The sequence below is a fragment of the Pygocentrus nattereri genome, chromosome 19, assembly GCF_015220715.1.
Source record: "Pygocentrus nattereri isolate fPygNat1 chromosome 19, fPygNat1.pri, whole genome shotgun sequence".
NCBI lineage: Eukaryota > Metazoa > Chordata > Actinopteri > Characiformes > Serrasalmidae > Pygocentrus > Pygocentrus nattereri.
This window is the reverse complement of record NC_051229.1, coordinates 32,744,820-32,816,908: the sequence shown is the minus strand read 5'-3', so window position 1 is coordinate 32,816,908 and position 72,089 is coordinate 32,744,820. Positions and strand designations below refer to the sequence as shown.

The window sequence follows — 72,089 nt, the reverse complement described above, 5'->3', positions numbered from 1 at the left end:
GTCTAAACTTTCAATTCCTTCCATGTCCATGTTTGCAAGTAGAAGAGCTGATTTAAATCTGATAAAAAAGTCAATTTTTGTTTGATAAAAAATTCTCAGACTCAAACCTGCTAATACAAAATGTATATCAAATGTATATTTAATTAACTGTATAACTAACCAGTCACCTTGGTCTATATTATTAATTACTTAATTGTGTAATTAGCTTAACAACAATAACAACTTTGGACTTCAAACGGTTAACAGCTACCAATTGCATACAGTGTTGTGGTTGGTGAGTCGGTCCTTGCACTCATTAGCATCGTGAGCCCCCATCACTCTGCTTTGTACTCCTCGTTCATTTTGACATATTACTTTGCTCATGCTAATGCAGGCTTATCCCCTACAGGGGCCCTGCTCCAGAGGCCCCTCACAGCAAGGTGCCAGCCGAGGTCACTGTCAATTATATCCATTTAATACCCACTTATGCCTGCAAACCAGGCCTCCGTCCAGAGGTCAGGCCGACCACTCGGGAGAATTCGCCTGCACTTTATCCAATAATCTCTTCGAATATGGGCTCGCAAAATGGCGAGAGATCAATGTAATTAACGAAGAAAGGTAAAATGCATTTCGTTATGGGGATAATTAAAGGCGAGCAAGGATTGCCTCTCCACTTCACCTCAGCCTCCAGAAGAGGGGCACAGATGTAATATGAATCCTTCAAAATGAATTTGTAATAATACATTGTACAGCCATCCACTAACTGCACTCAGCAACAGCTGCAGCAGTTCTTACAGTTAAGGCTTCTACACGCTGCAGTCAAAGACCACCCATTATTTATTGTCCATCCACTGAGTACAAGGTATGCTATATTTCTGAGGAGGTTAGATATAAGATCAGGAGAAAACCAAAGAAAAGTAGATGAAAAATGAGGAATTTCCAAAACTAGACGTCAAAAATGGGGCTCACCTGGAAGACCTGGTAGACACCAAAACTGCCCGATCAGATTAACAGTACCTAAAGCTTTCATCTTTGAGAGAGAGAAGAAAATCAAGTTGCTTCAGATCTGAAAACATTTAGGTACACCTCAAAACTTCTGGATAAATATTCTGTGAACTGATCAGGCAAAGGTGGAACCTTTTGGAAGACATGGGTCCCATTACACCTGGCATAATGCCAACACTGCATTCTACCATGAGAACATCATACTAGCAGTGAAACATTGTTGTGGTAGCATGATGGTCTGGGGCTGCTTTGCTTCTGCAGGACCTGGACGACTTACCATAACTGATGGAACCATGAATTCTGCTCTCTATCAGGAAATCCTGAAGGAGAACCTCCTCCCATCAATTCGTGACCCAAAGATTACGCCCAGGTGGGTTGTGAGGCAAGACAATGATCCGAGGCACACAAGCAGATTTGCAGATTCACCGCTGAATAGTTTAAAAGAAGCAAATTTAAGGTCTTGACTTGAGCCCTAATAAGAGGCTGTGGAAAGACCATAAACGGGCAGTTCATGCTTGAAAACCTTCCAATGTAGCCATATTAAAACAATTCTGCAAGGAAGAGTGGCCAGAATTCCTCCACGGCGATGTAAAAGACTCATGGCACATTATTGTAAATGCTTGATTGCAGTTGTTTCTGCTAAGGATGGCACAATCCGATATTAGGCTTATGGGGGGCAATTACTTTTTCACACGGCTGATACAGGTTTTGAATAAATCTTTTTTATGCTCAGTGGATGGAATGATCAATTCAAAGCTGCATTTTGTGTTTACTCATGTTGTCTTTATCACATATTATATTAGTTGGATGATCTGAAACATTTAAATGTGACAAATTAGGAATATTAGGAGAAATCCAGTTAGACACAGATACGTTTTCACAGCGCTGTATTTATAGGGGCCTGTTATGAAGTATAATTCAGTAAATTGTTTTTTGGAGCGTGAGTCGTCCTTTCTTTGGCTTCCTCCGCCGTTCGCACAGTGCAGCGGACAGCACTGTCCATCTAATCCGTCCCCGCGTGTCTGAGGGCCAGTGAAACACAAGCCCTTAGCTACTGCATTAAGAGGATGAGCTTTAATAATTCTGTCACTGGAGAGGAGAATATCAGACATGGATCACTTTACAGTAGCACACACACACAACATAGAACTCGTTCAGACACACGCACGGCTGCTCTGACAGTCTCTCTCTCACACACACACACACACACACACACACACACACTGTAGAACCCTATCATTACAGAAACTCATTTGAATTGGATTCATTAACATTTGTATGTAAATAAATAAAAGTCTTTTTGAAACAGTTATTACAGCGTATACCCAGCTATCTTCTCTTACCTCGACTTTTAAAGGGCTGGAGTCTAACACACGACAGGAAACGCTCTGCGCCATTCAAAAGCTATATGACATGAACAGGCAAAATGACATGGCTGAGAGCGATTTCTCGGCCTTGTATTGGATTGCACTGCCTTGAAATCCAAGCCAGCTTGGTAACAGGGTACAGCCACTTAAGATGGGCAGATAGGCTCAGTGATGGGCACTTAAATTTTTTATATATGATATGAACCAAAGGTGGACCTGACCATGGTGAAGGGAAAGAAGTACAGCAGATGAGGTAAACCATCAGGATCTGGTGTTACAACAAGAACACATGTAAGTGCTCTTGATGAGTGAATAACCTTCCATGCACATTTCTTTAAAGGGCCCATATCTTAGGTTTTTGGGTAGCTCTTTATTCCTTGGTGATAAATAAGTAATAATATGGTGATATTTTGGTAACAAGCTGTACTTACCTAAAACGAACCAGTTCTAAATTTTTGTTGTCTCTAAACAACAAGTTGAGGTGAAACTAAACAGTAGTTGACATGAGTTCAACCAATTTCTCCAAAAGAATGCAGCTAATTGCACTAAATTATTGCATTTTAATCACCTGTTGCTGATCTATTACTTTTACATATCGACCAGCCTACAGACAGTGGAGTTAATGCTAGGCCTCTAAGCTCGAATTCAATGTTGTTCTAAGCAGCACTCATTTTTTTTGTCATTTTTTCCTCCCATTGAATTCCAGTAATTTTTTTCCCCACATAAGCCCTATTATTTTCTTTGCCTGACAGCCATCAAACTGCTTAACACACTCAGGGCAGGTCCCCAAGCTCTAATCCACAGCCATACTGACCCACACAATAGATCAATTTTTCATCCCTCATTCCTCCCATAGAATCCCATTCAATTTTAACAACACCTAGCAACAACTCGGCAGCTTAACAACTGTTCAGTAAACATTCCCTACACCTTGGCAACCTCCTAGAAACAACTTAGCAAACAACATTTCTACTATAGCAACTGCCTAGCAACACTTTAGCAACCACATGGCAACACCTTAGCAACCACCTGGAACACATTGACAACTGCTGAGCAACACCTTAGCAGCTACTTGGAACACTTTGGCAACCGCTGAGCAACACCTCAACAAACACCTTAGTGGTCATCTTGTATGTCTCAGCAACTGCCTAGAAACATCTTAGCAACCTTCTAGCAACATCTTTGCAACCTCCTAGTAACACCATAGCAACCACCTGGAATATCACAAACATCCTATCTGCTTTGTAAAATACCATATTAACTGCCTGGCAATGCACAAGCAACCATTCCCAAATCACTTCAGCTGCACAATCACTCACTATTCTAGCTACCATGACAATTAGTATTATTTACTTATTATTATTTACTAACAACTTGAACATTAGCACATCATTTTTAAGTTAGTGCAACATATTACTATAATATTACAATATAATTACCCACTTTTTACTGACGTGTAATATTTCCCACAAGAAAATGTCATTAGTGAGGATTTCTGAACTAAAGCAGTTGAAAATTATTATTTTTTCTTTTATCATTTTTTCTTACAAAACAAGCTATCTTTGTTCATGCCTATGCAAATGCAAATTAGCTCTGTTCTGATTGGCTGCCTTGCAGTGAGCTTAATTCAAAAGGCAGAGTCTGAAACACTTCAACACTTCAATAACTTCAACATGAATGTGCAGGGCTTAAATGCTGTCCGTTGCTACTTGCTAGCTAGCAGCTTAATCCAGCTGACGGAAGCCGAAAGAGGATCTCAAATGAGTACATGAGGTGAACCACCAGGATCTGATGTTACAAGAAGAACGTATGTAACTTCTTTTGATTAGTGAACAATGTTCCATGCAGGAATCCTCTAATGTGGGGAGCTGGTGTAATCCACAGGAAGTGCACTGGAGTAGATCATATGGTCCAGACCACACTTTAAAGATCACCAGATCTGAGAACGCTGACGTATATCTGGTAGCAGTAGCTGCAAATCAAGCCCAAGTCCCCCCCCCCCCGCCCATAATTGACGTTTCATCGTCCCCCAGCCGCAGTTCTTTCCCCCCACTTAACTTCCATATGCATCGAGCAGCTGATAAAGCACGAGAAGCTTGAGTGGAAGGAAAAATATAAAGAGACCAAATCTCCGGTTTATTACAGATTACTAAACCGCCGTGGCCTATATGAACACATGTTCCCAACTCCCTGCTTTAAATCAGGCTGCCGTTAAAGCCGGCATGTTAAACGTAGGTGGTAAGCTCATATATCTAATTATACAATAGCTAAACATTTTTTGTTAATGAAATGGAAGGAGTGTAATTGAAAACTTCAACATAATTATTGCTTGGCAAGAACAGGGGCATGGAAAATTGCACGTGTAGGAAGGGCTCCCAGCAGGATACCCGATGACTTATGAATCTTACCATTTCTGAAATGTGCACCACACACACAGTGAGAGAGAGAGAGAGAGAGAGAGAGAGAGAGAGAGAGAGAGAGAGAATCTTGCTAAAACCATTCCTGCAACAAACCTGCACACCTTAAAGTGGATTTCGACTCATTTATCAAAATTTCTTCATAAATTACGCCACTGAGATGTTAACGGTTTCTTTCAGAGTGCTTTGATGGGAAATGGTTCATTGTAGAGTATTTACCAAGTCGGAATTGTTACAGCGGTGGTGATAGGAACCAGATGTCTGAAGAGTTTAATGCATCTACAAGCCCCTTTACAGAAAGCTATTACAAGAAATCTTTACAGATAAGCTGCCTGATGCCTTTTCTGTAATAGTTTTGAGATGCTTTCAGCCCAAAACATATTTTTAATATACATCCATGACAAAGAGGTACATGCCGGGTGTTGTAAGTCAAATTAATCCCCAAAAGAAAACTTCTTTTTCAGATTCACTACTGTTCTTCCATTAATAACATAAGCTTAACACTTGCTAGTGTTAAGCTTAACTTCTGCCAAAAGTGGAACAGTGCAGTTATTGTTTTTTAAGGTTTTGGATTGATGCAAAATATAGTTTTTCTAATTTCTAAACTACATTTCTGCTTTGCATTGTTTCTTTCAAAGTGTTTATTTGTTAACACCATGTGAAGTAAATCTTAGGTTGAACTAACAAAACTCAAACCTGGTTCCGATCAAGTTGGTTCCATTCCTCATAATGAACGGTTTCAAACCAAACCACTCTGAATGACTCTGTTTACATTTCAAAGAACATATGAAATTTGAAGGAATTTTCCAAAAATAGTGGAATTTCCATTTTCCTATACTTCAACAATTTTTTTTTTGTTTTTTTTGTGAGAGATCATATTTACAAAACTCTGCTTATCTTCATCAGTTCATGTTCTTCAAACCTTATCTTGAGTATAGATTCTTAGTACACGGTCCTGTCTAATGGCCAAAGTGTACTGATCACTCAATTCACAGGAGTCTCTTTAAAAATAATACTGACATTGTTGTAGGAAAACCTTGTAGCTTTATATTCTGAACCTGACATTACAACTGACCTTTATTACTTTGTTATTTTGTGTCCCTGGTCATATTGACCACAGTTCATCTTATACTTTAAAAGACAAAATTCTTATTTTTCCCAGAGTCTTCAATCAAAATGTGGTGACTTTTGTCCTATCTCTAAAATCTCTTCTGATTTATTTTATTTCATTTTATTTGCGCACCAATGTTTTGTGCAGTGCATTGGTGCAGTGCACCAAAGTTGTACCACTCCCTTCCGCCTCCCCACCTATCATCAAGAAAGAACACTCAGCTAGACTCTTAAAAAAGATGGTTGTTCAGGGATTGTATAAGGGGAATGGTTCTGTTTAGAACCATTGGTTCTATATAGAACCATTTCATGCTTAAACAGTTCTTCATATGTTCCAATGGTTCTTCAGATTGATGGAACGTGTGTTGTAAAGGTTCTGCTATTGTTATGATGTCAATGTTGTGTACAACAGAAGAACCTATTTTGGTGCTATACAGAACCATTTTCAAAAAAGTAAAGAATGTATGGTTCTAAATAGGACCAGTAGCTTTACTAAAGGGCCCTTGAAGAACAGTCATTTTTAAGAGTGTAGCTTAAGTAAAGTGAGCTCAGAAATTGTTCTTTAGACCAGTTGAATGCAATTAGCCGGTTGGAGACTGAACTACTTTTTGATCAGAATTAAACATCAACAATACCTACAAAGTCTTAGTCTCAACTTGGACGCGATACACCCAAGTCTCGGTTGTGAGTCGGACTCACCTTTTGTACCACACTATCAACATTACCTCTAGTCGTTGAAAAAAATTAGTTTAAACACAACTAGGTTCTTACATAGGGTATGTTTAGTATTGTATTAGACCAGTCCAAAGTCCAGCTCCAGGGCCAAATGTGGCCCTCAGAAAGATTTTAATTGGCCTGTGGCTTCTGTGTTAGAGTGTGTTATAAGTGGCCCACCAACCAGTACATGGGATTTTTCCTTTCTCCTGTTGTCAGCAGTAGTACTGCAAAATTATAGTATAAAGAACTGCACTGTGGTGACCAGGTTAGACTAGGTTAACACTCTGGGTGCTGAGGTCATTCTCTCAATTTGTGCTTACCTTCTTAAAATTGTATTTAAAGGTTGCATACAACATGATACTCATATGTTTCATACCAAAATGCTCCATTTTCTTCATCACTTTCCAAAACCACTGCTACAACTATAGCATCTGTAAACATTTTGCCTGCCATTTCACTTCATTTGTCTCTGATTGAATGAAGAATGAAGGGTTTCCAGCAGGATGGGCCAGTGCTTGTTGATTTGCTGAGTGTCCACTGGTCAGTTTCACACAGAATGTAGTCAGACACATGAATCCACAAATCATACACAGCAAGAGACATGATGTGTATCTTAGCCCCTCTTCATAGGCTCATAACTCCGGGTGTGAATCACGTACCATCTTGAGATAAGATGGAATGGGAATGACGACTCTACAGATTCAGAGAATGTTTGAACCGTATTTCTGCGCTGGAGAGAGAGGGAGACAAATATAGAATGCATCAAATTTGAGTTCATGGACACCAGAGGGGTTGAGAGGCTTTCTTTACTGACTAGACTTGAAGTTTAACTTACTGAATGGTACTTAGTCAAGACCACAGCCAAAAAGCACAAACTTAACATTGAGATTTAAATACTTTTTCTGTCAAAGGCCAAAACAAGCTTGTGTACCTCATATGTCATAAGACTGTAATGAATTTAATATGATTATAAAAAAAATGCTTCCACCGTAAATGTTAAAGAGAGAGTCTCACAGCATCTTCTCAGAGCATATTCAGCAGTTCTGTAAACATTAAATCTTTCAGGATAAACAAAAACAAGACTATTTATAGGGTTTAATCTGCTCTTCTCATTTAATAAAGTGATTCCTGCATTTATTTGATATGCAAAAAATATTATTGAACCAAACCAAATATAAATGTATAGTTGTTTTTTAGTTTGTCTCACAAATGATATATTTTAATAAACAAACACTTCAGTGGAACATAATTAGTAAATTAGGACTTTAGTTTTATTGTTAATCTTAAACAATTGAATTGTTTGTTCTGAGCTTTTATTAAGAGTAGTCCAATAACAAAAGAAGTCTAGTGCATCTATTATACAGTGATAGGAAAAAGACGGTTCTTCAAGGGTTCTTTAGTAAAAAAAATGCTTCTATTAAGAAATATGAACACTGAAAGGACCCTTTGCATGATCAAAAGGTTCTTTGCATTGTGAAAACTTTCTTCAGATTTTGGGGGGAATGTACTGTAGATGGTTCTATATAGAACCTTTTTGAAAAGCGTTCTACATAGCACCAACAAGTGTTCATTGAAAAGTGCATTCTCCATCAATCTAAAACTTTTTAAGAATATTCTGTTGTTACAGGATGACATTGTAACAGTGGAAGAACCCTTTTAGTACATAAGAACACTTTTTCACGAGAAGGTTCTATTTAGAACCATCTACGGCACATTCTCCATCAGGCTGAATGATCATTTAATCATGCAACGAGTTCTTTGTGTGTTCATGGTCTTATACAGAACAATTTTCTTTGGTAAAGAACCCTTGAAGAACCAGTGACTCATGTTTTGACCCCCAGGTATTTTGACATGGTATAGTTTGGCCTTCTTTGTCAAAAGTTTGGACTCCACTGCATTAAACCATGTACCTCATATCTATGCTAATGCCTGGTCCCATCTATCACTACACTTGGTGGTCCATGCAAGCAACATTGCGAATGTATTCCGCTGTGAGGTGGTCGTAGTTGTGAGTATATTGAGTATTATATGAAGGCTTCAAATGTGACTTAGCCAGTCAGATTTCTGGGCTAATGAAGAGATGAGGAAACACATTCACTTGTCCAAACAACATTGGGAATCAGTCTTTTGCGGGAACCAAAGAAGATATGCTACAAAAAGACAATGGCATTTAGAGAATTTCCTGTAAGTGGTCTGTAAAGTTTAGTTTTTACAGTGTTAAAAAGTAGTACACAATTTATGACACTGGAAAATGAACAATCTACTTCTACGTTTGTGTGTTCTATTTCTAACAATATATGGCGCAGCTGTTGATTGTTTAAACTGACCCCAGATTAACACAGCACTTTACACCATATCGCTGTCACCATCACATGACCAGCAAGCTTATGTTAACAGAAAATGTAATTGACCACCAGTAGCCTTCATTTAAAGTCTATGTTTTCATGCAAGTGGAGGAGGCAGTGGGAGGAAAGGTGAAAATGTAAAATGTTAAAAAAAAGTAGGAAAATGCCATAATTAAGCTAAACAGCAGTGACAGACTCGAGAGCAGGTCAAAACTGTTCTCAGTGGCCCTCTAACTATGTTTGTCACAGCGCTCGTACTTTCTGCCCAAGCCTAAATGAAAGAGGTCAGAGAAATATGGAATTACCATGAGTTATTTATGACACTGAAACCCAAGCGGCCGCGTTATGAAATCATCCTCACTGATTGGGGATCATTTTTCATCACCACGAATCTGATATTATTTCAAATGAGCGGCCATCAAAGTCAGCAGTGTCGGAACTGAGCGGTTTAGCACACAGCTAATCAAAATACAGATTTTTATCTGAGCCTGACTGATTGTCATGAACAGATTGTTGTGTAATGGATACATCTGCTGTCATGGTAATTATGGATTTTCGCTGTGATCTTTTAAGACTGAAAAAGTGAGCTGGGTTGTCTCAGGTTTATTTAGTGCAACTTGAGAAACTAAGTTTGGGGAAAGAAAAGTCACAGAAATGTGGTCATTCTGAATAGAATATAGGTCTTGCAGAAATTATGAGTTATTTCAAACCAGCCGAGAATAAAGCACAATTACAGATCATGTCAACTTGTAAAAAACAAGAAATTCTTGGACAACTTTGAGAAAACTTCCAGTTGAGCTTGGTTGAAATGTCACATAAAATGTCATATAAAAGCTGACAGACACAGGGCAAGGGTTTTTCTCTCTTTCTTAAACTGTATATCCATATACAGTTGATGATTTGGAAGCCTAAATATGTAACATACACAATACACCATAACAATGATGTTACCCAGTTTTTGTAGTATCAGGTTTGTAACAAAGGCATTTCCAAAACTGAGGTGTTTGAAAATGTTATTTCAAAGAGTGATGTGAGAACAATTTTATCGTATAATGCTTTTGCAATAGACATTGTCCCAAAACAGCTTTGCAAAAAATTGGGTTCTGACTCCTGAGCCAAGCCCAGGTTAACAATGGCAAGAAAAACTCTAGCCATAAAGCAAACCAAGTTAAGTCTATTGCTAAATGAGTTACATTTTACCACAGGGCAGTATTCATTAGGCTTTATAACAGGTGCATAAGCACTTTATGACAGCTGATATTAACCTGCGTAAATATTTTTAAACACTTATTCCAGTAGGATTTACCCACTTTGAGGGCAAGATGACATGCCACCTATAGCAGGAGATATGTTTTTTTTTTCTGACATTTTTCTGACACTTTTTGGGGTGAAATAACAGACTTTGAAGCTTTATAGTTCCATCATTTTGAGTTAAGTTTCTCAGCTTACTTTGATATATTTAAGATACTTAGTTCAGTAGCTTTGAGTTACTTCAATACTTTTGAGTTGGTTAGTTTGTTAGTTGGGTTCAGTGATTTGAGTTTATTAAATACATTAGTCCTATAGTGTTGAGATAATTCGGTCAATAGCTTTGAGTTAGTTGTATGTTTTTTGCCTCATGTAATTACACAAGTGTATTTTAAAAGTGGTATCAGCCTATTCTCTCTCATATAATTACACAAGCGTAATAATATAAATGTAATTACATTTGTAATCACACTGGAACAGCAGTTTTTTTTTCAGAAGTCTTTTCAGCAGTAAAAAGAAATATGTGATAATTTACATTGACATTAATTACACTGTATGTGCCAGCTTGCCTAATATTCCTAATAAAGTGGGACCACAAACACTTTAAATTAGTGAGTTCTATAGCTTTCATTAAGTTAGTATCATAGCTATGATAACCTTACATCCCTACTATTTAGTTAGTATTGCTGTAGCTTTGAACTAGTAAGTTCTATAGTTTTTACTTAGTTAGTTCCATAGCTTTGAGATAGTTTGTTCCACAGATTTGAGCTAGTTAGCACAATGTTTGAATTATTTATTTTGATATCTTTGAGTTAGATCACAGAGTTCAGTTAGTCAGCTCAACAGCTTTGAGTTAGTTTGTTTCAAAGAGTTGAGTTATTTAGCTCAATACACTGTAAAAACTGGCTCATCCAATCTACCTAAAAATACTTCATGTGGTAACAAGTAAATTAACAAATTTTTATTCAAGATAAATACTTTCAATGACTGATTCTTTCAATCAACTTATTTTTTAAGTTGAATAAAACTAGTTTAATTGCTTGGTACGCATCAAATATTTCTTAAGTAGATCTGATGAGCCACTTTTTACAGTGTAGCTTTGAGTTAGGTTGTTCAATGGTGTTGAGGTACTTTGTTTCACAGAGTTGACTTAGTTAGCTCAACAGGTTTGAGTTAGTTTGTTCAACAGCTTTAAATTAGTTTGTTTCATAGAATTAAGGTAGTAAGCTCACAATCTTTGAGTTAGTTCTATCCACAACTTTGAGATGGTTTTAAAGAGTTGAGTTAGTTAACTCAATAGCTGTAAGTTTATTAATTCCACAGATTTGAACTATTTTGTTTAATCTAGTTGTGTTAGTTAGCTCAACAGCTGCAACTGAATTAGTTTTAAAGTTTTAAAGTAGTTACTTGTATAGCTTTGAGTTAGTTTGTTACACGCCTTTTGAGTTAGGTAGTCCACAGCTTTGAGGTAATCAGCTCAATAACTTTGAATTAGTTAGTTGCAAGACTTTTTTAGTTTAAACCCATAAAATCAGTGAAGAAAGCTTATACCAAGCTCAGAGAACAACTCTCGGCTGCAATCAATGGCACTCCATAGTTAATGAACTTTCTGACCTTTTGGAAAATGTACACTGCTTAACCAGATTCCATGTATTTAATAATTCAGCTGGTGAGAGAATAGAAATGCTGGGCTCAATAAGGACAGGAATATTTGTCTGTGTGAGAGAGACGGTTGACATTTCATTGCTTAGGCCCACCCAAAAAACTCATTATGTGCCCAATCCTTTTGGAGGGTTTTAATAAGAAAGACAGAGTGGATCTTGAGCATTTTGTCGAGCTTTGGGCTATAATGGGAAAATGGATGGGGAGAATTAAAAGTCCGCCGAGGCTCGTGAGCTGTAGTGATGTGTTTTGGGGTGTTAGCACTGTGGCTGTGATACACTCATAAAAGCCACTGTGCGCTGGGACCTGACCACAGTGTAGGCAAGCAACGGCACAGATGGACCCCGCTCTGCTGTTGAATCTTTTGGGCGGAGGATCGAAACGTGCATTATTGATGAGGTATGGTGTAAGGTTTCGTTCGGAGAGGAAATGATAAGGTGCAATGTAATGGCATGCTGTGATCGGCCACAGCCGTCACTCTCCCACACTGCTGAGGTGGCAAACTGTTGCTCCACTTGGGGACACTTCCATTACGGTCATCCGACACTTGATTTACTTCAGTTACTCTTTGGTTTCTGCAGTGCCACTAACTCCGCTGACCATTCATCTTAACCATTCATATCACTGAAATCTGCACACTACACAAACAATGGGATCATGAAGAAACTTTTAAATCCATTTCAGACATGAAGAAACACCTAAATATACTAAAGAGTATGATAACTTGTAGCATTTTATGAAAGAACACATGTAAGACCTAATTAGAAACCCAAAGAAGGCATATAAATGTGTCAAAAAAAGTAGTTTTTGCCAGCAAAAACAAAATTATGGCTCTAATTTAATACTACCTTTTTCTCACTTGTAGATCAAACTACAATTGAGCCAACTAACTCAACTCTATGAAACAGACTCGAAGCTGTGGAACGAATGAACTCAGCTATTGAGCTGACTGACTCAACTCTATGGAACAAACTCAAAGCTGTGAAATAAATGAACTAAAAGCCATTAAACTGACTAACTCAACTCTATTGAGCCGACTAACTCAAGCTGTGGAACGAATGAACTCAGCTATTGAGCTGACTGACTCAACTCTATGAAACAAACTCAAAGCTGTGAAACAAATGAACTAAAAGCCATTAAACTGACTAACTCAACTCTATGAAACAAACTCTGGGAATACATGCACACATTTTCTGTGGAACAGAAAATAACTCAAAGCTATAGATCAACTAACTTAAAGATATATAACTAACTAATTTAATCATATACCAATACTAACTTAAAACTATGTAATGAACTATCTTAAAGCTACAGAACTTATTTGTTACCAACCTTTTTCATGGAGATCTGCTTCCCTGCAGAATTTGGTTCCAAACTGCATCTAACATGCCACACCAGCCTTACTACATTTTACATTTACATTTACAGCATTTAGCAGACGCTCTTATCCAGAGCGACTTACAAGAAGTGCTTTGTCAATCTAGAGAAAGTATCTTTGCTAGTTACCAATAGCTTAGAGAAAAAGACAGACCTGAGCTCAGATACTGCTAGAAACATAATGTCACTGCAGACACCAAGAGAAAAGAAACAGAGTTGAACGCAGAACTCTGTGCCATTAAATGCAATACAATAACAATAAGATACAATACAATACAATACAATAAATACAATAAGTGCAGCTTATAGTTCAATGCTCATTCAAGTGCTGTGTAAAAAGATGAGTCTTCAGTCTACGTTTGAAGACAGCAAGAGACTCTGCTGTTCGGACAGCCAGTGGGAGTTCATTCCACCACCTGGGTGCCAGTACAGAGAACATTCTCGACGCTCGTCTTCCGTGCACCTGCCGAGCTATACTCGAAGCTCAAAGGACTCGTGGTACAGTTCGAGATTTTACCATTGCCATCAAGTAGGTAGGGGCTGGTCCATTTTTGGCTTTGTAGGCCAGCGTTAGGGTTTTAAATCTGATGCGCGCAGCTACAGGAAGCCAGTGAAGGGAGCGCAGCAGTGGGGTGACGTGGCTGAACTTGGGCAGATTGAAGACGAGTCGTGCTGCCGCATTCTGGATGAGTTGCAGAGGCTTGATGGTCTGCATGGGAAGACCAGCCAAGAGCGAGTTGCAGTAGTCAAGCCTTGAGATGACCAGAGACTGCACTAGCACCTGGGTGGCCTCTTGGGTGAGGAAGGGTCGGATCCTCCGGATATTGTACAGTAGATACCTGCATGACCGAGTCAGGTTCGTGATGTGAGTCGAGAACGATAACTGGCCATCCAGGGTCACACCAAGCACTAAGCAATGTAATCTTAAAAAAGATGGTCTTCAAGGGTTCTTTAGTACAAAAATGGTTCTATATAGCACCAATTACATTCAAAAACCATACTTCTTTGCAAGGTTCAGATGAATGTGTTCAAGAACGTGTTGTATAAAGGTCTATATCAAACCATTTGACAATGTTTCTAGCACCAAAAAAGTTTTGTTAATTTTACATTGTCAAATTTGTAAAAATAGTAGAACCCTTATTAGTGATATATAGCACAATTTTTAAAAATATACAACACATAATCCATCAATCTGAAGAACCATTTAAGTATGCAAATGGTTCTTTTGAGTTTTTATATAGAACCATTGCCTTTACTAACAAACCCTTGAAGAACTATCTTTTTAAAGAGTGTAATATATCTGATGTAGCCAAAGACGTATCTGCAAGAAGAACTAAAAAGTGGAGAAGGTAGATATCCAGGATCAGAGCTGGTGATGGGAGGCTTATAAGCATTAGACTATACTAATGTAAAACATGTAAAATGATGTCCTACTGATATTTTAGCAGAAAAGTTGGTTATTTTCATATCAAAACTTTGTAGCTTTGAAAAAACAAGAAAATCACTTTCAAATTTAAGAGACCCTTATTAGTCCCACAACGGGGAAATTTCACCTCTGCATTTAACCCATCCATGAAGTGAAACACCACATACACTCTAGTGAGCACACACACACTAGGAGGCAGCGAGCACGCTTGTCTGGAGCGGTGGGCAGCCCAATCCACAGCACCCGTGGAGCAGTTGGGGGTTAGGCGTCTTGCTCAAGGATACCTCAGTCATGTGCTGTTGGCTCTGGGGATCGAACCAGCGACCTTCTGGTCATGAGGCTGGTTCACTAACCTCCAGACCATGACTGCCCCAAATTTCAAGGCAAGTTAATGTAACAAGGTTTTTTATTTAAGCTACTTTGAACTATTTCTGGAACATTATTCTTGATGTTTTGCCATGGTGTAAGAAACAGCTGACATTTTCAATTTAACCACTTTACATCTCAGGCATATTACATACTAAAGCTTACTATTCAGTGACTACAGGGACAGCAGTGTAAACTAGCTGAGCTCTTCTTAGGTTACACATTCTTATAAAAGATGTGTTCCTCAAGTGTCTTTCATAAAGTAAATGTTTTATATAGAACTATAAACTACTGACATCTATTACATGTACAAGTATTACATACCTGTATAATCTGGAGCATTTCAGCTTTCATTTTTGGTTGTTTCTCACCAGCAAGCAGTTAGTGAGCGGGGCTGTGCCTTGTTTCTAACGATAAGCTACAGTCTAAGCAAATCAATCACTAAATTCAGGTGCACTCCAGGTGCATGTTGTGGTCACATCCAAGCACATTTTGCTCTGCCTATGTGCTTGTAGTTACATCTGGCCCAGAAAGTGTAAACTCATTTCTCTTCATCTAAACTGTCTTATAGTGGGACTTTCACCCACATAAAACAGCTCTAAAACTGAGCTAAAATGAGAGCAATGAAGAAAAAAACAGCTCTAGAAATGGAGCTCTGTTTGCATTGGCCTGGAGGAGCCATCTGCCCTCTGCCAAAATTTGGCGTCTTCCTGATTCACCAGAGAGATTTTTTGTACAAATGAGAAAATGTTTAAATAATGGAAAACGGGGTCTTACGAGTCTGATAGTTCTGCTAGACTTGTACCTATTCCGTAATTACCCCCCCCCCAACCAAAAAAAAACAAACCTCTAAACACACTGAAACCTCTGGATAGCGTTCAATTGCCCAACTGTGAAAAATCCAATTTGTTCATTAGAGGCTCAGTCAATAAGATGGTTTACGTTGGGATGCATCTGTGATCGGAAAAGCTGCGCCTCGGCCTTTGTGTAAATTCCATAACTCAATCCATTAATTCTCTTAATTTCACATCTATTTCATCTTATAACATTAACCAGTGACACTAACTCAACATATCTGCCAACCTATAGAAAGTCTATGCTTGTGTGTAGACAGCAGGTAATAATACTCAAATCTGGTCGTTCACATTTAAATGGCCATGTGTTTGGACAGGTCACTGTGTGAACGTGGTTCAGGTTAGGACTGAAAACTTCTGGTCAATTCTTTTCAAGGAAATGATCACATATGGGCTAGATGTATCAAGTGAAATCAAATTAGACACCATAAAGCTCTATAAACTGATGAATGAAAGGTTTAAATATAAACACAAGCTCTATAGTATCTATTACATTGTCTTTTGTAAAGAAAAATGAAACCAATAAATGTACAAAATATCTAGCAACTATTATGGGGCACTTAAGAGATGACTGAAGTGCAATGGCTGATAAAAGAAAACTAAATCAATATTCATCATTCTCTCTGACTCAATTGCAAAACTCCATTTTCTCATAATGACTGCTGCTAATGAGGAAGCCTCTGTGACTCCTCCAGCCTTGCTGTCCGAGCCGGCCTAATCATTTGAGTGGTACAGTAAACCATGACGCTTTATTGGCGTACAATTCCATGATGGTACCGATCAATAGAGAGCGAGAGGCTTTCACACAAGCGTGTTTTGACACATTGAACAATTGCATTGAAAAACAAAAAAAAGAAGAAGAAGATGAAGTAGTGAGGGGTCCAGGACCAGAGATGCAGGAGGCCTGCTGGAAATTTTAGCTACATATGGAGGCTGTATCCCATGATATGCTAAAAACTTTAGGTCCCACTTTATATTAAATGTCTCTAATATCTGTGTAATTACCTGTGAACAACATATGTAACAAGAAGTTACCTAATAATGATTTAGTCACTGTTACAGATGCATTACAGCAGTTAATTTTATGTAGTTACACATACGTATCAATATTAGTTTTGCGTCATGTAATTACACACGTGTACCTTAATAGTTGTACCAGCCTATTTACTCTCATGTAATTGATAACATAATATCAATGTAATAACATAAATGTAGTGTAATTACACACTTGTAATCAGACTGGAACAGCCGTTTTTTTCAGACGTCTTTTCCAGCAGTAAAAGGGTTTAATAACTTACATTAAGACATCACTTACACTGTATCTGCCAACTTTCCTAACATTTAGCCAGCATTTATGTTGCTAGTGCTGTGACACTATAACCAGTTTCAGCTTTAAACCAGTCTGTAATGTGACAGAACAGCAGACGTCCCCTTATTTTAACATGTAACTTTGACATTAATTAAATGTGTTGCGCTATATTGCCCCCAAAGCAACATCTATATTACCACTATTATTACACAGTACTTACATAATAACTACACAGGAACTGTCCACTGTCCACTGCACTACAGGAAAGTTCCTGTGTGGAAGACACACTTGTGAAATTACATGAGGCAAAATTGAAGGTGATATACGTGTGTAATTACATACTCTGGATTTCTGTCATCCATCTCTAAATGATCATCAGTAGTTACATTGTTGTTACATATGTTATTCATGTGTAACTACACAGTTATTAGAGGCACTTACATAATATAAAGTGGGATCAAACTGTATTACTTTATTAATTTTCAGATAATGGAATACTAGGAGATTGTGCAAAATCAGAAGGCACACACAGTCATATACTCAAAGTAGTTTAAAGCTTTGGTCTTTTATATCCTGAAACATGGGGTTACTGTGGCCCCCTAAGCACCCCAACTTCTCATGTTCTTGCCTAGAACATGTCCATCCTCGAGAGGAAAGAAGAAAAGAGAAGTTTATTAATAAGTATTACAGATTTGTCCTGAGCAGAAGATCCAAACTATTTCTAGCCAGAGGTTAAAAATGTCTAATACAGCAGTGTTTCTGTTCTATTGCAGTTCATTATGAAACTTAGTATGATTCTAAATCACACACTTAAAATTCTATGTTCCTTGTGGTTCTTGGCTTAACAGCGAATTCTTATGTTACTTGCAGCTTCTTCAAACTTTAAAAGGTTTTCCAACCTCTTGTATCTCATTGAGTAAAATGGTTCTTGAAAGAATCATCCATTAAAAAGTTGCTTGAGGAGCCAAATATGCATCGTTCTGAGGAATTTTTCTGGCATATTTATTTTTTAGATAAAAGGAATACAGTATGTTTCACATCATTTAAAAATGCCAGCTTCTCTCTATGTTATGTGCATATTTCATGATATGCTGACCAATAGAAGTGATGCAAAATGACTCAAATCTTGTTCCACTTATGTATATTACAGTTAAAAATGTAACAGCTTTTGAATTATTTTTAATAATTTTTTTTTTCCTGTTATATTTATTTATTTAAAATTTTTCAGATATGAGGCACAATGGAACCTTTGGAGATACAACAGCAATGGTATAAGGAGTTTTTTATACAGTAATGGAATAAAGACAAGGCAAGAATATAGACAAGGCAAATTAATGAACGTGTGTTTCTATAAAATATTATTAGCAATTTTATCATCTCAAAATGAATGCACTTAAATTGCCACCTTTTGTTTGATGCAGCAAGATGTACTGACACATATTTGCACCCCTCGTACTAGACGCAGGTGATCCAATTACAACGTCCATTTGGCTTAAGTGATTCTCCTCATGAGAACACGAGTGAATAATCCTCAGATATGACATGACTAGCATCATATCCAAGACTCACGACTCAGGGTCACTGTGCACAAATGCCCAGAAGAAGAGAGCAGACCTTTAGAGATAGAGATCAACACCCTCCAACCCCCAAGACACGCACACTTACACACACACACACACACACACACACACACACACACACACACACACACACACACACACACACACACACACACACACACACACACACTCCTCCTGAACCCTGAGATTTCAGTGTTGAAAATAATGTAGGACCCCGAGGCTTGGAGAGAGAGATAAAGGCCACATCTCCAGTGATGATCTCTATCGATCGGCAACCTTGGGCGCATAGCGGAGGTCCAGCATTCGTCACGGCGACGCACGACCCAGTAGCTGATCCCCCGGCTCGCTGATGAATGTGCTCGTGCTCTGAGCTTCTTTAATTGATGATGGACGCATTTGAAGTGGACTGCTGTCTGGGCTGCATTCATTTAATCTCCATACCGATCCCTTTGTTTAGTACATTGGTGTGGTTATTCTAATCTTATTATCACAAATGAATTACATGGTATGCAAAATCCATAAATTCCAAACATTTTACTGCAGAATTGCAGTTTATTTACTGAATTTAATAAGATGTCATTAAAAGGTATCCCACATTTTACATTTTATGTTTTATTTTTTTCCATATGTTAAACACAGCAAAAAATGTGAAATTGTACTTTTAAATTTCCACCACCATGTCATATTTAACTTTGCTCTCTGTAGAAAATCTGTTAACTTGTTTTCACTTTGAAAATCGTGAAAAAAGTATAATTTGACTTTGTATGAGGCTAATGTTCTCAATGAGTGACAAGTCTGGACTGCAGGCAGGTAGCATTTCTTTTACTATAGAGCCACATTGTTGTAATACATGCACAATGTGGCTTGTCTTTGTCTTGCTGAAATGACCAAGGTCTTCCTTGAAAAAGACGTCGTCCGGATGGCAGCATATGTTGCTCCAAAACTTGCATATATCATTCAGCAGTAATGGTGTGTTCACAGTTGTGCCTGTGCCATGTGGACTAATGCACTGCCATACCATCACAGATGCTGTCTTTTGAGCTGTGCACTGATAACAAACCAGAGGGTTCTTCTTCTCTTCAGCCCTCATATTGTCCATGATTTCCAAAAATAATTCCAAATTGTGTTGGATTAGACAACAGAATACTTTCCACTTCACCTCAATCCGTCTTAATCGAGCTTGGGCCCAGAAAAAGTGGCAGCATTTCTAGATTCTGTTTATATATAGTTTCTTCTATGCATGACATAGATTTAACTTGCATTTGTGGATGCAGCGAAGAACCTGTTCCTGAGCCCATCCAGTGAATTCCACTATAGAATCATGTTTTTAATGCAGTACCACCTGATGGCCTGAAGATCACAAGCATCGAATAATGGTTTCCAGCCGTGTCCCTTGCATACAGAGATTTCTCCATTCGTGAGCAATAAACACATAAAGGACCCTTTACACCTTTTTGATTCTTTTTTTTTTTCTATTTGGTGAAAAGGTTCTTCAGATGGATGGGGAATATGTTGTATATGGTTCTATATAGCACCAAAAATGTTCTTCTACTGTTACAATGTCAAGCTTCTAAATAGAAGAACACTTTGTTCTGTACAGAACCATCTACAGCACATTTTCCATCATCTGAAGAACCAGTTCACCATGTAAAGAACCACTGAATCATATAAAAGGTTCTTTGAGTGTCTATAGTTCTATAGAGCCAAAGGTAACACTTTCTATGAATGTTACATTTGTAAGCATCTACAAACACATTCATAACATGTTATAAAGCATTCATAAGGCATTATAAACATGGCTATAAATATTTATAAAAATGCATTATATGTTATTGATCGTGTTGATATATGTACATGATTATTATGTATTATGAATTGTGAACATAATGTATTATAAGTACTGTTCATAACTCATTATAAGAGCTCATAAGTTGTATTTGTCTGCTCTAAGTAAAGTGAAGCATACTGTACTAAAGCCTCCTCTAGTGTTAAGAGTGAGGCTCCAAATTGAAGTAGTTACTAAAGAATTTGCTCAAACACTAAAATATACACAATAAAGCTCATTACAGGCCTCAAATGTCAGATTTTAAACTAGTGCTGCCATCAGTGTTTTACCCAATATGGGAAAGTCAATGTACACCACTGTTAATGTGCACCACCGTTAGCCTAGCACTACAATAACACTGCATATCCAATATTATACTGTTTACAGCATCTGAATATTCAGGACTGAAGCCCCAAAGCTCTAACAGCACCAGCGGTGACAAAATATTGGAAATCTGTCTTTACATTCTCCAAGCTGGGACTGATTTCTTTGGCGCTGACAATATAACATATTATTAACATTACTTCTAATGCATTATATTAAGAATGCACAATGTATAATAAACATGGATATCAAGTGTAATTCAGTGTAATTCATTTTATAAATATTCTTAACCATGTTTATAATTCCTTATGAATGAATCATAACATATTATGAATGGGTGTAATATTCATAAAAAGTGTTACCGAACAATTTTCTCAAGTAAAACAACCTTTGAAGAACCATCCTTTTTAAGTATTTGGAATGGTCCATATAGGTTTGTCAGTTGTGATGAAGGACTAATGCAGGTGTCGTATAGCCCTGTGAGCTCTGGCCTTTAGTGAAGTGTTACTATTTGATAGTGCCTATCAGTGAAAACACATAAAGGCCCAGAACTTGTTGGAGCGAGACAGGACTCTGCTCTTTCTGCAGATAGAGTGCTATTGTGAGACCTCCATACAACACACACACACACACGCACACACACATCGGCTGGTTCCGTCCCACTGGAGTATCACATTCAACCTGAGAGCACTTTGCATCACAGATCACCAATTACACAAATTTCTTCCCGGCCTCTCTTTAGAAAGCCTACACTAATTTGTTCCATTAAAGTTCAAGCAGGTTCTCTTTCGGTAATGCAATCATATACAAAAAGCCTTCACATGTTTTCCTTCATTGTTGACTGAGGGAACAGTTTCTTTTTACGCAAACTTCTCTTCATTTCTTTGCTAGAACTGCGTAAGTGGAAAAAATGGGTGCTATTTATCACTTATCTCCCTCTTTCGAAACATACTTTAAAAAGGAAGCATCAAAGGGACAGTAATATTAGATTTGCCATAAAATATCATGCTGCCAAGTACACAAACTACATCTAGCCTTTGATTAGTGCTATCAGTAGGACCTCTGTCACTGAAGCACATTGGACTGTTTTTCTATGAGGACCTTGGGTAGTGCATAAAATAAAGCATTAAAAAAAGATCCGAAGTGATAGAGCCAGGAGTGAAAGCTGAGCTGAGGATTATGGCCATGGCTTTTTACCTGGACCTTCTCAATGTGTTATACCTCACTTAACCACCACAATAATGCTATTGTGGCTGCTCTTTCCAAGCCATCCTTCATTTTTTGCTGCTGTTTAATCATCTTGTAAAAAAGTGAACTCAAAATGCTAACTTTAACATATGAATAACATGTTAATTACACATTCATATCATATTTATTAACATCAAAATATTGTTTAACACAATTAAAGCATTGTTCTAGCTGAATCGTTCTAACTACCTCTAGTAGTCCATGCTGACGCCTAGCTGCAGTGCACTGTATGTCTCTATAATAGGATCCACAGTTGTTTTGGTCTCATTCATATTGAATTTTAAATGGCCTTTAAAGGTGCCAGGGAATGCATTTATTGATGTTGATATGTGCCAACTTGTTTAATGAGTTTTCAGTGCCACCTTCTTAGTTCAGTCAAAAATTCCCCCAACTACTGCTTCTAGGTCTGTATCTCAGGTGGATAAACAAAATCGAAATGATGTTGAATTTACTCAGTTTCCCCACTAGCTGGCTTTCCTTCTACCACACAGTCCCATTTGGCACATTTTTCTCTTGAGCATCTAGAAACGGACAGATATAGCACTGTTGGGATTCAAACTCATAGTCGCTTGATGTTAGGATTAATTATTAGACAGCTGCACCACATGAGATGATGACATGCTTAACAGTTAAAACTAAGAACTGTTGTTCTTGTTGCTCCTGAGTCGTGCATTGGACTAAGTCAACAGGAGGTTGTGAGTTTGAGCCCCAGCGATGCCACAGCCATCCGTAAGTGTGTACCTAAGAGGAAACATGTCCACTAGGATTGTGTGATGGAAAGAGTCATGTCTAGTGGAGATACTGAGTATAAAAAAATGAGTTTTTTTTTTTAACTAACTGAGAAGCAGCACTAAAAAAATGAAGAGAACCTTTGACCCAACTAAGAAGTTCACGTTGGATGAACTCTTGTGTCCTCAAGTTGCATCAACTCAAGAGAAGCCATGTGATCAGTTTTCATATAATTTTAAGTTGAGCTGACCTCTCATTTTTTACAGCGTAGCATTTAAAGTGGAACAGAACATTCAATGAAGAAATATTAAGAAGCTGGTGAATAGGAAGCCAACTTTAGCTTTGTTTATAGATGAACATCAACCATGCCTGCTGACAGTTCTGTTCCATGAAGTGCTGATCCTCCAGTTCCCTTCAAGAGGCTCTTGTAACAAGAATGTAACAAGAATTGTAACAAGAATTCACTGTAACAAGAATTCACAAGCTGTATGAATGAGAGTGAGAGGCTACAATCACAGAGGAGTTGAGCTGTTGATTGGATATGAACCATTCTATTCAATTAGTTCAAATTCCACAAAAATATATATATGATTTATTTCCATTTTTGTGATCCCTTCATTTTAAATACAGGGCATCAAACACTGCCACATCATAATTATATAATAACAAAAAAATCACATATTCTGTTTTTCAGTGCAGGGGTTCAACTGAGAGAGTAACAGGGGTAGAAAGAGAACTGAAAGTTCATATTTAAAGGGGATTTCAAACTTTTTGCATAGGCGATGTGATATAAAATGGTTCATTATAGAGACAAATACAGACTCAGATTTCTTTACAGTGGTGCTGATAGGAACCAGAGGTCACCATGTAAAGCCATCTAAAACAGCTATTGAAAGGGGGGTCTCTGGCTTTTGCACAGCACTCTAAAAAATTATACAAGGCAATGTCAGTAAAACACTCAGAATGTATGATATTTAGGCAGGTCATTTGTAGAGACTTTAAAATGTGTAGTAGTTTTGTTAAGTGCCTTATTTTAGGACCCTGTGAATAGACATATCTCAATGTGACCCTTCTAGTGTTCTAAATGTTGGCGCTCTGCAGCTGGAAAATGGTGGCCAGTGGGACAGAAAATCAGCACCTAGACTTTTATTGTGGAATTCATATCCAAAATAAAAGTGTTCACCAGCCCTTCGGTGGCAAATGAGAGCAGGATTGAGCCGAGAGGTTCTTTAGGGTGCACTCAGGGAAAAATGCTAGTAGGTAAAGCATCCAATCCAATTCCAGGCGATGTGGAGTGCATAACTTTGTCATCTCAAGGGCCACGCTGAAAAATAACACTTAGGAAGCCAGCCAAGCGGACAGCCGAACGGCACTCTCAGGTCTACTGAGGGAAATTCCACACTGAGGGGGCATTCATAGTTTCCACAGAGAGGACCAGCGGTGGATCGGGCCACCTTTTGAAGGCCTGATGGGCTCCAGGCAGTACTCTGTCCATCATGGCTGTTACAGGTTATATACTGCATAGATTGAGGGATAATGGATTTTATATATATATATATATATATATATATATATATATATATATATATATATATATATATGGGTACCATTTCAGAAATGCTTTAAAATCAGTTTAATAACGATTATTAATTAGGTCATACATACCTTAAAAGTCATTAACAAGCTGTTACAACACATAAATCAAAAGGAAAACTATACTGCAAAAGCTCAGATGCTGTTTACTGATCTTACTTTTCCATCAGTTGGTATCTAATCTTTCAGCTTCAACATATCGCTGTTGTTGGAATAAAACCTTGTATCTCCAAAATGGTAACTTTACAGGAGAGGGAAAAAACCTTTATTTTCAATATTAGTCAGTGGAACCAGAACTTTTTACAAATTAATTTTGGGTCATTTCTGTTGGACCATTCATCATGAAATTTACACACAAAATGTAAAAGACAATAGGCATTTTCTAATTATGATAGAAACTGAAAAATGACAAAAAATGGAGATACAAGGTTTTGTTCCAACAACATTGATATATTTGCTCATCAGACATACCAGCTCATCTTGCCCCTTTTATTAATGTGTTATACTGTTAATTCATGCATTTGTAGGTGTTTATAACCCATTTAATAACCATTGATAAACAAATTTTCAGCTATTCATAAACGCTTTATAAAGACAGTCTTATTCTAAAGCAGTACCTTTTTAAAAAAATACAAGCTGCATTTTAACTCGTTCACATCTGGAATTTGACTCTTAGAGCTCCAATGAACACAACTCTGAAAACAGAACTGGTTAGTTTGGTTATAGTGTCCAGTTTCCTTACATGTTTTCAGTTTTTATCTGTAAATGGGTTCATGTTTGCAAGGTGCTACATGAATAACACCTGTTATTATTATTATTGTTATTGTTATTAAATATGTTACCTGATATTTTTCCTTGTAATAAATGCATCAAACCAACTGAATTAAAGACTTTATAATCTTAATGCCAGCTGCAAGTTTGAGTCACTGTAAATCAGTGAATCAATGCCGTATTTGCGTCACGGATGACAGCTCTGAGATGGCCCCCATAAAAATAAAGGTGCGAAACAAAAAGAAGAGGGAAAAAAGGAGAAAAAAAAACAAGCTATTTCGATTTAAAGCACCTATCTGAGATCGGAGAGGCTTGAGAATAGGATTGGATTACTGTCGAGCAGATTTACTCCCGTGGCCCGTTGCCACTGCATCATCGTAGGGCCCCCTGCTCCTCGATCAATGAGAATATTTACAGCGTCCGTTTCAGGCAAGCTTTCACTGCACGCCGAGCACTAAACAAACAGCACACGACACTTTCCCAATGACACGTCCGTCCATCTGTCCAGCCTTTTTCCTTCACCCAAACATCAAGCACATCTCTTCAGCCAGACAGGGAGAATGACAGGGTGGGCCGCTGTTTGTTCAGCCCTACTGCCAAAGCAGCTTAGCGACCTTATGCCACGAGATAGACCAAGGTAGAAAAGATAGAAGACAATCATTGAATCATCTTTTATTAAGTATTGGGCTTAATGAAGTATGCGACCCTCAGCTGCTCTTGCTCTCTATCTCACCTAGCATTGCTAGCAGTGGTGTATGCTAGTGGGATGAATCTAGAGTTCTACAGAAAATGCTAGTGCAGCTAAATGACTGCTCACCCATTAGGACTCACTTTGAAATCCACAGTGACAAGCGTTATACGATCTCAACTGTCTTATTTTTGCATTTGAACATAAATAACTCACTGAATCATGCTAGCACACATAAAACCCGACGGATATACTGCAATGCAAATGCATTTCCTGCATTAGCCAGCTAAATAGTGCCTTGAATCCCCATTTAACCTCCTCGTCTGCTGGCTGGTGCATCATAATTGAAATCACTTGAGGTAAAATGGCATTGCCTTAACAAAGTGCTTTTATGGGCAGTTCAACTGCAGCATATTGAATTATATTATAAAATGCCATGAAATTGCTGCACTCCTAGACGAGAACAAAAGTCTTTATATTTCTTTGGCCAGGCCCGAGAAATTAAGATTTTCATTTGGTAATTGCTGCCAAACGAGCTCAGGAATGGGTGGAATGCTGTATTCAAAAACAAGGCCCAAGCAGGAGGAAGAAATCAGTAGCCACGTAATGGGCTGAGAGAATCAGGGCATTCATTTAGCCGAGAAATTCACTGAGTGAGCAACTGTTCGACTACTAAGCCGCTAGTGATGAGCTGGATGGGGAAAAATGCAAGAAACGCTCCATTAAAATCATCCGGTGAGTCCATTCCTTCACCCAGTTCACATACAACTGGACTTTTACTACTGTTAGCCAAGCAGGCACATTGTAAACAGACTGCTTGAGAAACAAACATGGTAGCCTAATATAAATGTACAAACTTCAGTTCTAAATAAGCTGGGAAAGTATGTGAAATACTAATAAAAAGAAAAAGCAGTGGTTGGTTAGTTCACTTTGACTTTGATTACTTTGAAAACAGTAAAAAAAAATATGAAATATTATGGAACAAATCTTATTGCATTTTTCACCAAAATTTCTAAAACACGTTCCAAAAAGAATTGGGACAGAAGCATTTTTATCAGTGTGTTTCATCACTTTACTTTTTACTTTTTTTTTTTTACAACACTTAACAATCATTTTCAGACTGAGACACCAGTAAATAGAGTTAAAGTGAAAGTGACATTTTGTACCATACAGGGCCTTCGCACTTTATAATGCACCACATATTTTTAATGGAAAATATACAGACCAGTTTAGCACCATTTCTTTTGGACTTTATGCGTCTTTAGTATCAGGATTATATCTGGATGCGGCCACATAAAAAAGCAAGTGTAAACACACACAATATGCATTTATTACTTAGTAAACAATCGTTAACTGGTTGCCGCGTAACGAGCAGATTTGCTTGTTCTGTCCCACACAGCAATGGGATTTCACTCCAACTAACCAGAGATGCATTTGATTATCAAGGGTAAATGCATGTGGCTAAAATCTTATCAGGATGCAATCCAGATACTAGACACATGAAGGGACCAGGTGTAAACGAGGTCTTTGATTATGGTGCCATGCTGTTGTAACACATGCAGAATTTAGCATGCTGTTGTCATGTTAAAATAAGCACGAACATCCCTGAAAAAAACGGCATCTAGAAGGCAGCATATTGAGCTCCAAAATGTGTATATATCTTCCAGCATTCATTCTGTAATGGGACTTGTGTGCTAGAGGATACCCACATATTAAATATCAAAATATTCAGAACAAGCTCTCTTTATAATGAGGTACTTTTGACCTGGAGCACAAATTATTTGGCCCAAAAATGGAAAAAAATGAAATCTGTTTTAGAAATGTTTAATAACTCCAGTGAAAACATTGTTTTACTCATGTTCCCGAATTGTTTTGGAGCTTAAAATGTGTTTACCACTGTCTTAGGTTCATGAAAGTAGTAGTATGTATGAATAAAATAGCAGATAAATGCAGCAACCAAAGAACCTCAGTAGCTACAGGCTGGAGGCACTTATGTCACATCTAATGAAGATGCTAGAGAGACTGGTCCTTGTATATCTCTGGTGTAGTGTAGTGGATAACACCTCTGCCTTTTACTCCATAGACTGGGGTTCAATCCCTGCCTGGGTAAGCACCCTACACTAAACCAATAAGAGTCCTTGGGCAAGACTCCTAATACTACCTTCACCTACCTGTGTAAAATGATCCAATCGCAAGTACCTGGGTTTTCATCTTAACAATAGACTGGACTGGCTAGAAAACACAAGTACACTTTATAGGAAAGGCCAGAGCAGACAAAAAACCTGTTCAGAAGACTGAGGTCGTTTGGAGTGCAGGGGGCACTCCTGAGGACCTTCTTTGACACTGTTGTGGCATCTGCCATCTTCATTGGAGTGGTCTGCTAGGACAGCAGCATCTCAACTGTGGACAGGAAGAGACTTGACAGACTCATTAAGGGCCAGCTCTATCCTGGGTAGCTCCATAGACCCAGTGCAGATGGTGGGAGACAGGAGGATGTTATCTAGACCAGCATCCATGATGGAGAACAGCTGGAGAACCCACCCAATGCATGAGACTCTGGCAGCAAGGGGCAGCTCCTTCAGTGACAGACTGCTTCACCCCAAGTGTGTGAAGGAGCACTTTAGCAGGTTTCACTTCACGGAAGGGTTAAATGTGGAGGTGAAATTTTCCCTTTGGTAATAAGGGTCACTGAGTCTTATCATCTGAGGAAAAGCCACATCCCTAATGGGGGTAACATTCTGTGAAGTTTATAAGTAAAAGAGAGTGAATGGGAAATTGTGGGACACTTTGTCTTGAAACAGCTTTAACATAAAATGTCCACATCAGCCTATTGCACTATTTCAAGGCCAGACATAAAAAACTGATAGGACTCCCTAAGTGTTCCTAAGGGATCTATCCCAAAATCAGTGTGAAAAAAAGGACCCCACAGATTGGCCAGCTGTCACTTGACTTGTACCATTACCTGACCAAATCACCAGGCAGGCTAAATTAATCAATATTGTCATCTAGGTAGCTAACATAAGCTAATGTTGTGATCAAAATGCTCATCTATTGTTATTAGCACTATAATTATCAATATCCTCCTTCTTCTGTTTCAATCTGAATCAAATACATACAAATTTGTCATCTTGCTATTGTCATTTAAGAGCGAAATGCTTAAGTTTTGCTGTATGACTACATTTTATTAACACTCCTATTACCATTACCCTTGTTGTTAGCTAGCTATCTATCAAAGTAAGCTAGAGCAAGCTTATGTAGGTAGAATCTAGATAGGTTAACTGACTAGCTCATGGGCCAAAACACTGCAAACTTCAGCATCTTACCTCATTAAACACACCTGATTCATGCTTATCAGCTAATTATCAAGGTCTTCATGAACTGAATTCAGCTAGACAACGATAAATGCTAATATCTGCAGGACTTTGGTGTAGAAGTTCTCCAGTTTGACATACCTAAGCTAACCTAATGTATCTGGGGAACTGGATGCCATTTGTTTAACAGCAAATTCTCAAATAGAGTATTAACTTTTAGACGCATGGAACACCAAATGTCTGTGGCACATATAGACGTGGATACTGTTGAATCCCATAAAGTCCCTGTGGCTGGGGAGCCCTCCTGTCTGTTGATAGCTCTAGGCCAACTATCTTTGAACCGTAAATCAGTTTTGTAATCTTAATTGTCCTGCAACTCACCAAGCAACAGAATTTTAGTGTATTTGCTAACTTTTATAAAGATAAAGAGAAATGCCCAGTGTGTACATGCAACAATGGTAGCTGGAGAGTCCTTTCCCCCCATGGTGTGGGCGTGGCCTAAATGTACTCTCTTTCTATCGCACCTCAATATTGTGAGACACCCTAGCTGTTTAACCTTTACGCTGGTAACAATCTATCATTTAATTTTTATCAAAGGCAACAATTAGTAAAAAAATTTGAGCATATAATTACAAAAACAATAGCTTTGAAAATGGCACTTAGACCGTTTTTTCTTTTGGAGTGGATTTACAAATCATGGCTTTATCGATTTCACACTGTCCCAACTTATTTTCAATTAAGGTTTGTACTACCTTCAATTTGAAAGGCGTATAGAGACCCTTAAAATGGGCAGACTCTTCTGTTTATACCCATCAGTGCTGCTTTTGCTTTTCTCAAGTCTAAATTCAAACTTGGAGCACTATCTGTCATTCAGTCCCAATCCCGTGTCCACTCACCAGTAGCAAATGTGTTGATTCCTTTAACTTATTTTCGCAAGAGGTGTTGCGTTGTGCTTGGGCCCCTGCAGATCACTTTTTATATGATTACATCAATTTTTGTGCTTGATTGGATCAAGCAATTATAGCGTCTGCAAGCCAGTCATAAGCATCATCTGCTGGACACAGTAGGACAGGTCAGAGCCTGAGAGAGGCCAATTGTGCAGAGGAAGCTATTATCGCTGACACATTAATTTCATTTTCGAGGACACTGTGTTGCATACATGAACGCTTGCAAGAGATGGCGAGAAACCAGTGTTGGCATAATCATATTTGTCTTGAGGAGCATATTCCGGGTTTTTATTTTGGTCTGGGACGCGTGCTCTTTTCATGTGTAATTGTGCAAAATTCTTTGATACACTTAAATAAAGATCGCAAATTAACTTCAAGATTTGTGTAATATAATAAAGAATTGAAGACACTTGCTAGAAATAGCCTTTGCAAGCCAGCACTGATGAAAGGGAAGGACTTTGGAATGAAGCAAATGCATCATCATTATATCTGACCTCAGCTGACCTCAGCTTATTTTAGTATTTCTTTTAATCAGCTACTGAACCTTAAGAAGATTAGAGATCACTGAAAATGCCTGTGTCCTTTTATATTGTGCATAAATTTCATGATGAATGGACTAAAAGAAATGGCTCAAAACTACTTGGAACAAAGTCTGGTTCCAGGAGTTTCCAAAAATGATTAAAAACTACAGAGAAAATGGGCCTCCTAACAACCACCTGGAAGATGTGGTAGACACAAAACTGCCCTCCTTAAGAGAAAATGAAGCTCCACTCTTGCTTCAGATCTGAAAATATCCACAGGTGTTTCTGTCCATCCTTCCATCGAGAGAAGACGACTCAGCGCTATGGGTCTGAAAGGATGTGTAGCTGTCAATAAGGACCTCATTGAGAAAAGGAGACAGACAAATTCTGGAAAATAGATTTTACTTCATGACCATTTTGACTAGAAATTAAAAGAATGAAAGATGGTGTCTGACTTTTGCACAGCGCCGTATCTGTTCCCAATGTTCCTCCGTAACATCAGCACTGTTGAAAATGTCCATGTGCTGTTGAGCAAGTCAGTACAATTCATGTGATTTCAATTCTAACTGTGCGTCTAAATATGCAGAGCAGAGATCAGCAACAGCAGCGCCACACCAGCTGCTCGAGTCAATGACCTAAAGTAAGAGAGAGAGTGTGTGTGTGTGTGTTTGTCTGTGTGAGTGTGTGTGTGAGTGTGTGCTTGGTGAGCTGTGAGCCATGTGTGGGGTGTCACATTATGCCACACTCTGGGTGGCAGTGGTGGGCGACCACCAGTGTTTACAGTCGCTGTCAATGTGACAAAGTAATCACCCAAATTCATCACCGCCCATACAAAAAAAAGTAATAACAATAATAATAAAAATAAATAAATAAATAAACAATTGAATTATAATTTGGAATGCACTCACATCATATAACAATGTAATCTCTGTTTCTGTATGCTCATCTCTCTCTCTCTCTCTCTCTCTCTCTCTCTCTATGCCACTCTACTCAGAGTCCATTCAGTGCCCTCTCTGGACTGCAGTGTGCACTCAGTGCTGGGCACATTAAACGACACACTGAATCACTGCTGAGAGAAATGCTCACAAAACATATGTCACATTTATAACACATACACCATCACTGGTTTAGATACACTCGTACTATAACTGGTATGTTTTACAGTCCACTCATCATTACTGCAGATGCACTGAGTCTTAAAATATAAATTCATTTCAGTGTCTCAAAATACAGCTTCATGTTCCATGGATTACTGCACAATGAATGAGGTTTACACACACACACACACACACACACACACACACACACACACACACACACACACACACACAAACACACACACTCGGATATGTGTATGTCTATACAATATGTATATTCTTAATGTATTATATGCTGCATGTGTGTTTGCTATCTTTCAAACATTCTCTCAATATTACTAATTGCTGGTTTCATATTCAACGGTATGTTAACACAGAGTAGGCTGAACTACAGTAATACAGACACTAGAAGGCACTTTTTTTGATGATAATATTCTTCTATGCATTTCATATATATATATATATGTATATATATATATATATATATATATATATATATATATATATATATATATATATATATATATATATATGAAGTTATGAAGTTGAGATGTTGTGTAAAACATAAATAATACGTGTTGCAGGCATCAAGTTCAAAATGAGTGAATATTTGCAAAAGACAAAGTTTATCTGTTTGAACATTAAATATCGTCTTTGTAGTGTATTCAATTGAATATAGGTTGAAAAGGATTTGCAAATCATCGTATTCTGTTTTTATTTAGGTTTTACACAACGTCCCAACTTCACTGGAATTGGGGTTGTATGTATGTATATGTCTTGAAATGCTTTCTGCATTAAAATTGATTTAAACGTTTGCAATATGAGGAATTAAAGATGTTAATTTGCTTATGAACTCATTCTGAATGTTATATCATTCTGAAATGTTCCAGCTTTCTCAGTTGCTCCGAAATCATTTACAGCCCTGCGCTTTCTGGATATAGAGAACATTCCTTCAATTTCACAGCTTCATACTTACAACTTAAAAACTACAACGTTGTAGCATATTAGCATCATATTAAATGTGACCGAATTGATTCTATTATCATACCTGTGATTACAAACTTATGAATAGTATATGTACAGGGTCAGTCAGAAATCACAGGACACCGTTTTTATTTTTCATGCTGTCACACGCCTCCACGATGCGGTGCTGAAGGTGGTGTTTGTTGTGGATTTTCTCAGCATACACAATTTGCTTGATGACCCCAGAGATAAAAGTCGATAATAAAATAAAAAATAAAATGAAATAAAATGTGTGTGTGTGTGTATATGTATCTCGCTGCTGTCAGAGCAAAACCTGGTATCTCCATTTTTGTTGTTTTTCAGTTTCTGACATAATTTGAAAATTACTGTTGTCCCTCACATTGTATGTAAATTTCATGAAGAGTGGACTGAAAGAACCGGCTCAAAACAGCTTGGAAAGACGTCTGGTTCCACTGACTCCCATGGAAAGTAAAGTAGGTTTTTCCCTTCTCCTGTAAAGTTAGCATTTTGGAGATACAAGGTTCTTTTCTGACAACAGCGATATGTACATGTATATCGTTGCTGTCCAAAGCAGAATTAGTACATCCAAATTGGAAACTTTACATAAGAGACAAAAAATGTTCTTCACCTTTAATGTAAGTTAATGTCATTCAAAGTCATTTTGGAGCATTTCTCTCGGTTTATGCTTTATGAAATCTTCACACAGTGTATGGAGCAGCGGATTTTCAACGCATGAAAAACAATTTCAGTTTAGTATGAAGCTCAGTTTAGTGTTGCAGAGGCCTTAAAGCAGATGTAATGAGGAGAACATGCAGTGTGTTTTCTCTGTACTAATTAACTCAGACTTAGTCTCCTTACAGGCATGAGTTTTGCACATGTTCCAAACTGAGTCACTGGGAACAGGAATCAGTCTGCAGGCTGAACGTCATGTTGGGCGTTATCGAGCGATAATATCTGCTGTGCAGTCTGATTTATCCTGCACCTCTCACACTTTTAACATGAGCATCTGAGGACAGACTACAGCTTAGACGTGCTCACAAGAACATACAAGTATATTTAAAACTGCGACAGGAACTGAATTTGGAAGCAATTACAACGGCAACTGTGGTTGTTTTGAAATAAGTCATTTGCTTGTGATCAAATAGAAATGAAACATGTGCTTTCTGATGAAATAGAATGCTGGAAGAACATCGGCACCCTTTCCATTACACGTACAGTAGGCACTTATACAGCAAGAAAGAAAGAAAGAAAGAAAGAAAGAAAGAAAGAAAGAAAGAAAGAAAGAAAGAAAGAAAGAAAGAAAGAAAGAAAGAATTTCCCCTAGGAATATGACATTAAGCTGTATAGCAGCTTTCCATAGTATATACATAAGAAAGGAAGACAGAAAGATAGAAAAAATGAAAGAATGAAAGTAAGAAAGAAAGGAAGAAAGAAAGAAAAAGAAAGAAAAAAGAAAGAAAGAGAAAGAAAGAAAGAAAGAAAGAAAGAAAGAAAGAAAGAAAGAAAGAAAGAAAGAAAGAAAGAAAGAAAGAATTCCCTCTAGGAATATGACAGAAAGAAAGAAAAAGACAGAAAGGAAGAAAGAAAGGAAGAAGAAAGAAAAGAAAGAAAGGAAGAAAGAAAGAAAAAGAAAGAAAGAAAGAAAGAAAGAAAGAAAGAAAGAAAGAAAGAAAGAAAGAAAGAAAGAAAGAAAGAAAGAAAGAATTCCCTCTAGGAATATGACAGAAAGAAAGAAAAAGACAGAAAGGAAGAAAGAAAGGAAGAAAGAAAGAAAAAGAAAGAAAAAAGAAAGAAAGAGAAAGAAAGAAAGAAAGAAAGAAAGAAAGAAAGAAAGAATTCCCTCTAGGAATATGACAGAAAGAAAGAAAAAGACAGAAAGGAAGAAAGGAAGAAAGAAAGAAAGAAAGAAAGAAAGAAAGAGAGAAAGAAATAATTCCCTCTAGGAATGTGACAGAAAGGAAGAAAGAAAGAAAAAAGAAAGAAAAAGACAGAAAGAAAGAAAGAAAGAATTCCCTCTAGGAATATGACAGAAAGAAAGAAAAAGACAGAAAGAAAGAAAGAAAGAAAGAGAGAAAGAAAGAAAGAAAGAAAGAAAGAAAGAAAGAAAGAAAGAAAGAAAGAAAGAAAGAAAGAAATAATTCACTCTAGAAATATGACAGAAAGAAAGAAAAAGACAGAAAGGAAGAAAGAAAGAAAGAATGAAAGAGAGAATTCCCCCTAGGAATATATCAATATGACATTAAGCTGTATAGAAGCTCTCCATAGTATTTCCATAAGAAAGAAAGAAAAAGAAAGAAGGAAAGAATGAAAGAAAGAAAGAAAGAAAGAAAGAAAGAAAGAAAGAAAGAAAGAAAAAATTGCCTTAAAATATATATTTTCCATATTTTTTGGAGATTTATTCAACTTATTTAAAACCCTGTGCCAAGTTAATTCTGTAATAGCTGCATGTTTTGTTTCCATTGTCAACAGAAAGAAAGAAGGAAAAAAAATTAAGAGAAGGAAAGAAAGAATCTGTAATCTACTAAAAGATAAATCTACCACACTAAATACTTGATATATTGAGATAAATGCGACTGATGCATGTAGGACTAATACTAATATGGCAGGTTAGTTCACGGTAGCTCTGCTTATCTCTAATACTGCCTCATTTAGTACTAGCACTAATGCAGAGCCAAGCAAAGCAACACATTACTGAAGACTGATGCGTCGCTTAATAATAATAGACATTTCTAAACATTTATAAACATTGCTTCTTACTCAACAGTTCAGGAGCGTGTGAATTGTATTTCAGGTATGTGTGAGTCAAGATAGAAAAAAAAATAAACCTCTACAAATGACATTTTTCATAAAACGGCCAATACAGGACTTATTAAACATACACGGTAACTAATGCTTTTTCACCAGTTTTTAATGTCAACGAAATGCATTTTCACTCATAGCCACTCAGTATATCATCACAAATGTGAGTAACGCTGCCTGCATTTCTTTGTTTACTGCTGGAATGCAGACGGAAACCCTTTGGCATCCGTGCCCTTCAATGATAGGGCCATAATTGCCCTACAGAGCATTAGCATCCAGTCCAGCAGACTTAAAATACCACCTCCCTTCAAAGTCTCCTTATGGTTAACCAAACTAATTCCACAATATTACAGTCCACAACAGCACATAACAGCCCTGACTGAGGTGCGGTATCAAAATTCAATAAATATGAGGATGCGCTCTTTCCTGACTGCGTTACTTCAAGTTTTACACAGCGAAATTTCCCCAAACTTCAAGACTGTTGTAGGTCAATAAGGATTTTGATTAAGCTTCACCAATCCTGACTTCAAGTCCTCAACGAAACAGCTGGATTAACGGTTCCCGATTCAGTTCTGCTTTATTTCCCCAGCTCCACGTGACCTTCGGTCATAATTCTGAGGTGGAAGAGTTCGAGAAACGACTGGATGTTTAAAGCCATTAAAGCAGACACGATCCGTTCTCACAATTTTATTAGAGTTTGATGCGACTGAAGGCGTAAGGATTTCAGTACAGGGACCGTAACTGTCTTACCCTCCAGAACCTTCTCGATGAGTCACGTTTAAGAACCCCATGGGTGAAAGAAAACAAAAAAAAAAAAGGAAAAAAAAAAAAAAAGAGAGAGATAGATAGCTCAGTCAGATTGTTAATGATAACTCACAGACAAGACCGTTCCTCTAAAAAGTGCATTCACAAACATGACAAATCTCAAATCAGGATATCCTTTTTCATGTTACAAAATATGCATACCAGTTTGTACTCTATACACAATAAGTTTCTGTATATCTCTGTCTCTTTTCTTTACAAAGGTTAAAAGCAAGTCTGTAAAGGCAGCAGCTTTTGATATCCTAGCCTTTTTTTTCTCCTCGTGTACCAGGTCAGTTACACCTATGTGTGCTAGATATCCAAATAAAACTTCACAATGTATTTGCATTGGTCAGATGAACGTGACGTTGTTGTCTTTATTAAAAGAGACAGCTGTAATAGAAGTCTAACGTTTAGAAAAGAAAAGGTCAATAAAATGTTGGGGCCATTAAATATATTTTCTTATACCCGCTTCTTGTGAATATTATAAATACTAAAGACACTGGACATTAAGATAAGACAATGCCAAGAGACTAAATGCAAAGATTAAAATAGTTCAAACTTTTTTTTTCCATCAAGTATCTACTTCATGAGTGAAAAAAATAAAATAATAATAATAATAATAATAATAATAATAATAAGCGCGCACTACGACGATGTACTTCGGTTCACCTATTCCCCTTTCTTGTACCTCAAAACATACACTGTAGTCAGGTAAACATGTTCAGTTTATCCACATAAAGATTGCTCTTCATTTCTTTTTTTTCTCTTTTTTACAGTTTAAAGTCTTACCCATAACAACTGAGTAAAGATATTCTTTTTTTGTGACATAATCCTCAAAAGCAGTCGAATGTACTGAGAAAAACCAATAAGTACCATGCAAATCTTGCAAGACAACAGATTCTCAAACATGAGACAGTTTTTTTTCTTCAGGTGAAACAGGAGAAATGGGAGGATGGGGAAATACCTCTACTCAATACTGAATACTATAGATCCAAAACCAAACAGAATATCAAACTTCAGCTGTACATAATATAGTACATAAGAGACCAAACTGGATAAAGTGTAACTTTCCACGTCTTAACTCGGCTGCGAGTCTCTCCACGTTTTCTCCTCCAATGAAAGCTCGTTAATTGATCCCAATCTCTTTGCTGTCCTCCAAAAACCTGGAGAAAGGACGTCCAGTTCCCACTTCCAGGCTAGTCTTCTCAAGGCCAGTCATTGGGGGGCTGCTCCCAGTGCGCGCTCTCTCCATGCCCCCCGACATGCTCCCTAGAGAGGGGATGCCACTCCCGCCGAGGCTGACGGGCAGCGGAGGAATACCCCCGTTCTGAATGACGGAAATCTCGTTGTTCTTCATGGCCAGGCCGTTGGTGATAGCCGCCGCGTACTGGTTCCAAAATCCTGGGTCTACGTTCATTGCCCGCGCTGCCAGGTCTTTCTGGAACATCTCGCTGAATTTCATTGCATCACCACCAAGCAGGGCCATGGGGTTCTCCACCGAGAGACGACGCCCCCTCCTAGCCGGGGCATTGTTCCACATATGGGTGCCCATGTGGACCTGCAGAGAAAGGAAAAATACCAATAAATAAGTGCTCAATACTTCATAAAAGTAACTTTAAGCAATTCAATATTTAAATAACAAGTTATTGTATAAATTCTCTTTTTATAAAATATGTAGTAATTAATAGATCATATGAAAACATTTCATTTCTGATACTAATAAGTATCTAGATTATATCATATTTTTTATTTCTGTAATAAAACATCTTGTGAATTTACTTACATGTGTATCTGGGTTCATTTGTAGGATTTTTTATACTCGTTCTCTGGATTTCCAACATCGGAATATTTTTCACTTTATTTGTGGAGATTCAATATTTTACTTAAATGAATTAAAATATTTTATCAATACCTGTCTAAAATAATTTGAGGGAAAATAAAAAGTAAATTAAACTAGATTTATTAAGCAGTATAAAAGTTTATTCATTTATATTTGCACTAAAATTTATTATGAATAGCAAAATTTTACATGTCAATAGCAACATGTAAAGCATATTAAAAATCCATATAACTTGATCATTTAAAGACTTTAATCATAGATAAACCATGTAATTGCCTTTTTCCTACTAGAAAGATTCTAATTGTCAGTATTTATTTTAAAATCCTAAAATGTTTTGTTGCTGATATTTATTGTTACTAATTATTACTAAATTATGTACATTCCTTAAAAATATAGTAATCAGAAACAATTATAAAGATGTAAAATTTAAATGTATATAATATATTCCAAAACTGTTGGTTTAAAAAGGTGTTTTTAATATGCAAAAAATTAATCTTTTAGAGCTCATATGCTGAAAAAGATCTGCCCATACCTTCAGATTGCCCTTCGTGGTGAAAGCTCTGCCACAGATGGAGCAGGCGAAGGGTTTCTCTCCCGTATGTGTGCGCTCGTGGATCTGCAGGGCGCTGGCTGAGGAGAAATTTTTCCCGCAGGACTGGCAGTTGTGCTGCTTGGGGGTCCGGCGGGGAGGAGGTGGTGCCAGCATCGGGGTGAGGTTAGGGCTCATTGTTGTCTGAGGCGTTGCAGCGGGTACCTGAAGGCTCATGTGCAAGTGTGAGCTCTCACTCATGGACAACGGCTTACTGTGTCCATTCATCTCAAGTTTGACCATGCTTGGTGCCGAGCTCATCAAGCTGGGAGCGTTTAATCCTAAATCAGAAGAAATAGAAATATAAGAAATGAAAGGCTGCCCTTCTGATTAATTTCTTCTTTGAATAAACACATTATTTAATAGCACTTGGAGTGAAATATTCCTTTTAAATGTATATTATAATTATATAATTATACAGAAGTAATGATAGCAACATTCATATTATAATTACACAATTATTGCATTTACAGAAAGGATCTTTTGATAAATCCTACAACCTACCCCTGTCTCTACCCAGGAACAGCATGCTGAATTGATTCTCCTCCTTAACATAAGGCCTAGTTGGCTGGGCAGCTGTGAGGTCTAGGGCTCCAATGTGTTCTGCTGGTACAGAACCTGGAGAGGGAGTCTCTGATTTTTCAGACTTCACAGTTGCTGTTGCCGTGCTGCATTCCTGGCCATCCTCGGCAGCATTGCTGCTGCTGTTGTTGGCCAGCCCTGGAGACCTGGAGCGATGGCTCTCAGACTGGCTGTGAGCAGGAGAGAGAGCCTGCATGGAGCCTGATGAGTCGGACAAGGCCGGACTCCCCACACTGTGATTCTCTAAGTCTCCCACAGCAGAAGATGAGTCAATGGCAAGCATGTCCCCGCTTTCTCCACCAACCCCACTCCCATTCTCCGAGGGCTTCAGGTTAAAGGCGCGGGTCATGTTTGCTGTTGAATCAATCATTTTCATTTGGTTCTCCAAAGCAGCAATGCTGGAGATGACAGAAGTTGGAGGAGAGCTGCTAGGGGACATCTCTCCATATGAAAGTGTTAGTTTGGATGGTTCCATATCTCCGTCTTTCATATCTGGCTCATCCTCCATGGCCTGCTCCATCTCGTCAATCAGCTCATCATCATAGTTGCTCATGTTGTCTAAGCTCTTCTCATCAAAGGAAAAATCTGTGTCCATTTCCTGAAAACCCTCAGGCAGGGGTGTGTTTGGAATCTGACCCCCCATGTGCATGCGGATGTGCTGCTGCAGCACCACGGCATTAGTGAACTTCTTCTGACAAATAGGACAAGAGTGCTGCACTCGTAAAGGGGGTTTGGACCTGTGAACCCCAAAGTGTGTTTTCAAGTTGCCCTTGGTAGTGAAAGCACGACCGCATATTTTGCATTTGAAGGGCCTCTCGCCAGTGTGAGTACGGTAGTGCATCTTGAGGGCACTCTGACAGCTGAGCACACGATGGCAAATGACACACTGGTTAGGGTCTGTCATCTTCTTGTCAATGTTCTCCACCAGCTGCTGCAGCTTTGAGGTCTCTGATGTTTGCATAGAGTCCAAGAGGCCACCGAAAGGAAACTTGGCTTTGAACTGATCTGAGATCATTGGGAGGGACGGATGAGTGACAGAGGATGGAGGGGTCACTGAGTCTGTGATTTGAGTGGTGGTGGTGGTTGTGGTAGTGACAGTGGCTGATAACACAACCTGGGTCACAGTGGTGGAGGATAAGCTGGTCTCCCCAGGCCTGGTTGTACAGTTGGGTGGCAAATGAATTCCCTCTGGCTTCAAAACTGGGGGTACATCACCCCCTATATTGGGCTGTGGAGAGGCTGAAGTGAGGGTCGTGCTGGCTTCGGTACTGAGGACATTGGGCGACAGGGATGCACACTCACTTGATGGTGGTGACGGTCTCTGAGGTGACCTGTTAATGGGGGTGAGGCTAGGTGAATCTCCATAACCTCCAATCATGGTGGGCAGGGTTGGGGGAAGCTGTAGCCCAACTGAAGTTGGGACAGTGGACAAAACAGGTTTGCTGTCCAGCCATGTAGTAACAGGCTTCTCCGGTGGCAGAGACATGCCATAAGGAATACCTGAGCTGGTTGGCACATTGTCCAGGTATTCAGGGACTGGATAGGGATTCATTGGAATGTGTGGATACTTTTCTTTGTGTCTCTGAAAATGAACTTTCAAGTTCCCTTTTGTAGAGAAGCGATTGCCACAGATGTTGCACTTGAAAGGCCTTTCACCAGTATGGGAGCGAAGGTGTATTTGGAGAGCACTGTCACTTCCAAACACCTTGGCGCAAAACCTGCACTTATGTTTGAAGAAGGGGTCATCTGAGCTAGGCTTGGTATCAAATACAGAGACATTAGGAGGCTTTCCTTTGCGGTGCTTCATCAGGGCAGAAAGAGGATCAAGCGCGTTAGCTGTAGCTGCAATACTGGCCAGTGGGTTGGGAAAGATGACACTACTTGAAGAACTATGAGGTATCAGGGGGAGATTTGAGGGGGAACTCAGCAGACTTCCGTGGGTCAGTGTTGGAGGACTTGAGGTGTTTCTCGGGAGGGAAACACTGCTACTGATACCAGCTCCAGCACTACTGCTGCTGTTGTTACTGCTGCTAGTGACTGAACTCGGTGGCAGCAAGGAAGGAACTACACTACAGCTTGATGGTGGATATGAGGAATTTGTTGAGGTGTTGCTGTTCATTACAGAGCTTGACAACTGGCCGCCTGTCTGTGAGACATGAGAGTGACTTCCTTCCAAAGCAGAGGACAACGAGGCTGGCCCCTGGCCATTTAAAGTGGGCGGCACCCTGATAGGCAGTTGGTGGACAGGTGGTGTAATGAACCCATGCAGCTGGAGCTGACTGGAGATAGTGGGAAGGCCAGTGGATGAAGCTGCCTGTGAGGCAGAATTTGTATTGTGGTGTGCGTGATGGTTGAGTGCTGACTGTGAAGGGGCTTGTCTGTTCATTAGCGCCACCTGGCTACGAATCTGTTCTATCAGCTGGAGCTGGTGGATTTGCTGCTGCTGCAAAGCCATCAACTGGTCCAGTATCATAGGGATGGCCATGGTGGATACGCCGCTGGCTACTGCTCCACGGAAGCTTTGGGAGAACTGTGCCACAGCCACTCGGGTCCCATGCAGCGTCTCCAATGTGACGTTTGTGTTGGGCATACTGTATCCTGCCCCAGATGGGTGGGCTGTGTCCTCAAGCTGAGGTAGGCTGACATCTGGGTCCGGTGATGCTTCTGGATCTTCAGGGTCCATTGGTTTCTCAGGAGACAGTTCCACTTCCATAGGCTCATCCTCCTTTTCCAGGGTGGCTGCTCGCTCTAAAGTCATCTCAGTCCCCTCGTCAGCTTCGACTGGTGTGTGACGGCCCTCTGCCGCCTCCTCACTGAGTGCAGGCTCACTCGGGCAGCTAGGCACAGGTGAGGGCTCGGCCGGATACTCCCGCGCTGGATCTGGTGTGCCCTCATTCTCGTTGACAATAAGCACAAGCGGGTTCTTGGTGCAGCTCTTCAGATGCTCGCAGAAATCAGACCACTTGAAGAACTCCGCACAGCACTTCTCACACACGTGGGTCTCCTCGCTCCCGCTGCGGCTCTCGTTACCGCTGTCGGCATCGTCCAAAACCTCGCCTGAGACTGAAAGGAGGAGGGAAAGGGGGAGAGCACAGAATAAATGAATAAATAATGCACAGACATTCAACACATTTTTCAGCACAACACCTTGGCAAAGATTTAACCTTTAATTTTTTTCCCCTACCATGGCTAAAATCAATATTCTCTTTTTTCTATTCTGAACAAATCGTCCTAGTTCACCAATTCTCAGGGCCCAGTTTTGTGCGTACCACTCCTCTCCATATAGCCAGCTAATAATTTTCTTTGTGCAATCCATCAAATTATGAGGGCCTATCAATTGTGGATACTGCCGCTTAATGAAATTCCATACAAGCTATTGATTTCCAATATTTTCATACAATTCACAGCTGCCTCGCCTGTTGAGTACAAATCAAGTCTTTGATGGCCCCATTAGGATTCCCCTCTGCTATCAAGCCACCTCATTTCCACCTGAATTTCAAATGCCTAAGCCTCTTCATTTAGCATTGCTAGGGTAACGTGCAACCTCTGCATTTCATCCATTTGAAAGATTTAACCTTCAACAAAGTCCAACCACTCATCAACACAATAACAGCTTTCTGACAGAAATGATGACTGTTACTTGCCTTCATAATTAAGGCACTGCCTTTTTTTCTTTATTTCAAAACATGTTTTTCATACTTGTAAACAGCAAGAAAAATAGTGACTAAACATTAAGAACAAGCACAATAGTTTCATAATTTACCTCCTAAATATACGCCTCCACTACATGAGAAACATGCAGTGATTCAGCGCTACAGTACGTATTCTTTCTCTTTATTTTCTCATGCCTTTCATCATCTACTGTCTCCTTCGTCCTCCCTGCACCAGCAAATTACATGGTTCTGCCATAGCAGCAGCGCCTCTGATTAGTTACATATGTTCAGTCACAGTTGTTAGAAGCCACTTCCTCTTCCGCATATAGCTGTCATGTGGCAGCAGCGCGGGATACACTTTCCAATCAGTGTCCTAATTCACACCTGATCAAACCGTGAAAACCAGCCTACACACCAGTTTACTTTTTCATGCATCTACATGAAAGTGGGCCAGGACCCATGCTTGCATGTTTGTGCGTAGTGTGGTGTATGTTAATTATCTCTCTGTGGTGTGTGCCTGCTACTTTGTTACATGGAAAACTATGTGACTGCTGCACTTCAGAGACATCGTCGACCCCGCCAGAAGACGTGACTAAATGAGTGAGAGTAAAAAGAGATTTTTTTTCTCTGACAACGTTAGCTTTAACAGAGTGATGGGTTGTAACGAGAGTTGATTAGCTTAATGAAAAAGAATATGCTTCCAGTGTAACAATATAACTTGTGATGAAATATTCAAATTTTACAGCAGTGTATTAATCAGCTTCTGCTGTAGCTCAGACGGTTTAAAAATGCCAGTCAACTATATTTAAAAATAACATTTCAAATACTCAAAAATGTTTTCTAAAGGATTGCAGTCTCAGTGTAATCTGTTCAAAATGTCCTTTTCCATGTAATACATAATCTGTGGGCAGCAAGATACGGTCTAATGCTGACCCATCTGTATGCCAATATCAGACATACATGAACATGCACAAAAAAGCCCAACTCAAGTTACAAACCACACTGAAGAAAAAAAAAACAAAGAATTGTGAGACAAGAGATTCACATGAATTCAGTTTTGATGATGTAGTTATAACAGAAACGATGCAGAAACAAAGTCAAATTTGCTTCCCTCTAAATGCACCGGTTGAAGAATCTGTGAATACTGCACATAATTAGGATCTAATTTCTTTCTTTTTTTGAGATCAAATGTTTTAATTTTTGAGATAGTGCTCCAATGTCATACAAAGTACTGTAAGCAACAAAAGACATAGCAACAAAATGAAGCACCCAACCACCCGAACATATGGATCTGTCTCATTTCTAATTATTGATAAAAAATTTGCAGGTTTAATTCTGATCATTCAGATGCTGGACCAATATATATATATATATATATATATATATATATATACACACACACACACACACACACACACACACTACATACATACATACACAGGTATAGTTCTTTAAAATATATAACACTCACAGGAGCAGGAAACCACCTCTTTATAAAATTTGTGTGCTCTTATTATTAAATTAATTCAATTACATGAAGTGTAAAAAACAAAATGACCAAAACCAAAAGACCAGCTGAATTTACTCTCATTTCAAGTGTAAAGATGTTTAAAAAAAAAAAAAGAAGAAGCGAGCGAAGACACAAAATACTTAAAGCAAGAATATTGACGAAAAAGATTTAGCCAATCTACTGACAGTGAGGCTCATTTCCATAATTGAAGGGTGAAAGGTCAGAGTCCGTTTGGAAGCATTGTTTAGGCAGAATAATCATTAACAGAAAATTATTGCTATTGCTTTTCTCCTTTCTCGCACGTCTCTTTGACTTTCTGTCTGCGGCAAAAACACAGCTGATTAACAAATTTACCAAAAAAAGGAAAAATATGAAAGTGTAAATACTAATATTGACAAAGTGTCTATTATTTTCATTACATCTTAATAATAATAACAATCATTACTATGGCAATTTGTAGAGGTGGAATTTTTGGAAAAAAAATGAAAACAAGAAATTCTTTTAAGCTCAAGTAAATGTATAACACAAAACCAATTTTATATACAATTACACACACACACACACAGACAATTTAAAAGTAACTATTGTAGAAAGAGTATATACAGTAGTGTATTTTGATCAAATCTACTAATTTAAATAGTATTATATGAATTTTTTTAAACAGTTTATCATTTTTTAAACATATTTTTCCCAAGTTTTTACTTGAAGTCTAGTAAAAGATGTACGCTACAGTTCCTGAGTGTGAGGGGGAAAGAGAGAGTGTGTGTAAGGGAAGAAGAGTGAGAACGCATGAGAGAGTGTCTAAGAGAGAGCTGTATTGATTCTCCTATAGCATGAGAGAAAGGAAGGCATTTTGAAAAATCCAATGCGTTTTCATCCCCTTAAGAGTCTTCCTTTACTCAAATGCAAATATGAAGCCCAGTGGAATCAATAGGGGGATTGTAGACTTTGAATCATTGTATCCTCTATCTTGGTGTGCAATCTTTTGGCATGCTAACTGAAACCACTAATCTTGGCATATTATATCAGATAAAGTTTTTGAGCTCTCAACTGATTCGGAGAAAGACAGAGAGCGGAGTGCTGGGCGAAGAAAAGAGTAATTACAAACTCCTTGTTCTTTAACAATCTTCAATATTCATTTAAAGAGTGACATGCTGCCATGCACCAATCTCACAAAGAGGTAAAGTAACCTACACAAATGCTCAGTCCACTTTCATACTTACACAACCTTTTATTAAACACAAATAATTCTGTTGTTTACAAGACGGAAAAAAAACACAATTCATTGCTAGATTGATAAAGACAGGTTGTGAATATCAAAGTGTTGTTTTTTTTTTCTCGCTCCTTTTGTGACGGCCTGACAATGAGGCTTCACCCTGTGACCTCTGACTGTTGAAGCAGCTCAATTTTAACATTAAGGCTTCCTGACAAAGGCTCACTTGTGACAGTTTGAATTCTCTGGCGAGTTGGGCACTCTAATTTCTAGGATTCTATAACTTGGTCGTCTTCTAAGCCAACCCCCCCACCCTGTTCATTAAAAGCATTCTTGTAAGTGTTTAAAAGAGCTTGGAATCTTTAAGAGAGAGAGAGAGAGAGAGAGATGAATCGCCATAGGTCCAACCCAAGCAAGAGGAAGGCAATGAGGATGCCTGCTGGTTTTAACAATGTTAAGAAATTCCTGCGCGAATGACACTTTTTTTCCATTGCGCCTCTTTTCTTTTCTCTTTTTTTCCTCACTCTCCGGGCTTTTTCTCAGCACCGTTTTCATTGACAAATCTCTCTCCTTGTTTTGTTTTTTGGTTCCACTCACTGCTGACTGAACTTTCTGCTGCTGCAGAGAGAAAAGACAGAAGATGAGCTTAGTGGGACGGATGAGAGGATGGAAAGAAAGGGTGGTACAGAGAAACAGAGAGAGGGATGGCTTTCCTAACCTCTGCCCTGATGGTACAGTAACCACTCTATGCCCTTCTAAACAGAAGGAGCTTTGTCGCCATGCACAGATGTGGCGCAGCCAAAACATTAACGATTTGTTTGTGCAGGCCCCGAGATACGGTATTTGGTGATGGCACTCTCACCGCCAGGCTTATGCTTCATCCGCCGCCTTTAATTGGAGAATCATATTTTTCTGTACTCAAAGCACTAAACTGTAATTAGTAGATAACTGCATCTGAGAGCCGAACAAGCCGCCTTCGTTTGGCGAATCACTGTCTTTGCCCTAACAATGTGGGTGGTCCTCTGAGACCTTCACCAAATGGTCAAAACAAAAGACAAACATGGCCCCTCTGATGAGCTCTAGTGCTTTACAGGACATTTGTTCCTTGCTACATTTCTTTCATACATTTTTTCCACACATAAATTATAATTTCATGAATCTCATCTCACAGCACAAAAAGGTGTGGTTGCTTTTTTATCCATTGAGATGAGTGTGTAAAATAAGAGGCTCAAAATCAAAATAAATCACTGATAAAAAACCTACTACAGTAAGAAGTCTTGTAACACCCAGTCCAGATTTCATAAAGCAAAAATCAAATCATTGCATAAATGCTGTGAACAAAGCAACGTGAAGAGCCACTAATAAAGTTTTCGATGGGTAAAGGGGTCTTCTAGGAGCATATGATGAGAAATTCAGAATGAATAACTTTCAAAAATAGCAAGCATGTGTCCCAGGGAGAGACAGAAAGAAAGAGAGATGGACAATGTCTTTGAATGTATGCATGTGCTTGTGTATGTGTGTGTTCTAATAGGACCCTTCGGCCCTGGGGGGGCTGCGCTCGAAGACTGAGGCCAGCGGAAGCGGCGGCCGAGATGAAAGCCTGTCACTGTTAACACTTTCGAGGACGGCTGTAAGCCTGTCTGCCAAGGTCAATGGCACACATGTACTAATTGTATTATGAGCTTGACATCCAGCGGCCACCCCTGGCAGGGGCCGCCCAGGCAAAGGTTAAGTCAGCACGCGGTATCAAAGCCCTTCCAAAGAGCCACCCTCAGGGTGGGGAGGGTGGGGGTGAGCAGGGAGGTGGCCCAGGGCAGCAGGGTAGGGGGCTGGTGGGTGAGAGGCAATCCCTTGTTGGCACGGCATGAGCTCCCACCTTCTCAGGGGCTCCACACAAAAGGGTCCTATTAGCCAACATTTGACAACAATGTAAACTCCCGACAAAAGCCAGACAAAAAACAAAAAAGTCAAATCTGGCTTCTGAATACTGACGAAGAGCCGGCCTCAACGGCTAGGAGACACAAACAGTGTTACAAGCCTGCAGGTGACCAATTTATTGTAACATAAATGTAAATGTGTTCCCTCCAAAAAAAGCTAACATGGCCTAAAATTATTGTTAGAATTCTGTAAACTCAGCAGGACTTTATAAGAAACAGTGCTGCCTACGGATAAAGGCTAGGCCTCAGCTTTGACATCTAATCGCACTGCGCTGTTCGTAAGCCCAGCAATGCGCTCACTGTCATTGGATTACTGATCTAGTCAAATTAATCAATGCTTATGTATGCTATTTCAGTACAATAGGCGACACGCTGCGTGCTTTGTTTTACACTATGCTGTGTACAGCACAGGTGCATGTGTGTTTGGCCTGCAGACCTATGTGCTTCAGGTTGTGCTTGTTGGAGAAGCAGTAAAAACTGCAGTGCTCTCTATGCGCCACTTTCCTGAATGTGCTGCATGCAGAGCAATCAAGAGGTCTACATGAATAAAACTGTAGGCTTACTATTCATGCATGTACCTTACACAAAGAGCCATTGCTGGTGTGAATACAAGAGTGTGAAAAATGACATGACTTTTAGGGATTTTAGGTATCGCTGCATACCCTCTGTCTTCTTGCTGTGTTTAAAGAGACAAATATTGCTTTCGTTTTTGGATCAGTAAGCACCACGCTGCCCACTGCAGTAGGTCGAGCAAAGGAAAAAGCACCACTCCGAGCTGAGAGTGTCAGTCTGTCTTTTAAAAGCTATCAATATGGGTTTCCTTGATTTTGCAGCCTTGTCAGCATCACGGCTCACAAACAGCCTTAGCAGTTCTGGTTGGGAGGTTCGATATTTAAACCAGTGACAAAACACAAGCAAACTTCCCTTAGGACATTTTAAATCGTCTTTATATCGTCCTGAGCTCCTTTCGCTTTTACGAATTAGTCGTGGGCTTGCTGCTCTGCCCAACACTCCTCAGCAAGGTGTGGTGTAGATGATGTAAATCTCAAAGTGAGAAAATGGAGACATTAATGCTGCCGCTACAGTAAAAGAAGGTGTTTCAAAAATGATAATGAGCTCATTTTCAACATGCCCTCTTAAGCCTAGTTCTGATTTCTAAAAACGATAATAATAAAAACGACAAGATGCATGTGTGCTGTTCTGCTCATGTGCATGAACTGGACCTTTCTCTCCTCATCTCTGTCTGCCAACATACAAGAAAAAAATGTGTCTAGCACAAGTAGATTAAAATCATCCAATGCATTGCAGCTCTGCAGCAGTGACATTAGCGCTCTGTGATAAATCCATGACGGAAAATAGACAAGAATTAAACAAAGGGTTAAGGAAAGATTATTTTGAGATTGTTATACTGAGCAAAATTTAGGCTTGAAACTACTGTGACACAAGTTTGCTCCACTTCCAAGTTAGTTCATAGTGTATATCTGAACAGAAATATTTAAGCTTATGGATTTTAAAAATATACTCAAAATATTAGAATGATTTAAGAATAGTTCAGAAAAATAGTTCTGCTTGGCTGAAGTGCTTCAGGACAAGTACGGAATTGGCCATTAATATTTATGTTAGAAATGTGCAATTATAAAGAAAAGCAATTCAAATAATAATAATAATAATAATAATAATAATAGTAAGAAATAGAATAATACAAAACCTAAAATACCAGCAATATATTTCTAAATGTGTCCAGCACACCTCAGCAAAGCGCAGCCGTTTCTTTAAGCTGCGAAAATGATACTAAAATGTTTTTAATTATAGCATCTTGGTGAATTAAATACTGACCATATTCGTCATTTTTGCGAGCGCAGAACACCTTTCCGTGTCTTTTCTCGGACAATTTACACGGCAAATACACCTTATTTTACTGCCCGGTAGCGAGTGAAGTGGGGAAATGTGGATGTCCCGAAGTAAACAGAGAGAAAAAAAACATTTCCATGACAAAAAGCGAGACTGCGGCTTTAGTTCCTCGGCAATATGCAATGCAATCGTCTCCTTTGCGAGCGGCACAATGGCCATCTGTGAGGACACAAGAGCGAATGCCTCAGTGTGGAAGAGCTGTTTCTGCCTTTCTGCCTTTCTCTGTTCTTTTTGCATTAGTTCAGTACTTGGCTTGGTACGCACGGTGCTGAACTCCTTAAAGCACTCCACCCAAACGAGAATTAGAAATTCAATTGAAAATTTCCCACGAAGAAAATAAAAATATATACACTAAATTAAGAAAAGCGAGTTTGCCATCCAGCTACTGCTGCGCCCAAAACTCCCAGCACGACCTACAGCCTAAAATACATCCTGCGAATTATTATTTGAAGGAGCAGAAGCGAAGGTTTCGAGGATGTTTGGAAGCTCATTTTCTGTGTGGATCGCATGAACTGGAGCAGAGAAATAACACCAGGCTGCCGGCTGGAACTGCACCAACTCCAGGAGAAATAATCTTGAAATGTGATTTTGTTATTTGAGATGAAATAATTGAGCCCCGTTTTATTTCATTATAGCAGCTATGTCTGACCTGCACGTGTACGTTTATTTAATGCCATTTTTGAACCCACTCCAAGAACGAACTGCAAGGTTCAAGTGAGCGGATCCTCCACCAGCAATGCTGCTAAGTGTTTGATGGATTTCCGAGAGGCACCGCTTATGGCAACCGAGCTCAGCCTAAGTTTCAAAGGGGTTCGAAGACATTTTCACACGCTAACACGGAGCACCTGTCCTCTGATAAACGGCTTGGGCCAAATAAATAAAGACAAAACGGCGAAACTGCCCGGGTAGCTTAACCTCAACTTCATCTCGCGCTCTGCTATCTAGCCGGCCTGAAAGAGAAGCTCTAAGTTGAGGATAAAAGTTTAAACGTGTTCCAGAAATGGTTCGCATTTGGTGTACAGGTCGTACTTCTCGACTAGTGAAGTTGGAAGAAGTGAGCAGAGGATTGGATCCAGTGAGCCAACACACGGCGACAAAAGAATCAAGCTCACTCCTCAAGAAGTAAGACCGGACACCAGTGGGAACCTTTTCTGAAACACTCATCCTTTGAGGAGTGAACTTGGAAGAAGTGGAGAGCGGATTTGATTCAGTAACCAAACAAACAGTGACAAAACCCCGCTTTTTTCCCCTCGTTCACTGGTTCGGGGGACGAAAAGAGAGCCATTTGGGGACCTACCGTTCTGAGAAAGTCCCCCCAGGTCTGAAGCCTCGTCCTCGGACTTGAGGTGCTGCGGCTTTGCTTGCTTCCGACGGGACATTGCTGAGGACACGCTGCCACTCCAGCTCCTGCTGTTGGCACATACATCAGCAGCGAGGAGGGGAAAAAAAACACACGCGCGCGCGCGCACACACACACACACACACACACACACACACACACAGAACGAAATGAAACCCCACCAGCACGCACACGCACACACGCAACGAAATGTTCACAAATAGTCGAGTGGCGCAAGAAAAAAATGAGGGAAATTAGCTGGCGTTGGTGCTGTGTGGACTGCGCATGGTCGGTATGTAATTATGATGGTGAATAATAATGTGTGAGGGGGGGGGACTGGCTGAGGGCCAGCGGACACGCCGCTTATGGTAATGAGGGACGGACTTAGCAATTAGCTGCTTCACCCTCAAAAACTATCTGTCTCTCTGTTCTCCTCCGCCTCCTCCTTCTCCTCCACCGCCGCCTCCTCTTTCTCTTTCTCTTTCTCCTGCTCCACAACACCCCAAAAAGCCCGTGTTACACACCAGCAGCGGTCGCGGGGAGAGGGGGGCGTCTCTCTTCTCTCTCTCTCTTCAGTCCAGGAAGGTCAGCTTCTTTCCTTTTTTCCCTGCGCGGTTTCGCCTCGCCGCTTTGTTTTTGCTTGTTTGCTTGCTCCACATAATTCTCCACAGCTGACTGAGGGGGTTAGCTTAGCATAGCTCAGCCGCGGCGCGGGGTCCTTCACCCCCCCTCTTTTTGCGAACTTTTATCCCTTGAAAAATTGCAAAAGTGGCGGCGGGAGCTGCTCAATGTCCCTTCCTTCCTCCCTGGTCCACCGTTCTGGCGACTCTAGGCTTCATTTTCTCAGTCCAGAGAGGAAGAATAAAGTGGTGCTGTTGTATTCCCCTAAAAATCACCAGAAAAAGCTCAAACGCGCGCGGTTGCCTTGGAGACGCCAAACGTTCGCTCTCTCGCGTTGTTTTGGTTCCCGCGCGTGCTGCTGTTGTTGTTTTGTCTTGCTCTGAGGTAAAAAACGCTGAGAGGAAGATCAGCGCTGGAAAATGTCTTTAGAAAAAGTTTGTGAAAGTAGCCGGACGAAGAAGAGACGACGTGTCCTCCGTCCACCATGAGACTGTACTGTGGAGTTGCTCGTTTTTCGCGGCCGAGGCCAAAAACAGAGAGAGAGAGAGAGAGAGAGAGAGAGAGAGAGAGAGGGGGAGGGGGGGGGGTGACAGTTAGACCTGGAAGCAGCGTGGCTCAGTCCTCAGTGGCTCACTCGTTCGTAAAAGAAGAAAACAGCACGAAAAAACAGCGTTTTGTAGCCGTCGTCCCGTTCAGCTTCAGCCACGGCGGCGAAAGTAAGTTTGGACGAGAGGGAGAGAGAGAGAGAGAGAGAGAGAGAGAGAGAGAGAGAGAGAGAGATGACGGTTAAGCCTGAGAGCGGCGTATCCTCATTGGCTCGTTGGCTGCTAGTTCATAGAAAAACTACTGAGAAAAGCACCAAAAGTGAGTATCGTGGCGCTGCGGTGTCGTGTTCAGCTTCAGCCCGGGCGGTCAAAGTAAGTTTTGAGGAGAGAGAGATGACGGATAAGCCCGAAAGCAGCCGCATCTATCCCTCCACCATTCATTCACAATCAGCGAAAAAGGAAAAAAGCCGCCGTGCAGTTTTAGCCGTTGGTCTCCCGGTTCAGCTTCAGGGTCCTCGAAGTTACAGCGAGAAGAGAGAGAGAGGGAGGAAAGCAGGGGAGAGAGAGACTGAGAGACAGAGCGAGAGAAAGATGAGGGGTCCGCGGCCGCTGGCGCTCGGCTCCGTGTGAGTGCGGGGCTGAAGCCTGAGGGGCTTTGAGTGCAGCCCAGTGCGAGCAGCGGCCGCGCGGACGAACTGCACCGGGTCCGCGGGCGCTCTGCTCTGGGACTTCCGAAGGCGAGTAGCGCAACATGCAGCCGTTCACGTGTGCATTAGTTCACACAGGCGCTGTTGTTGCACTGCAACTAACCTAGTAAAGTTAATTCAGCGTAAACGTGATGCACATTGTTACAACTTAACAGGAAAAAAGGCGCACGTTTACGTTTAACACCGCGCATTAGAAGCGTATAGGCTATACATCAAACTCCAGGTTAACCTGCATGTGTTGACTCCCCGTGGAGAGATTCCAGCCGGTGGTCATTCCATGTGAATGGTCTCGGCCACAGGAAATGTCCAGCTTTTTAGGGGAAACAAGTTCATTTGCGTTTAAATGTTGATGCCATTATTTATTTTATTTATTTGGTCACGAATGCCGACTTCAAACGCTTCGTGCCGCATTTGTTGTTTTCCAATAAAAGCGCGATGATTAATAATACAAATTCTGCTGGCTGTAAATAGGAAGGGTCAGTCTAGCGTCCTGGAGTCTGTGCATCGCAAACGCACGAGAACTTTTAACTAAACACGTGTGTGCAAAATACGGCTGTTTCCATGCTTTGACTTTTTTTCTTTCCTTACAGTTGATTTCGAGTCTTTACGGTCGCAAACTGCACGCACAAAGCCAAGCGAACGTTCCTCGACCGCGCTTGTTGTGTGAGGTAAAGCCAGCATGCATGAAGCATCACTCTGCGCCTTTGCTGCTCGCGAGACGTGACACGTTCCTGGACAGCAAGGTCATCGTGTGCACAAACTTTTACACCCCCTCCCCCCTCCTCCCCCCACCCCGCACCCCTCCATCCCCTCTAAGTTATGTCCAAAAAGCCTCGTTATTATCTGGTATTAATAGATGCAGCCCCAGGAAAGACAAAATCAGCTATTGATAATTGCAAGGAGTATACCCAGGCTACTGTATCGATCGGCTTGTCCTCCACCTCCCCTGCTATAGAGAGATAAGAAGACACTCTCTTTAGTGCAATATAATTTCTTTTGACCTATCTGCTTGCTACAGCCTTATGATGAATAGCTGGAGTGGCTAAAGTCCTTTATCACCAAACTTGGCCCCTTGATATAATATTGATTCTTTATAACAAGCTCGGCACACGCACACACACACACACACACACACACACACACACACACACACACACACACACGCTCTCGTCCACAGACACACACACACGCACCAAAAATCAAACTGTCCACTTGGCCATCATCATCATCAATATCATCACAAAAGGAGCCTGGAATGAGCTGCTTCTGCCTCTCTAAAGGGCTTTTGGCTTTTTTGGAACAATCTCCCCTCTAATCTGTATTTCACTGATGATGAAAGGGAAAGAACGGAGAAAGGAAGGAGTAACAGCTGATCCAATAACATGGAGGCAAGAGGAGAAAAGGACAGTTAAACAACAAAAAGGCGACGTAAGAAGCTTAGCAGCAGAGTGAAAATTATTTTCAGGGTGGGTTTGTGAGAAAAAGCTATTTTTAAGCCCTGTTTTTGAATATGGAATCTAAACGGGCCTGTGAATGGACTCATTTCCATCGCCTGTGTAATAAGGTTTAATATGAGCGTTAACAATAAATAAATCGAAATGTGGACATTTGGTTTCATTGAAAAAATATTTAATATTAGGCCCCTTTTTACGCTCGGCTTGTCTGGAACTTTGTTTTTGAGGAGAAATAATTTGTTGGAGTGAAAAGAAAAAAAAATCCTCCAGGACAATTTCAGGAAAAGGGAAAGAGTTGAGCACGGATGGATATTCAGCTCGGTTTCCTCTCTACACCACACCCCCTCCATCCACAGCAGTCAGATTGTCTCCTTCTCTCCTTTTCTCCCTCTCTCCTTCCCTCGTTCTGTCCTGCTGGTGGGAAACGCTCACAGTCGCAGCTCTGCCTGGTCGTCTTGGTGCTATCGCGAGATTAAAAAAGCAACGCTGAACGTGTTTCCCGTGAATCGACAGCGCCAATGTTTTTGTTTTTCCTCTCTAGAGCGAGGAGCGTGTCTCGTGAGGACGCCTCGGGACGCAGGTAGTGTTGATGCACGTGATCCTGAGCTGGATCTCAGAAACACTTAGCTGGACAACTTCAAACCCAAAGTGAAGCCAGTGAGAATGTGCAGTGTTGAAAAAAGATGCTTCTTCAAGGGTTCTTTGGTTGAGGGACTGGTTCTGTTCAGAACTGAGAGTTCTATGTGGCGAAATGGATCTTTTGGTTAATGTAGAATGTGTTTTGTATGGTTCTCTGTAGCACCTGAAAGGGTGTCAATGTCAAACTTGTAACAACAGCAGAACTCTTTTTGGTGCTACATAGAACCATTTTCCAAAAGGTTCTGTTTAGAACCGTACTCAAGACCTTGTCCATCAATCTCAGGAGCCATTTCTCTATGCAAGCAAACACATTCCTTTACTCTAAGAACTAAAAGACCACCTTTTTCAAGAGTGTAGCTTGACTTTGGGATTAAGTTATCTGGCTAACTGAGAAATCCCACGTGGCGGTTTGGGTTTGTTTCAGCCCAGATGTGTTGTCTCTGCACAGGGCAGGGTGGATTTAGGGATTGTGGGGCATCTTTGGTCTTTATGGGGTATTTCATGAAGCAGGATTGGTCTGTGAGCTGAATAACTTAAGCTCAAGTCAGATGAGGCTAATAAGCATATCTGCTGCTACTGGACAGTCCTTTGACTTACCTGTCTGAGCAGTTCTGCTTTGTGAAATCACCTTCAACCCATTATACCCTGGGTAATTAAAAAAACACAGCTCTGGTTTATTCCCATTTTACACTAGTGAGCAATAACTGAGCAAAAGTCTTACTGTAATAGGCTGGAAAATTGAAAATAAATGTCATTGTTGTGGAAATTCTGGGAGCTCAAGCTGCATGTCGCATGTTACTGTATTACTTTATACTGTCGCCTGATGTTCCATAATACCTGAATTCACTTCTGTACGTTTTCCGGACAGTCATACCTGCTATTATCAACAGTGGTGTAACTAGGATGTTGGGGGACCCAGTGCCAAAATCAAGTGAATTAATAATTATATAATGGCCCACCCCACCCCACCCAAATGAAAGTTTGGAAAAAAAAAGTTGAATGTAATTTGTTTTTGCCATGTTTTAACCAGGTGGATGCACTAATGTCAGCTAATGCTAGACATACCTAAAATAGATGTAAATAAAATTGCATAAACAGAGGTATAAGGGGTATTAGACAGCCATACTTGGACCCCACTCAAGGTTTCCAGTGTGATTGGCCCACCTCCACTGCTAGTAGTTATGCCACTTATTATTAATAACTAACCTGCAATGTCATAACTCAACCCATGGTCTTATAATGTGGCTAATTCTTTATCTTGCTGTAGGCCACTTACATTGTAAAGATAACAGCTTATATACCTTGCAATGATATGAGTTCATTCACTACCCCTTTAAAGACCTCCCCAGTCACAGTCACTGGCCCAGGCGAGCATGAATGGAGCATTTTTAGAGTACGACCTAACCCTCATCTTCTGGTTGAATCATCAACAATCAGACAAGATATAACATCTTGTTGGCATGACGATAGCAATAGCAAGATTGCTGGGTTTGCAGATGCTGAACTGCTGCATGTTGACGGATGGAGCAGTCAGAGGGCCGCAATGAGCCTTTGCTAAAAGCCGATCTGTTCCATGTCGTGCACGGCTTTTGTCTTGAACTGAGTCTGTTTTTAAGTAGGACTTTAAAGGCTGCTGTGAGAAAGGCTGATGTTTTGTCTGGCACGTTCAGATTTGTTTGTCAGTGGATTCAGTGAAATGGATAATGGATTTCCTTTGCGGTGGTTTCTTCTGCGTCTTCGTCATGTAAATTCTGCGCTGTGCTCTGTGTTACAAGATCAGTGAGCTATTACACACACACACACACACACACACACACACACACACACACACACACACACGCACACACACACACACACACACACACACACACACACACACACACACACACACACACACACACATCCAGCGTGCTCTGCTGCAGCTTGCCACCAGCAGTGGGATGAAAGCGTGCTCAGGAGCCAGGCTGTAAAGAGGAGGGAGCCAAGCCAGAGGCATTGTAGTCATGCTATCTTTCTCTCTCTGTGTCTCTGTGTCTCTCACTCAAACACAGTGTACAGGCTTGCTGTGTATGCGTACAGTACTGTGTAATAGTCAGAGATCACCTTTTGTTTATTTCTTTTCTGTCAACACAGCCAATCATGTGCAAGCTGTTCATTTCCATCATCGGGATCAGACGAAGAAACATATTGTCGCTGTCCGAGGAAAATTATGTATATCCAAAAAAGTCACTTTATAAGTAAGGGCAAAAAGTTCTTCACCTTCACTGTAAGTTAATGTGAAGACATTTTATTCAAAACAGTTTTGGAGTATTTCTATTGGTCCATTCATCATTACATTTTCACACAATACAAAGAACAGCTGCTCTGCTCAAATGACGTAGAAAAGAAGTGAAAATCACAAAAAATGGAGGTGCATTTTGGAAGGATGGATGGACAGAAACACCTGAGGATGTTTAAAGCTTGATTTTATTGAGGAAAGCTGTTGATCAGATGGTGGCAGTTGTGGTCATCTACCAGGTCTTGCAGGTGGTTGTTAGGAGTCCCATTAGACTCTGAAAATGCAGCCAACTTCTAAAACTGAACTTTGGAGTTGTGGAAAAATATCTCTGCAGATTTATTTGAAGAACTGAAACTAAAACATGGCAGCTTTAGTAAAAGCAAAGGGTGAACACTAAATTGGGGGGGGGGGGCAAACACATGGTATATTTAGTTGTTGAGGCTTCCCTGTAATTTTAGATTTAGTATGCTGTCAGAGCAAAACCTTATATACCCCAACTGATAACTTCACAGGAGATGGAAAAAACATATATTGCTTTGAATGTAAGTCAGTGGAACCAGACTTGTTTCCAAGTCATTTTTCGGTCATTTCTTTTGGTCCATTCTTCATGTAATTTATACACAATATAAATGTAAAACAGACATGCTCAGATTATGTCAAAAACTTAAAAACAATGAAAACAGATATGAGTTTTTTTTCAGACAGCAGCAATATGCTTTCTATTTTTTTAAGATGCTGAAAAATGACTAAGTTATACTTAATGGTCATGTTGTCTGCAAGTTAAATAAATGAATTATGGTTTCTGACTTTAGCAAAGTACTGTACATTTACACACACACACACACACACACACACACACACACACACACACACACCTGTTGCCAAGTTTGTAACAGAGAACAGCATGCATAAATAATAAGACTTGTAGCTGGGACTCAACTAAGTGGCAGCTGTGTGTGTTTATCTGTGAGGGGTGTTTGGTCTTGCTTGTAATGAAGGCAGCTTTATTTTATTGGCTTGTACCTTCAGCACATATAAAAGCCTAAACATTTATAAGCAGTCGTACCACGCGTGGCATTACTTTGCTTATAAGACACCTTTGCATCACTGGCACACTTGACACATTTACATTAACTTCAAATAGGAGCAAATGATGACAGCAGGACAGACGAAGAGCAAAATACGATCTGACTGGACGAATCAAACATAATTGAGACGAATTGAATTGACCAATTTAATCTGTTACTGTAATTTAATTAGCAGCTTGGGTGTAATTGGAATTTGTGCTGGAAGCGTTGGGCGGATAGAGCGGTCATCGCTCTCTCTGTACGGGCCAAATGTGTCAAACTCCTTTAAAAAGGTTGACAGCCTGATGAGTGGGATTTATCACGTCATGGACGTGTGGCTGAATGATTGGAGGAGATACTTAATTGTGATTTTTTATTTTTTTATCAGTACTGTGGCTGCGATTTAAATTGTGATTATTTTCTGTAAGTTAAAGGTCCAGGCCAATTTTGTCTGGCCAAGAACATTCAGTATATACATCATGTTATTGAGTTAAATGTCCCCACTTAAAACTTGTTAAGACAACATTGATAATGTAGGCTATAATTAAAATCTTCAGAAAATTGCACCCTGTAAAACTGCGATTTTGATAAAACCATCAAACTTTCAACCGCATGATTAAATCATTAGTAAACAAAGTCGTTCAGAGTGGTTTGGTGTGAAATGCTCAATTCCAGAGCACTTACAGAGTCAGACTTGTTCACAGTGGTGGTGATAGGAACCAGACATCTTAATGCCTCTAAAAGCTCCCTCACAGAAAGTTCTTACACAAAGTTGTTATGAATACGAAGCCTGATGTTTAAGACATTGTTGTAGCAACAGTTTGAGATAAGTGGTATAAAACTATTTCATTTGAATCCATTCATGGGCAAAAGGTACACGCAGGCTGCTGTAAGTCAAAATATTTCTGAAAGAAAACTTTTTTCAGATTTATGGCTATTTTATCATCTTAGACGTATCACTGCTGGCGGAAGAAACCCTCGTATGTCCATTTTTAACGTTTTTCAGTTCTTGAGATAATGTAAAAAGGCCTGACGTCCTTTATATTGTTTGTAAATTTAATGAAGAACAGACCAAAAGAAATAGCCCAAAATAACTTGGAAAAACGTCTGGTTCCATTGACTTACATTAAAAGTAAAGTCGTTTTTTTTCCTTCTCCTGTAAAGTTCACATTTTGGAGATACAAGGTTTTGCTCTCACAGCTGCGATAAAAGCTCAGAAGACATGTGTATGTAGTTTGGTGTAGAAGATAAAATGGCTGTATTTGTGTTGTGGGCATGCATGGTGACCACTTTATCAGAGCCTGTAAGGGTCTCTACAATGAACTCACATCAAATCACTCTGAATGACTCTGTTTACATCTCAGCGCTTCAGTTACTTAGAAATTTAGAAAAAATTGAATTATCTCTTCACATATTGCAGTTTTATGTAAACTCAGCTCAAAAAGTAGCAGCAAAACAGTCAAAAATCCAAAAGCAAGGTGTCCCCAAACCTTTGCTTCTCTTCTATCTGAATCTGTGAGGATCTTTCTTCCTCTTAATCTTCAGACTAGCTGGTCAGCACCATCTCCCTGGGCTGGCTCAGGTTCTCCCTAAACACGCTGGTCAGTCTCAGTTTCAACCTAGAAGTCACAATGCATGCAGACACCTTCTCTAACCTACTGGAGGACAGCTCCAAGGGTAGCTTTGTGTCTCTCCTGCAGTAACGGCCTCTACTCTTCAGGGAAGGCTTTAGACTAGGAACATGGCTGTGAGGATGTGATTGCATTCAGCCACAAGAGCATTAGAGAGATGTTGAATGATTAGTTCTGGGTTTTAGCCACTCCAGCTCATCCCAGGGGTATTGGATGCAGCTCTGTCACTCCAGAGAGTGAGTTTTATTGCTCCACAGCCCAGTCCTCTCGCAGACACTTAGCGTTGAGCATGATGACCATAGCATCCCATTCTATTGGTCAGTGCTGTTCTTTAGACGTTATACCGTTTACATGCCTGCATCAGCAGCTGAATTCTCTATATAGAAGAGCCTGGATACATGTGGACATGTAGCCAATATAAACTTGTACAGTAATGATTTTTGGCAAAAAATAGAGAATTATAATGTCATGCAGTAATACAGTGATCTGTCAATGTGACGGAATGATTAAGGATGTGCTCATACCTGCAGCTGAGGCCACTCTAATTGCTCATGAGGATTTCATGCAGATCCGCTTTGGCCTAATGTGACAAGGCCAGTGACGTTCTTGATGCTTCTTGGAAGTGACAAAGAGGATATGCAGAAACACTCTCATGCTCTCTCTCTCTCTCTCTCTCTCTCTCTCTCTCTCCCTCCCTCCCGCCCTCTCTCCTGCTATCACCTTATCGGCTCATTCAAATATCACATATAAGCTCAAACACTAGTTAGTGTATATAGCATATTATCACTGTTTATAATGAAACCATGTATCTCCAAAAAGCCCACTTTACTTTTCTTGATTTAGAGCTATTTGTGGGCCATTTCTATTGCTCCATTCAAAAGGGCAGCCTGCATTTTGGGATGGTATATACACACACACACACACACACACACACACACACACAAACACACACACACACACACACACATATATATATATATATATATATATATATATATATATATACACATATATACACACACTCACCCTGTATATATATAAATTTGCATTGTTACAGCAAAATACACAGTAAGCAGATAAAGAGCAGTAAGACAAATATGTGCATCATACAAAATACAGAATACAAGATATACTGTAGAAATAAATAAACAAGGCGTCTGTTAGCAGAAAAATATAAAAAATAAGAATAGAATTAAGAAACTATACAAATTGACAGTTTACACATGCAGTTGTATGGATATTGCACATTTCTGAGCAGGTAACGACAGGATATTGCACAGAAACTGTAGATATTGCACAGTAATGATTAGAGATATTGCACAGAACTTGCATATGTATTGCACTTGTACTAATCTATATGCAGCATTTATATGTATGTATGTATGTTTATATATATATATATATATATATATATATATATATATATATGTGTGTGTGTGTGTGTGTGTGTGTGTGTGTGTCTTTTTAATCATTGGATTTCAAAAAATGTCTTTACACATGCTCGGGTATGGCATATATGCCATGCACACAATAAGTACATTCAAATAGCATTTTGGCTCAGATAAGTATAAAATATACAAATTAGCATGTAGCATAGCTAGCTGCTATATCTTTAAAAAGGACAAAAGAAGTGTGTAGTTCCATCACTGGGGTGGACGACTTATGATTCAGCATTATTATAAAGAATATTTTTGGTCACACTTTATTTGGATGGTCCCCTATAGATGATCTACAGGTGCTTAAAACGTTAACAAACCTTCTGTTGATGTTCAGTAGATCATCAACATCATTTTGGTTGGGGTTAGGGTTGGGAGTAGGTGTAGGTTTTGCCTCGAGGTTATGGTTTAGGTAAGGGTTAGGAATAGGTTTAATAAACTCTTTCACACTGAACGTAAAGTTCAGTTGCATTTAATGTATATTTAGCTGAATGTACTACTGACAGGCTGAGCATTATTGCGAGGCATCTACAGTGGACCATCCAAAGAAAATGTTACGATTTTAAAAATATATAAACTGATTCATATGTGCACAATTGATAGATGATTAATTTTATTGTTTTATTTTTTTAAAAGGACTGGATTTCTTTGTTTGAAAGTAGCGATTGAATGAAAATTATATATTTATTGGCCAAAAACCTATAAATTTGACTGAATAATGAATAAATAATCAGATATAATTTATTTCAACATTCCAAAATAAATGCAGGTGAGTCTTGGAATGTACCATGTACACATGGGAACTGTGGGTCAATGCCAGTATGCCAACATATTTTTCATATTTCATAATATAATTTTATAAAATGTAGATATTGAGACTCAATATCAACACATGTTCAATGTAACATTCATTTCTGTATAAGCAAGAAAAAGATACATGGATCTTCCAAAGTGCAACAAATATGTCATCATATATTCATATAAATAGTAGTCAAATGTAAATATCTGCGCAATGCTGATATATATCTGATATATATATTTTAAAGCAGTTATCTACAGAGACTGATGTGATTCATCATGCATGCTATGTTGCATCGCTGCCTGCAGACTGGTGCATCACAATGCATCCATTCACCCTGACTTAGCACTGTTTTCAGACCACTTCTAAAGAGGGAACTGATAGTGCAAACAGTTCTTATGTACTCAAGCAGTTTCTGTATGTGCATGTTTAGAAGTGGAGGGAGTGGATCAGTCGCTGGTGTGCAGTCTGGTAGTCTGGCCTGCATATGCAGATGCTGTGTGTGTGTGTGTGTGTGTGTGTGTGAGATCACTGCATGAGATCAGGTTTGCTGTTAGCGAGGCTTTATCACGGATTGGAGCCCAGGTCAGCTGCATATGTAATGCCTTTTCTAAGAAGAGCGAACGGAGCCTAAAGCATGACTGATGGTGCTTAAGCTCATTGGAGTACCTCGGCCCGCAGCCGTTAGATCCTCAACAAGTGACAATGTACATGCACGCAGCCAATTATGCGCCTGCGCTTTATGGGTGTACGAGATCTTGAGGGGTCAGCTCGGGCCGTGCCATCAGACTGCTGAGCTGTTTGTATTGTGCTGATCAGACTTCAGGATGATTTTTAGCAGAATAAAAAGCAGAAACCGATGTGCTTGTCTGGCGACACAAACGTATGAAAACGACTTCAACTACATTCAGTTCACTGGCCCAAAAAAGCAGGTTCAATCCTACATGACTACATGAGTTCCCTGCCGTCAAATAAATACAAATACACTTGTGTGAAAAAGTTTTCAAATGGTCAAATGGCGATTTGTTGATTTGACGTGTTGAGAGCATGTTAACACATCCTGTATGGGGAAGAAACTTAAATGTGGCCTTTTCTACAAATTGTAGTGCAACTTTTCCATTTACTTGATCTAATAATTCATAATAACAAGAATACATATGGGCTGTGTATTAGGGGGTAGAAATGTAAATGTTAATACATTGATATGCAAAAGCTTGGCCAGATTTCTTACACTGTTGATTTTCTAAATAATAATACTAATACTACTACTACTACTACTAATAATAAGAGAACATAAATAAATAAATAAATACTATTTGCATGGACCACATTTTACTTAGGATTTTCTTACCATTATGCTGAATTAAGTAAATAAACAGTATTGCGCATTAAAATGTGCAGATTATTTTCATATAGAAAATCAACAATGCATGAAATTTGGCCAAGCTTTTGCATATAAATGCATGCAAATTTGCATTTTTACCTCCTTATACAGAGCCCATGTGTAGCGCACCCCACAGCTAATCACTTTCATGACTACACAGCTTAAATATTTATTTCGTAATACGAATAACTTTTAACAGTTATTATTGTTATTATGAAAAAGAAATGCAAAAAATCCACAGAAATTTCTATACGCATATTAAAGTAAATTCAGAATTGCCATTATTTACTACAAAGTGCTACACACATGTTAAAGGTTACTGTGAGGAAGCATTGCAGAAACACGGAGGTGAGAGTGTCATAGATTATCATAGAACTATTTGCACAGCACTGCAGATGAATAATACGTCGTAAGAACATGAACTGAATGATGAACCTGGAGTTAACTGTAAACTGCAATTTAAGATGCTGATGTTGGAGAAGAGCTTATGTATCTGTAGCAGCTTATATGCATAACTGCATCTGTGTGGATAATAAATGCAATTCAAAAAACCGAGAACCAAGATCTTTCCTAAACATGAGCGAAAGGGGTTTGAACTGTAATAATTAATAAACTGCTCAATTATTGTAGTTTTGCTGAATTTAACATATGGAAAAAACAAAGCAATGCGTCCTGTGCAAGTGGTAGGGTACACTTTTACATTGTGAAGTCTTTTTTTTTTCAGAGAAATGTCACATTTAAGTGTGTAAATATTAAATATATTAAATAAACTTATTTTCCCTTAGAAAGTCAACATAGCCTAGTGTGACTGGGGTGTTCAAACGTTTGCATACGACTGTCTTAAAGGCACAGTAAAAAAATGAGCCCATTGGAAAGTTCAGAGATGGTCTTGCCCATATTAAATGAGTACATAAACACCACAAGTCGCTCTATGGAGGAAAAATAAAAGGCACGGAAGATGTCGATTGTGGGCTCCTTCATTGTTTCGATTGTTTTGATCTGGGCGTTCCACAGGGTCAGAGGCAGAACGCTCTGGGTGACGGGATGGATGGTAAAGTGGGCTAATGCACTGCGCCTCTCTGGCTACTGATATGTGGACCACATAGAGCTGCTCAATAGAGGCCTCTGCATTTTTAAACAGCATCAGTTACCTCGTCCTGTCATTGTTTTGGCACCATTTGCCTTGCTTAATCTGGGTGAGTGCATATTTGCATACCTGCCCTTTCTATTCTCTCTCTCTCCCTCCCTCCCTCCCTCTCCCTCCCTCTCTCTTTCTCTCTCTGTACTGCCTACTTTTCTCTGTGTCTTTCTCTTTAAGGCAGAATCTAGTGGCGCTAATCATATCTGACTATTTTCTCAGATTTTTTCAGATTTCAGATTTATTCATAATCTCTGTCTCATTCATTTCACATAAAAAGGCTTTCAAGTATAAGCATAAGACAAAAAAACATGACATCCCACAAAAGCAACAGAGCCAGACTTCCATTCAGACTTCTCACGCCGAACGTGAAAATCTCTGCACTACAAAAAAGTGGGGGGTTTTAAATATGGAAATTTTTGCAAATATCTATTTGAATGTGTCTGAATTGTCTGCACCATGCAGCACGGAAAAGAGAAAAAAAGGTAAACAAAACCCAGTAAAAAAAGAAAGACACTACACTCCGTAGTGCTGTTCTCCAAAAACAAAGCAAAAAAGAAAGAAAAAGAATAAAAAAAAGAATTTGCATGATAATGAGCTGTGAACAATTAAGGGGAGGTGGTGCGTATGAATCAGAAGGCTTATTAAAATGATAAAACTGATAGGCGAAAGGCAGATGCGTTTGCATAAGGAGCTTTCACGTTCCTCAACTTGTTGAATTCATGTCTGCAGGCGCGGGTCGCGAGGTCGTCTGCGCCGCTGCCGAGCCAGCTGTGTGTGTGTGTGTGTGTGTGTGTGTGTGTGTGTGTGTGTGTGTGTATTTACATTTCTTGTACAACACTGTAGAAATTCCTTACTGTATGTATTTACCTATTTATCCGTTGTCCACTATTTAAAAAATGTTATATTTAATTTCCTATCATTTTGTATCTCATTGACAACTCAATAGTAATGCAATCAAATGTCAAATGACATGTTTTGTTTATTTTGAAATATGTTAACACATCCTCTACAAGGAACATAAATCATAAATATGAGTTTCCTGCTAATTTAACTGCATAATTTCTATTTACTGTATTAACATAAAAACAAACAAACAAAAAAATTATTTAAAAAAAGTGAAATAGAGAAGGTGCCATAACTTTTGCACATTCATTCAGTGTTAAATTCAGCCGATGAACCCTGAGTCCTCTGTCCCCTTAGAAAACCAGCAAACCATGTTTGACCATGCTTGACCACTTTTGACCACAACATTATTAACACCTAAACGTCATTGGCCAACATAGTTACATTACCTTTACAGTAGTCACCTAAATATAAATAGCAGGTCGTGAAACATTTGGGGTTGAATGAAACGATAGAAATGATCCCCAATATTAATCATTATAATTACATGCTGTTAAGTCAGTTTAACTCCTAGCAAACAAATGGTGTTTCTCCAGAAATCCCATCTTCTCTTTGGTGCTTCAGGCTTCTCTTTGGCCTGTTCATGATTTCTGACCGTGACAGTGACTGTAATATCTTAATCATGAGGATTGTTTTATTTTTAGGTCCATAAATTCAGTAAATAGGGAAAGAAATAATAATACCAGTCGAATCCACTGCTTGCAGAAACATCGTAGACGATCGTGTTTCGTCGTCTATGTCGTGTGAGGTAATGTGTTACTCTGCGAGAGTGTGTGTTTCTGGCCCCGCGCCAGCCTGTCGAGGTAGAGCACCTCTTTTGCTGAGAGGTAATTGCCGCCCCGGTAGCTTCTGATTGCCAGGATCTTTCACTGGGAAAGCGTCCCAGCATTGCTCTCCAGCCCTGATTACACATCAACTTATTGATTTGATGAGGGCAAGATGTTTTGCTAATAACCGCTCTCATAGCGTCTGTTAATCTTTGTTGTGATTAAAGAGGCAATCCGGACGGCCATTCTTTTCAGTGACACGGCTCAGATCCTTAGCTTACACCAGCTTTAGAGCATCCCAATCTTTGCAGGTGCACCAGCCAACCCGAACGGCATCACGGCGAACCCTTGCAGCGCCGTGAGGGATCGCTTCAATCCCAGCGCTCTCGAAGAGCTGATACGCCAACAAAAAAAAAAAAAGAATTACAACCCTCACTAAAAGCCCATTACCCCGAATAATCACAGGAAATGATTTTTCTTAAATATGATCATAAATCATTGGCCGGATCAATAGGGCCCATACCAACTGCTATGCGCTGATAACGTATCAATCAATATTTAGTATTTAGATTTTGAATTAATGCGTGTGAGGGTGAGTGGAGGGCACCTTAACAGAGAAGAAATATTAGCCCTGATAAAAGAGGAAGGCAGAAATAAATAAAGGGATAAAAAGGAGTGTTAGCATGCTGAAGCTGCGCCTCATATCTGTCAGCGATCAGTCCGGTGGCGGGGGGTGATTAAACGTGTGGGAGAGTCACCATGTGTGGGTGTGAGGGAGAGCGAGAGAGATAGAGCGAGAGAGCGAGAGAGGTTCCTTTTCAACATAATTACAGAGCATGTTTTATTCGATGGTTATTTTAAAAACTATCATTCATATATCATGTCATATACAGCCAGCTTCTGTTCCACCAGTCTTAACCCAAGACCAAACGCCACATTCAGTTATTCCATCCACCCCTCCTCATGTCTCTGATTCAGAGGAGGATTGTAGTATAATCTTTATTAAGGTTTTAACGGTTAAATCACTACTTAAACATAAGACTACCAACTGTTATACAATTGGATTGCCAGGACTGGCATATGCAATTGCAATCCTTTTCCTTTAGAAAGAGATTAAAATAGATAAATATAGGAGTGCATTCCACGCTGGCCCTAAAGGACGCTGCTGGTGAGCTGTCCTCCCCGTGCCCTGCCTTCAGATTTCTGACCTGTAATGAGATTAGAGTATTACTCAGGTTCTGTCAGGAGGAAGTACAGTGAACAGAGCAGAGAGGTGTGAAAGCTATGATACATATCAAATACATGTGTGCTGTGGAAAGTGAAGGGGCAGAGTGGACTCACAGTTCTCCTTCCTTGTGAATTGCAACTCAGTCAGAATTTATGAATGGAATGAGAATCAGAGTCACTGCTTAGTGTTTTTATTACTATTATTGTTATTGGGCACCGAACGTGTCTTGTCTGATTGTCTGCGTTTGGGCTAAGAGGGTAGTTGCAAAAATTTATATAACGATTATATATAATATTATTATTATTATTATTATTATTATTATTGTTATTATTAGTCGTAGTAATATAATAATAATATTATTATACTCACCATATAAGATTTAGCTCTGATCAGACACTGAATGTACTACAGTTATTTAAATGTACCACTAAAACACAATGTTGAAGATTAGGCAGCCCTTTGGAATTGAACTGGAATGTAAGCAAAATGGATCAGTAATTATAGTTCTGATCATTAGATATAAACTGTGGGTATTAATATCACACCAGTATTTTTATCATTAATTATTAGAATAGAATAGACTGTAATAAAATACTGTAGAACATATCAGAATAGAATAGAATCTAAATATAATGAAATAGAAGACAATAGAAGAACTCTAAATAGAATAGAACAAAACTGAATAGAATCTCCCGCGACCCTGACGGAGAAGCGGCTTAGAAAATGGATGGATGAATAGAATCTAATAGAATAGAATCTAAATAGAATAAAATAGAATACAATAGAATAAATCTGAATAAGACAGAACAGAATATATTAGAATAGAATAGAGTAGAAAAGAACAAAACTGAATAGACTAGAATAGAACAGAATGGCCTGTAATAAAATAGTATAGAACTTATCTAAATAGAATAAAATAGAAGAGAATAGACAAACTCTAAATAGGACAGAACAAAACTGAATAAAATGGAATAGAATAGAATAGACTGTAATAAAATAGTGCAGAACATATCTGAATAGAATAGAATAGAGTCTTAATAGAATAAAATAGAAGAGAATAGAAGAACTCTAAATAGGACAGAACAAAACTGAATAGACTAGAATGGAACAGAACAGAATAGAGTAGAGTAGAATAGAAAAGAACAAACCTGAATAGAATAAAATAGAAAAGAATAGAATAGATATATGTTATAATTTAAACAAACAGAAAGGATCTGCTAGAAGAAAAATAAAGGAAGAGAAATAAAAAATTAAACAGAAAGAAAGGAGAAGCAGTGGCTCCACACATGTGAAACTAAGCTGTCATTATCATATTGCGGCTGATCGATCAGCAGTTTGAGTTATTATAGATTGCATATTTAGTGTCATCCCTGGCCATTTAAAGGATCAATTGAAACCATTTAAACAGCAAAATATTGCTGTTTCTTTCTCTCTCTCTCTCTCTCTCTCTCTCTCTCTCTCTCTCTCTCTCTCTCTCTCCCTCTCTCCTTCTCTATCTTTCTCTCCCTCCCTCTCTCCCTCTCTCTCTCTTTCTCTCTCTCTCCCGCTCTCCTTCTCTATCTCATTCTCTCCCTCCCTCCCTCTCTCTCTCTCTATCTCTTTCTCTCCCTCCCTCTCTCCCTCTCTCTCTTTCTCTCTCTCTCCCGCTCTCCTTCTCTCTCCCGCTCTCCTTCTCTATCTCGTTCTCTCCCTCCCTCCCTCTCTCTCTCTCTCTCCTTCTCTATCTCCTTCTCTCCCTCCCTCTCCCTCTCTCTCTCTCCCTCTCTCCTTCTCTATCTCTTTCTCTCCCTCCCTCTCTCTCTCATCTCTGTTTTCCTTTGTGGTGAACAGAGGTGTGGGAGTAAAAAGTCAATACTAAGTGTCGAGGGCCTGTGGGGGGGTCTCTCTCTCTCTCTCTCTCTCTCTCTCTCTCTCTCTATCTGTGTGTGTGTGTGTGTGTGTGTGTGTTTGTGTGTGTGTTAGCGTGCAATGGCTGCTATGTTAAGCGGTGCAGCAGAAGGCTGTTCTAAGCCTCACAAGGCTGTCTGCCGTCTGACCCTGTGGAGGTCAGCTGGCTATTAGGTCACGGCTGGTGCATGTTGACCAGGCATTCCCCCTCGTCTGGTGCCCACTCTCTGCCCCTGTCACCCACCTGGGGTAGGTCAGACCACCAGTTTCCCCCCACAGCCACTCGTACATCAGCTGCATGCCTGTGGTTCTGGCTCTCTGGTTAAAATGTGTCTCCTGTTTGTCCAGCGTGCAGTGCAAACCTTAAACCCTTAAAGTTTGAGTTTGGCCAGATATCGAAATAGCATGTTTTTCAGCGTTGATGTTTGGTGTCTGAATGTGTCTACGTTTCTTTCGCAGTGCCGTTATGAAGCTGAAGAAGTTAAGTAATGCCAGCTAATCCTAAATCAGCACTCATCATGTTCACTGCATGCAGGCTGGTCCAGTTTTTCACATATGCATTCAGTACTGTGGAAAAGTCAGAAAATGTATGATATAGATATATGTATGTGTGTCTGTCTGTTGGAACAAGACAGTCTGTTTTTGAGTTTTTGACATAATTTGAAAATGCCTCTTGCCCTTTGTTTTGTCTGTAATGGCCAGAAATTGCTTGGAAACTCTGGATCCATTGACTTACATTAGAATATATATATACAGTTCTGAGAACACCAGCAGCTTCTTTATTTTCCTAGTAAGTTCCTCTTGACAGCTACTCATTCTTTCAGACCCATAGTGCTGAGTCGTCTTCTCACAGTGGAAGGATGGACAGAAACACCTGTAGATTTTTCCAGATCTGAAGCAAGAGTGGAGCTTTCTGTTTTTCTGGAATACAATAAATATGTGGCCAAATATCTGCTTGACACCTAAAAGACAGAATTTTGACATGTTTCAGTTTTTGACATAATTTAAAAATACCTGTTGCTCTTTACATTGTGTGAAAATTTCATGACGAAATGGACCAAAAGAAATGACCCACAATGACTTGGAAAAATATTTGGTTCCATTGACTTACATTAAAAGCAAAGTATGTTTTTCTTCTGTAAAGTCCTCCTATAAAGTCGTCATTTAGGAGAAATAAGGTTTTCTTCAGACAACAGTGATATGTGTGTGTGTGTGTGTATATGTATATGTATACACTCACACACACACATACACACACAGACATACATAGTGCAAAACCAAAGAAGCTAACCTCAGACACTACACATGCGTTGACTGATTGACTGTATCTTGGGTAAGGGAGAAATAGTCTGTAATTGATTTTTGATCACTTTAAACTGTATGTGGGTCCACAATTAATGCCTGCCTCTCATATGTCACATATTAGGTTACATAGCAGTTTCTGTATGATTTGTAGTGCTGAGTAATGAATTTTAAGATTAATAATGATATAAGAAGCCTGCAATTTAAGGGGTCCAAGCACTTCTGTGCTACAATAAAGTAGACCCTAAAGGCATTCTTGAAGAGAATACACCCAAGTCGCATAAGACAGACAGCCACCGTTTAATCCTGTCAGCTTCATGCGACTCGCTTATGGTGGAAACATCAGTTGCATGTAATCCTACCTCACACCAGGAAGTAATCTCATTTGACAATCCCTCTGATAATCCCAGCTAAGTGATATCAGGAGTATGTGCCAGGTGGCCTCACATGGCACATCCCGTTGTGCTGATGAGTCGGCTGTCTCCTGCATTACTGTAATTGAGTAATTGTAAATTTAAACAGACTTTTTTCTTCTCTCCTTTTTTTTATCACGAATGCACAAGCTGTGTTTGATGGTGCCGGCTATTGCAGGCCAGCAGAGGAGATTAGAAGTTTTAACTCCTTAAACACCAGGTGCGTTATGTAGATATTAACTTTAATACATATTATTTAATAAGTACCATTTTTTGCTTATTATTCTTGGGTGCTAATTACCAGTTAAAATGATACTTAAGTAAAAGTTGCTAATTTTTTTAATGTAAGAGTGAAACAGAACACACATTATTTATTGCTTTTGCTTTAATTGCAACTTTTCAAAGACTTGGTTTCAGTTTTGCAAAGAAATTTTGCAGGGAAAGTTCAGTCTTATACACACACACACACACACACACACACACACACACACATATATATATATATATATATATATATATGTGTGTGTGTGTGTGTGTTTGCTTATTTTTTCATTTATTTATTTATTGCTTCTCATGATCCAACTAATCTAAATACATTAAGTGATATGGTGATCTGGACTTTGGGGTGGCCAGCACATTGTTCTGAGTGCACTAGTAATGCCTTTACATATACATTAACCCCTTAGTTTTGCAGCAGTTTTAAAAAAGAAGTGAAATTCTACAATAAGTTGTACAAAGTTTGGGCTCATGTTTTAAGCTGAAACACCTTTTTTTCCTTTTTTTTAAAAATATATTTCCAACATGTGTTTAAATATGTGTTTTAATAAGAGCTGAGCTCTTTTTGTTTTCTTATGTTTTGCTTTGATTTTTGAAATTGTGTCATAAATTTTGAATTTGAATGTAAAATAGA

General features: G+C 39.3%; 1 protein-coding gene across 2 annotated transcripts; it reads right to left on the bottom strand.

The window, feature by feature from the left end:
• Positions 1 to 35,690: 35,690 nt before the first annotated feature.
• Positions 35,691 to 52,163, bottom strand: sall3a (spalt-like transcription factor 3a). 2 transcript variants are annotated; one of them, XM_017711367.2, is made up of 5 exons: positions 51,502 to 52,163; positions 50,936 to 51,048; positions 39,337 to 42,477; positions 38,776 to 39,113; positions 35,691 to 37,961 (listed from the first exon to the last, which is right to left on the bottom strand). In XM_017711367.2, exons 2-5 carry the CDS (start codon positions 51,015 to 51,017, stop codon positions 37,530 to 37,532), a joined length of 3,993 nt encoding a protein of 1,330 aa, XP_017566856.1. In that variant the 5' UTR covers positions 51,018 to 51,048; positions 51,502 to 52,163; the 3' UTR covers positions 35,691 to 37,529. The 2 variants fall into 2 exon arrangements, with proteins under 2 accessions (XP_017566856.1, XP_037386804.1); XM_037530907.1 differs by having other exon boundaries at positions 50,936 to 52,163.
• Between the last annotated feature and the right edge of the window lie 19,926 nt (positions 52,164 to 72,089).

Bases quoted from the DNA above. Each gene is read 5' to 3' on its own strand.
- sall3a (XM_037530907.1), bottom strand. From the start codon at position 51,017: ATGTCCCGTCGGAAGCAAGCAAAGCCGCAGCACCTCAAGTCCGAGGAC. The intron at 42,478-50,935 runs GTAGGTCCCCAA...TCCTCCTTTCAG, and splicing joins GGGGGGACTTTCTCAGAACG to TCTCAGGCGAGGTTTTGGAC. The intron at 39,114-39,336 runs GTAGGTTGTAGG...CTTCTGATTTAG, and splicing joins GTTCCTGGGTAGAGACAGGG to GATTAAACGCTCCCAGCTTG.